Genomic DNA, 72,089 nt, shown 5'->3' with positions numbered 1-72,089 from the left:
TTATTTGATCAGACCTTTTACATTTGAGGAAAAGTTTTCCTAATCATCATTCTGTTACACCATTTGTCCTAAAAAGAGTCGTTATTACCATTTGTGGAGTATTTTTGGAAATATTTAAAGCAACTTTTATCATAAAGTATTGTTATTATAATTATTTATATGTAGTTTTAAAATACATACTCCCTCCGTTCAGTTTTACTTGTCCAGTATTCTAAAAATAGATTTTTCACTTTTACTTGTCACTGACAATTTCTTTTATCTTGTAATACCCACATTATTAATTACTCATTTCAAATTATTCTCTCAAATTCATTAAAAATATGCATTAATTAATATGAATATTATGGTAAATTATGCGCTTCATTTATTATTTTTTAAAGGGTCTGCAAATTCCATAATTGACAAATAAAAGTGAACGGATGGAGTATTATCTTTAAAAAACTTACGAAATTGATATTCACGTTGAAAATTAGTTGAATTAGTCCAGTGCTCCAAATCTCACCATGTTCCTGGGGCTTGGGGTGGTTGCTAATAATATTCCATAATTAATTTTTGTATGTATTGTCAGCTGCTTCACTCTTTGGCGACAAATTAAAATTAATTATAATTTACTAACAACAAGGACAGTTTGGCCGAGTGGTCTAAGGCGCCAGATTTAGGCTCTGGTCCGAAAGGGCGTGGGTTCAAATCCCACAGCTGTCACAACCCATCATTTAGTAGTTTTTATTTTTCTTTATTTACCCAACTGGATTTCCATTTCATTTTTTTTGAAGTGACAAAGTACTATAGATTTGGAACTTTCACGAAAAAATTTCCTCTAATATAATTACAATTTAGGATAAGCTTTAATAGCATGGTGGATGTGGGCCGGGTGAGCTGTCCAAATGTGCAATTTGGATGGACATTTGAGGAGTGGGGCCTTCTGCAGTTAAGAATGTGTTGGATCATTGCTACAAAAGTGGGCTAAAATGGTAAAGGATACTGGTTGGAGAAGTCGGGCTACATTGAAAAGGAAGTGACACTACTATAATAATTAAGCCTTAGTCCCAAACAAGTGACATACAATATAGGAAATTTACGTAAAAATAGTACGGTATAGCCAGTTTTCGAACTGGTCATTCAAAAATAGCCAGTGTTTATCAAGTCAATGAAAAATAGCTACTATTTTGTGCAACAGAGACCAGTCCAACATAATATACTGGAGTTCGGTGCACCTGTGTATGAACTCCAACATATTATGCTGGACCGATATACTTGCTGGAACTCCATCATATTATGCTGGAGTTCCAGCATACTTATCCTGGAACTCCAGTATAATATGCTGGAGTTCAAGTATACTTATGCTGGAACTCCAGCATAATATACTGGCGTATTTTTCGGGTTTTGAACAGTGTTTTTGCTCAAATTTATCTTTACATGAAAAGTGACTAAATTTCGATTACTTTTGAAACTGGGCTATTTTTGAACGACCGTTGTAAATCTGACTATTTTTTAATTTCTCCCAAATTTTACCTCATATAGCAAAGGTATACACTCTATTTATTATAAATTAAAATTATTTTAAAATATTATTTTCTATAGCTACCTTTTATATTTTATAGCAAAATAAGTATTTATGGTATATACTACCATTGAGGCATGAAATACGTTATTTATTTTTTTCCTCTCTCTTAGACAGCTAGACATACATATTTTTAAGGTGATTGCCATTATTGTATTCATGAATACATGGCGCGAATACATGTGAATACATGAGCGTACAGCTGGACTGCCTGATTTTAGGCGCTTTTTACTGTTGTATTCATGAATACAACATCACGAATACATGTGAATACATGCGAGTACAACTGGACTACCCTAATTTTAGGTGCTTTTTACTGTTGTATTCATGAATATATGGCGCAAATACACGCACGTACAACTGGACTGCCTTGATTTTAGGCAATTTCACTGCTGTCTTCATGAATACAACAGCGCGAATACATGTGAATACATGCGCGTACAGCTGGACTGCCTTGATTTTAGGCACTTTTTGCTACTGTATTCATGAATACATGGCGCGAATACATGCACGTACAACTGGACTACCCTGATTTTTAGGCATATTTTGCTGCTGTATTTATAAATACAGCAGCATGAATACAACGTATACACTACCGTAACAACTGAATAGTAATTATAGGAAGTAATTATGTATATGGTGGCTATAGAAAGTTAATAGTCACTAAACAATAGTGGTTTCTAAAAATTCTTCTAAAATGTGTGATGAAATTTTGTAGTAAGTGGTTGGAAACTGATGTAAGCTAACATTACAATGCAATAATGGCAATGTATCTCTGACTGGAAATAAAGAACATCGTACCAAAAAATGTGGAATATATAAAAGTTGTTGAAGAAGTTCTTTTGATAGAAGAACAATTAGACCATAATTTATACTTGAACTGTATGAGTTTGAAAATTTTGACGTATACATTTTACATTAAAGTGCCTCAAACATTTTAAATATTTCAAAATGAAAACCAGATCGGATGAATAAAGAAGGAAGTGCTTAGCAATTAGAATAATTGGAAAAAAGTTGGGAGTGTTACACAGATAGCCAGCCAAATTTACTGTTTACCTTTTCTAGCCGGTACGCATAGATGCTATATATATATATGTGTGTGTGTATGTATGTTCACCGATTATATTTAGTTTAAGAAATTAGGTGGACGACTATTTAAGTAATTCTTTAGAAAAGTTTGACTTTATATTGTTCCTTTTCCTCAATAAGGAAAAGAAAACTGTATTAGCAAAAAATAAAATAAAATGTAACAGCTATACAATTGATCAACTTTTGAGCATTGGAATATAGCAAAACAAAGTAAGCCTTTTCAGCTACAGTAATTCAGCCTTGGTTTTTACAATCATAGATATCTCATCATTATTAATTTATTCCCACTTAAGAGGGGAATTACCCTTTTGATTGTATAAAATAATGTTAGTAGTTATAGATTAAACAAAATATCATCGGATGCCTATCAATCCAGCCACGTGCACAGCTAAACTCGCTAATCACATATCAATTATCATCATGATGTTTTATATTAACTCGGTTTTAGCAATTATTATTCCAGCGAAGCTTAACTTTAATAATTTGAATTACAGAAATTATGCCTCACTTTTTGGTTTTGAATATAATTATTGGTGCCCGTGGGGTGTTTAACAGGACGCTAATTTATTGTGATTAAAGATAGTGGTGACGTCTAAATTTCACCAACTCCCATTTACGAAGGGTTAATTATAAATAATATGGCAATATGCTTTGTTTAATATTTTCACGGGACATGATTTTGTACGGCACATGCAATGTTAGATGTTGGCTTTCATGTGAGAGATTGTGTTCCAATAAATGCAGGGGTGCTTTGCCCTTGCTAGCGACACAAAGTCACAAGTCGCAAGTGAAAAAATGAGTCGTACCCTGTCCACATTTTTCATATATATATATATATATATATATATATATATATATATATATATATATATATATATATATATTATTTGAATGTTGTATGAAAGTGCTGCTTTGGCACAAAAATTTGAATATTTTCATATTACAAGTATGACTACGGTTTACAAGAAAGCAACACAATAAAAAAAATTGTTGTAAAGTTTGTAATGATCAGTACTCTTAGAGAATGTTATTCTTTTCTTTTTTCTTTGCTTACTTATGTAATAGTAACAGATACAATATGTATTGATAAAAAATAAAGTCACCGCGCGAACCAAAAATATGTTGACAGGTGGTATAAGAATCGAAGCAATAAAGAAGAATGAAGAACAGAGAAGGCATGAGTAGCACTCTCGGGATCGTCTATGAGGATATAGTACGTTAATACCTATTAGCTGGAAAAGAGGAAACATGTACGAAGTAGATGATTAAGGATACTAAAATCCACGAAGATGGAAAAATCATTAATAGCCACTGTCACACCTCCTTTTTGCGCGCCCGGCCCGAAGGGTGAGATGCGCGAGGGGAGTTTTTCCAATTTAAGTGACAATATTCGAAATGGGATTATTTATTTTAATTCAGAGTCGTCACTTGGGAAAGGTTTGGCTTTTGGTGTCCCAAGTCACCGGTTTATCTTGAATCCCAAATCGAGAAAATTTTCGACTTTTCCAAATGAAGTCTATGAACCAGAAATTCTAAGTAAGGAATTCTGTTGACCCGAGGGAAGGTGTTAGGCACCCTCGAATCCCGTGGTTCTAGCACGGTCGCTTGAATTGTTATAATGGCTAAATATCTGATTTAAATACATGTGTGACTTACGTGCTTTTATTAAGTTTAAACCGCTTTTATTATTATCATTTATTTTTATGGAATTGCAACGTCGTGAAAATGCATCTCGAACCACGTCACAATCAATGCACCCGTAGTTGTTAACACATTTCGACTTCGTTGAGATTTGGATTTGGGTCACATCAATGTGCATCCGAATATAAGAATATGATTTAATTAAGCCGCGCCTAAAGAGCCTAACGCGTTATTATTTTTGAGAAAAGCCATGAGATTCACTAAATGGCCTAGCCTGAATTCTAAATATTATGATTAGTTGTTGAGGGCCCCGCAATTTGCATTTTTATTTAGCGAGGCTCGTCTCATTATTTTAGAAGAGGATATCCTAAAGTGACTACATTTCTATTATTTTTGTTTCCAGAAATAGAAGAAAGAAAGATGTATGCCAATCGAAGTATATGCTTTGGCCTAAACCGGACTCCTATCAATTTCTGATTAGTTACTTATAAAGTGAAAAGACATCATACCTTACGAAAATGCTTTAGTTGAACAAAGAAATTACATATGAGATTGATGAAATGCAACACTTAATCCAACAACATCCTTAAGTTGAATCTAAATCAAATTGCTTAAACAGGATTAATCGAGTTCCTTATTAAAAGGTGTTACTGATGATGTTCAAAACTAGTCCTATAAACTGCCTAAAGAAATCGAAACTGGATGATTCAAAACTGTATTATATTTGGGCTAGATTTAGTAGCCATTTGCCCCTACCCATTCAAACAAGCTGAAAGAATGAGTTTAAGTTTAACGATTGTATAAATAGTGTCACATTCCATGGATCGTATTTACATCCTTGTATGCTAACTAGACAAATCAAATTACCGCAGTTTCAGGTTAACATAAACTTTACACAACTTACCAATGTATCTTCTATTAGCTGTAAACAAAATTTACACAACTTAACAACATTTATGAAGAGGCAGTCAGTAAATAACAAGTAATTGTAACTCCTTCAAATCTTTCTATTCATGCTTTTCAATGTTACAATCAGCTACACCAAGGTGAGACTCGAGATGTGTACCTGGAAATGCTGAAAATGCAAAGAGGAAGAAGAGAATAACAGGGAAGATCAGCAGCAGCAGGAATCAGAGTAACAGCAGCAATCAGAACAGCACAGCAGAACAGATTCTATTGCAAGAGGTGGAACTATAGTTGAAGAGGAAGCAACCAAATGAAACAGCAAACAGTGTGGTGGAAACAAAACTCCAGACAATCCAATTCCGAGATATACCAAATGCAACAAAACACTAACAGTAATTTCGATTGAAACTTAGAAGAAGCAACACTGCCTAACACATTGACAACAGATGAACTTCAGACAAACAAACCAAGTTTCTGATTTCCTAATCTGTTTTATCTCTTTCTTGCTCTCTTTCTATTTTTGTATCTATGTGTATCTATGTATGTCTCAAAACCTCTCCTCTCGGATCTCTCTTGATCTCTTCTATCTTTCCTTAACAATTTCCTTCTGTCTCTCTCTATTATCAGATGTGTATCTTCCTCTCTATCTCCAAAGATCTATCTGTGTGTGTGTCTATTAATACCTATGTATTTCAGCTCTCTCCTTCTGTGTTCACTCATATATCTTTTATCCTTTCCTTAACAATTCTCTCTGTCCCTATCTATGCCTTCTCTGATCTCTATTATCAGATGGTATTCTTTTCCTTCGACTAACAGGGAACGACGTCGTTTCAAGGGTAAAGGGTTGGGGTCGGTCCGGGTGAGACGGGTCGGGTCTGTTAGTGGGTTTGGGGTGAGAGATCTTGGCCGTTGATCAATCTGAGATCAACGGCCCAGATCAGACTGGATTAAACGGTGTCGTTTGGATGGCTAGGGGTAGGCAGGTCACGGACCGGGCAAGCCTGGTTTTTGGGCTGAGTTTGTTTGGGCCAATTTGTTTAAAATTGGCCCAAGTCCGAAAAAGATTTTTTTTTATTATTATTTTATTTTCTTCTTTATTTTAAAAACAAAACCTAAGTAAATCAAATTAAAATTAAATAAACACTTAATACAATTATTTGCACACACATTAAAATATTTTAAAACAGGTAAAAATCAAACAAAACAAAATCACGGACAAAGATGCCTATTTATGATTTTCTGTTTAATAACCGGATTACGGTTCAAATTATGCATGACACATACATTTTTTGTATCTTGTTTTAATAAAAATAAAATGGGCAAAAAAATCATAAACAATTAACAAAGTGCCATGTAAAAATCCAAAAATTGTACAACAGGATCAATTGTTATTATTTTTTATTTCTTTTGGAGCGATTGTCGCGTGAAGCAAAAATCACGTGCTCACAGCTGCCCCTCTTTGTTCGGAAACACGAAGAGTTTTCGTGCAAAGATAAAGTGAGCGTGTATGAGCGATTTTTGCCTATGGACTACTCCGTGTGAAGCATGTTTTTGAAAGATCTGACCGAATCTTGCTTCAAAGATTTCCTACATATCCTGGGCTAAACAGGAATCAGGTCAATGTAGTTCGGGAAGCTTTGGTAGCTGGGACTACCATGGGATTGCAATGCTTGCTGTTACTGCTATTGCTGTTGTTACTGCTGCGTCACTGACCGCCTTATTACAACCAAAGGAAAATTGAAACTGAACTAAACACTTATATGCATGTCAACTGCTAGTTACAAAATTCCTATCTATGATTCTTTTGCGACCTGATCTTGGGTCTTAGCTGATTCTGCTTGTAGAACCCGATCTGAATCTTGATGCTTGCAAGTTGGGAGGCGCCTATTTATTTCTGCGATACTGAATATGACGGGGTTGGTTGAACTCGGGACCTTGATCAAATCTTGGAGCGATCCGCCTTCCATTTTCTCCGGTGTCTCGGGACATCTTTTTTTTTTCTTCTTAGATTCTGAGTTGAGACTCATCTCGTGGGTCGTTTCGATCCGTGTGGCTCGAGGTTAGACCTGCGGGAAAAAACAAACAAACGAACGAAATTTTCTTCCCCAGTTTCACTAGGAAAATTTCGTGAATTATTCGCCAGGAAGTTCATAAAATTGGTGAAGGAAGATAAAAATGCTCAGTTCAGGGTTGGAGCCCTAATACCGACTAGCTGGGGAGAAGTTCAGTTTTAGAGTTGAAACCCTAATACTGACCAACTGGGGAAAAGTTCAACTTAGGGTTTAAAACCCTAATGCTGACTGAAGGAAAAATTCAGTTTAGGGTTTAAAACCCTAATGCTGACTGAAGGAAAAATTCAGTTTAGGGTTTAAAACCCTAATGCTGACTAAAGGAAAAAACTCAGTTTAGGGTTTAAAACCCTAATGCTGACATGCATGGAAAAAGCTCAGTTTAGGGTTTAAAACCCTAATGCTGACTAAAGAAAAAAGCTCAGTTTAGGGTTTAAAACCCTAATGCTGACTAAAGGAAAAATTCAGTTCAGGGTTTAAAACCCTAATGCTGATTGCATGGAAAAGCTCAGTTTAGGGTTTAAAACCCTAATGCTGGCTGAATGGAAAAAAGTTCAGTTTAGGGTTTAAAACCCTAATGCTGACTAAAGAAAAAATTCAGTTTAGGGTTTAAAACCCTAATGCTGATTGCATGGAAAAGCTCAGTTTAGGGTTTAAAACCCTAATGCTGGCTGAATGGAAAAAAGTTCAGTTTAGGGTTTAAAACCCTAATGCTGACTAAAGGAAAAATTCAGTTCAGGGTTTAAAACCCTAATGCTGATTGCATGGAAAAGCTCAGTTTAGGGTTTAAAACCCTAATGCTGGCTGAATGGAAAATGTTCAGTTTAGGGTTTAAAACCCTAATGCTGACTAAAAGGAAAATTCAGTTTAGGGTTTAAAACCCTAATGCTGATTGCATGGAAAAGCTCAGTTTAGGGTTTAAAACCCTAATGCTGGCTGAATAGAAAAATTCAGTTTAGGGTTTAAAACCCTAATGCTGATTGCATGGAAAAGCTCAGTTTAGGGTTTAAAACCCTAATGCCGGCTGAATGGAAAAAAGTTCAGTTTAGGGTTTAAAACCCTAATGCTGACTAAAGGAAAAATTCAGTTTAGGGTTTAAAACCCTAATGCTGATTGCATGGAAAAGCTCAGTTTAGGGTTTAAAACCCTAATGCTGGCTGAATGGAAAAAAGTTCAGTTTAGGGTTTAAAACCCTAATGCTGACTAAAGGAAAAATTCAGTTTAGGGTTTAAAACCCTAATGCTGATTGCATGGAAAAGCTCAGTTTAGGGTTTAAAACCCTAATGCTGGCTGAATGGAAAAAAGTTAAGTTTAGGGTTTAAAACCCTAATGTCGACTAAAGGAAAAATTCAGTTTAGGGTTTAAAACCCTAATGCTGATTGCATGGAAAAGCTCAGTTTAGGGTATAAAACCCTAATGCTGGCTGAATGGAAAAAAGTTCTCGGGTTACGCCGAAAAGATTCATCGAGTTATGCCGGGAGGATTCATCGGGTTATACCGGGAAGGTTTATCGGGTTATACCGAAAAATTCATCGGGTTATGCCGAGAAGATTCATCGAGTTATGCCGGGAAGATTTATCGGAAAAGATTCGTCGGGTTATGCCGAGGGGATTCATCGGGTTATGCCGGGAAGATTCATCGGAAAAGATTCGTCGGGTTATGCCGAGGGGATTCATCGGGTTATGCCGGGAAGATTCATCGGGTTATGCCGAGGGGATTCATCGGGTTATGCCGGGAAGATTCATCGGGTTATGCCGGGAGGCTTCATCGGGTTAACGGGAAGGTTTATCGGGTTATACCGAAAAATTCATCGGGTTATGCCGAAAAGATTCATCGGGTTATGCCGGGAAGATTTATCGGATTATGCCGAAAAGATTCATCGGGTTATGCCGGGAAGATTCATCGGATTATGCCGAAAAGATTCATCGGGTTATGCCGAGGGGATTCATCGGGTTATGCCGGGAAGATTCATCGGGTTATACCGGGAAGATTCATCGGGTTATACCGGGAGGGTTTATCGGATTATGCCGAAAAGATTCATCGGGTTATGCCGAGGGGATTCATCGGGTTATGCCGGGAAGATTCATCGGATTATGCCGAAAAGATTCATCGGGTTATGCCGAGGGGATTCATCGGGTTATGCCGGGAAGATTCATCGGGTTATACCGGGAAGATTCATCGGGTTATACCGGGAGGGTTTATCGGGTTATGCCGAAAACTTTATCGGGTTATGCCGAAAAAGATTCATCGGGTTATGCCGGGAAGATTTATCGGATTATGCCGAAAAGATTCATCAGGTTATGCTGAGGGGATTCATCGGGTTATGCCGGGAAGATTCATCGGGTTATGCCGAGGGGATTCATCGGGTTATGCCGGGAAGATTCATCGGGTTATACCGGGAAGATTCATCGGGTTATACCGGGAGGGTTTATCGGGTTATGCCGAAAACTTTATCGGGTTATGCCGAAAAAGATTCATCGGGTTATGCCGGGAAGATTTATCGGATTATGCCGAAAAGATTCATCGGGTTATGCCGAGGGGATTCATCGGGTTATGCCGGGAGGGTTTATCGGGTTGTGCCGAAAAGTTTATCGGGTTATGCCGAAAAGATTCATCGGGTTATGCCGGGAATTTGGATAAAAAAAGCTCCTTGGGTTATGCCAGGGAGATCCGGGGTTTATACCGGGATAGTTGAGGAACGATGTCTTATGCTATCATGATTTGTTTTTCTTTTGAGATGTTCATTTTTTATTCTTTGTCTTCTTTCCTTCCTTTAGTTCTCCCCTTTCTCTTTTTTTATTTATCAGAAATGCACGAAAGAATTATGGGGAAACTTACCATTGGTCGTTTTCCCGCTGCAAGGCTGTTTCAATGCTTGTGTGCTCCATTTCTTTTGGGCTACATCAGCTTCATGCATGGCTGCTTTGGGTCGCACCTGTCTCAATTTCCTGGACAAAGAAAACATTGTCAGTTTGAAAATGGCGGTTGGTTTTGGGGGCCTTGACCGTTCCAATTGCTTTGTCTTAGCCTAATTCTTGTTGAAAAACTCTGCCATTGATTAGATTTACATGTGAAACCCTTTGGACTACTCAGACTTGCGTTTCCAGATTTTGTGATGATTTGCCTTATAAGGCTTTGGTTTTTCCGTCCCGTTCTGCTTGGTGATTTTGGTGGGGATTTTATCAGGGAGACTCGGTGGGGATTTGTACAAGAGAAACTCCGTGTGGATTTGTCCAATGCGAACTCTGTGAGGATTTTTTTTTTTTTATGTATACACTTGCTGGGGATGTGCTGGGGTGGACTTCTTTGGGGAACTGTACAAGGGGAGACTCCATGGGGGATTTGTAACAAGGGATACCCTATGGGGATTTGTCGGTTTTGGAAGCAAATCAACTACCATGGCCAGTCGGGATGGGACTGACGCGCCACTGAGGTCGTACATTTTATTTGACTCTTGCCAAACGGAGCCCTGTAAAACCGGTCCTGCCACCTTTCTTTGCGATTATTACGGAATTAAGAGTTAGACCAAAAAGAACTCAAAGAAAACTATGTAAAGGAGAACATATGAGTTTAAAGAGAAACGCCCCTTTCGGGGAGAAAATAAGGACTTATCTGGAGTGTATGCCAGTTTCAAACTGACATGACATGCCTTTTGGACTGGATGCCTGACCTCCGAGAACTTGCATTTCCTCATGAATCAAAACAGATCTATATATATTTTTTTTCAAAACCCGGGAACCTTGCCAGGACTTTCTGAGGTGGAATCATCTTTTTGGCCGACAACGCCCTTTGCGGGTTTTCGCTAGTCGACCTCTCTCATTTCTCTTCTTACTGTCGCCTGCTAGTAATCTTTGCGAGTTTTTACTAAACAAGCTCTCTCATTTTCAATTTCTCTTCTCGCATCGCCTCACGGAGCCCAAAGGTTTTCACCGACAAGACTCTCTTATCTTTATTCTCCTCATTTGTTGTATCGGACCCAAATAATTCCATCTTCCTATTTTGGAATGCTTCGTTGATTGATCAGAAGGACTTGAAAAAGGTTTGGGGTGAAAAGAATTTGGATTGAACTACAACTTTGGAACCTTTTGGGTGGGATTATTGCTGAATCGTTATAACTTCTGCCCCAGTTTTACTTTCGGGGGGAATTCCTGGATTTTATTTTGATGTGACTGAACCCCAAGGAGAGGTTGCCTACGTATCCTTTCGGAATCAAGTCAGACGTAGTTCATAATGTTCTTTTTTTTGTTGTTTTTTTTTCTTTTATATATATATATATATATATATATATTTCCTCATTCTTCCAATTCTTTCTTCTTCTTTTTTTTTCATTCATTTTTTTTCAATAATATTTTCAGGTTCCAAAGAGGGTAATCAAAGAAGAGTAACCAGCTCAAATGGGTTTGCAAAGGGTTGATAGTGTTTGGGTAGCGAGAATGAAAGCCTTCGTCATCTCAAACTGTGCAAAGATATCGCCAGAGTGATTTAGACATATCACTGCACCTGCTTTCCAAGCAAGGCTGACGTCGTTTCTTCCGACGTCGCCCAGATACAAATGCTCCATTTGGTAACGTTTTTCGATGACGTATGGACCCTTCTTTTTTTGGTACAATTGCTCGTGACAAACCGCAGTTATTAAGGTTATCATTCTGTACGGGTCTAAACCCATTTACTGCTCTCAAACTCTGTTTTAGTGACGGACATTTTCCAAACCATGAACCAATTTTCTTTAGTTGTTCCTATTTTTCAAATTCTTTATATCTCAAATTTTTGACTCATTATTTGAAATCTGATCGGAGTTCTCGTGATCCGGGCATGAAGTCCGCAAACATGTCATGTTATTTAAAGCTGCATTTATCAGAATTGAAGAGAACACAAAAGAAAACATAGAAGAAGAAAGTGAGTAATCAAGCATGATTTCATTTCTTGGCATTTTGGGGAAGATAAGGAAAAAGGTTGACATTCAGGAAATTAAAAACATGAAACTGAAGAAAAACATCCGAGTCACCCTCTGGGGTTACTCGTGATGCAGAGAAAGTGGCAAGACAGGTTCATTAGGACTTCCGTTTGATCAAGAATGGCGTAGCCTTCTAGTTTTGAAGCTTGGTGCTTGATCCCATGTACGATACTTCAACGGTGCTAGTGCCCTCTCCTGGCTGTACCATGTGTATTTCGCATAGCTTTTCCCTTGTCGCCTCACATATTTCCTCACTCTCGTCGAGCAGGGACACCTTATCATCTCCCTCTTTGTTGTATTTTGGCTCCTGTGGTATGCGTCCGACAAACACTGGCTCGTTCGGCCAAGGTGGTTTGATCGTCCCCCATACCATGGGGGCCTGCTTGAATACATCGCTTATTCCTTTTTCTTGCTCCGGAGTTACCCTGGGTCCTTTTTCTGTATCAGCAATAGCAATTATGGCTTTAAGTGCTGGATCAACTTCCTCGTCTTCACAAATCATCCCAACTATCGGCTCGTTGTTGTGGGCGGGCAACGGATTATTGGTCACATTTGGGATATCCTCGTCTCTCAACACAATCTTCCCTTGGTCTAACAGATTCTCCACAGCTTGTTTCAATGTCCAACAGTCGTTGGTGTCGTGCCCTTCTACCCCTGAATGGTATGCACATCTGACACCCCGCTGATATGATGGTGATCCCGGGTTCTGCCCGTTCGGTGGTATGGGCTGCAACAAATTCATTTGGACAAGCTTAGGGAATATGGTGGAATAGGGTTCACCGATTGGTGTGTAGTTGGGTCTCCTGGGTGGTTCCCGAGGACGGAAATTATTTTGAGGAGGTCGAGGATTGTAGTGGTTTCGGTGAGGAGGCTGATTCCTAGGATGTGGGGCCTGCCCCCGATTGACTGGTTGTGTCCGCTGGATATAAGGCTGGGTGCTCATGACCATGTAGGGCTGAGGAGCGTAGGTCGCATTTTGGTGGGGGAAATAATGTTGCGAGGTTCTTTCCGAAGAACAAAGCCCGGGATTATGATATTCTCCCACCTCTGACACTGCCATGGATGTTTCCTCTTTTTTCTTCCCTCTTGCCATTCCTCCAGACCCGCTTTGGACGGCTTGGGAGGTTGCCCTTATGGCTGCCTGACTCAAAATTCTTCCCGTTTTCAAACCGTTCTCCACCATCTCTCCAATCTTAATCGCTTCTGCGAAAGGCTTTACCATGGCCGACATCATGTTTTGGAAATAGTCGGACTCTTGAGCCTGGAGAAAAGTAGTGACCATCTCTATCTCGTCCATGGAAGGTTTTACCCTTGACGCTTGCTCACGCCATTTGATGGCGTATTCTCTGAAACTTTCCGAGGGTTTCTTCTTTAAGTTTGACAAGGCATTTTTGTCTGGTGCGATGTCAATATTATATTGAAACTGCCCTACGAAGTCTCTGGCAAGATCATCCCATATATGCCAGCGAGATATGTCCTGGTCCATATACCATTCCGAAGCGACTCCCACCAAACTTTCTCCAAAATATGCCATTAGCAGTTCTTCTTTTCCGCCGGCTCCCCGCAATTGATTGCAGTATTTTTTAAGATGTGCAATGGGGTCACCGTGCCCATCGTTTTTCTCAAACTTTGGGGTCTTGAAACCCGCTGGCAGGTGCACGTGAGGGAACATGCATAGGTCGGCGTAAGAGACGCTCTTTTGTCCGCTCAATCCTTGCATATTTTTCAAACTTTGTTCAAGGCTTCTCATTCTCTTGGCAATCTCATTTTGTTCTGCAATTCTGGGGTTCTGATCCTGCCCGGGTGCAAGCTCGCACTGAGGCGGTAGAGGATTAGTGCTGGTAGCGAACCTAGTTGGTTCCATTGAGAACGATGGTGCTTGGAATGTAAAAGAGGATGAGTCAAAGCTTGGCTTGTACGTGGCAGGCTGTGCCGTAATCGGGCAAGGCGATGCAGTAAAGATGTTCATGCTTGCATCGGTGGCTGACATTCGGGGATGAGGGTCAGAAGGCGATCCAGCAGAGAAGGCTGAGGTGGCTGGGTACCCGAATGGGGTAGCAGGATAATTTATGGGGACATTAGAAGTCCCACTTGACCTGGAGAATAATTCAGGGAATCCGGGGACGACACTTGGCGGCTCTTTCCCATTATTCCAGTCGTCCAGCATTTCCAACATGCGGAGCCGTAGGATTCTATTTTCCTCCGCAGTTGCGGATTCAGGTGTGAGGACGGCTGAGATCGAGCTTTCCTCGGAAACAGGGATTGTTTGCAATGGAATTTCTGAAGACATTTCCACACTTCCTTTTGACCTAGTGAAGTAAGTGTGAGTACTGCTTTTGGTCCTAACGAGAGGTAGTTGAACACTTCTCCTTGACCTCGTGAAGTATGAGTGCGAGGCCAGACTTTCACCAAACCAACCGTCTTTCCAAAAAACCCTGGAATACTCATCGACAAACGTACGGTTAATTTGCAGCAAATAACAAATAGTTAATCTCACGTTGGGCATGATGCACCTATACAGTTAAGTGGATTACTATATATTTGCTACGAGAGCATGCGTCATTCCGGCATTTTTCCTTTTATTAGTTTTTCAGTAAAAGAAATGCGACCGGATCCGATGAGGATTGCCTACGTATCACGATGCCTACGTGAATTAGATCATTACGTAGTTCGAAACTAACAAGTATAAAAATAAAGAAGCAGGTGCTCATTTAGCATAGGGCTCAAAAGATTTGACTATTCTTTGTTTATTTTTTTTTATTTTTTTTTTGGAATTTTTGAAAGAAATACTTTAAAAGAAGAAAGAAAATTTTGTTTATTTTGATTTTTGTTTTATTTTTAAAGAAAGACTTCTAAAATTTATTTGCTTTTGACTTGAATTCTGGAAATTTATTAAGAAAAGAAAATATGTTTGGTTGATTTTTTTTTCGTTTGTTTTACCTTTCCTACGGAAGAAAGAATATATATGATGTTGCCCCTTAAATTTTGAAAGAGGGACTTTTAAGAAAATGATGTAAGATTCTGAGTTTTATTTATTTACAAAATCCACTTCTAAAGAAAAATCCTAATATTTTGAAATTCAATTTTTCAAATATATATATTTTTTATTAAAAAAAAATATTTTACAAAAGAGAGACTAAAAGCAAAGAGTATTTTTTTTCTTGGATTTTTATTGCTGGTTTTTAATTCTTATTACATTATTTCACATGAAAGACTTCAGAAAGAAAGAGACTATTTTTATTTGAGTTTAAGAAAACTTCTATATTATTTTTTGTTTCTTTTTTTTATATATTTTCTAAGGAAAAATTTATAAAGAAAGAACTAAAGGGAAATATATATTTTTTGGATTTTGAAAATTGGGGCCGGAACCGATGAGGTTTGCCTACGTATCTCACATCCGGTGAGAATCAGACCCGCGTAGTTCGGTCAAATTAACCGAATTATTTTAGAACAAAATTCTTTCCTTTTCAACAAACAACTTTCCAAAAATAAAAGACTATTTTTCTATCTTTTTGTTTTTTTTTCTCTTTTTCTTAGTAAAGCAAATTATTGAAGAAAAAACATTTTCCCTTTTTATTATCGCAAAATTTCGGCAGAGTTTTGACAGTAATTGGGCATTGCTATTTTCAAAGTAGAAAATTAGTCCTATACACTTTTTTTTTTTTTGTTTATATTTTTCAAATACTCCAAAGTCAGGCAGCATGCATGTCCGAGACAAATAAATGCGCGGAAACAAATAGGATGCAACAGGATGGTCTTTTCATTTCAGGTTGCTAGTCCTAGACGGACCCAACCCCTGTGTTGAGTCCCCTAAGTCAAATGCAACATGATGCAAATAAGCGTTCCTACTAGGGATCCGGCATGAAGTCAAGTTATTCTAGGTTCGTAACCTGGGTATTTGTTCTAGACTATGTACCCGAGCGGACAACTCGAGTCGAGGAGGGGGCTACGTACCGGGGACCCGCGAGATCGTCCGGCTTTGTAACTTGTCCGACCTCTTTCTTATTTCAGGTATTGACACTAACAGAATAGGGAGTCTCGACCAGCGAGCTTCTCCCCGGAGGTAAGAAGAGAAGGGTTTCGGCACAGTTTATATACAGTTCAGATAATATCAAAGCGGTAAAAGACAACATTTAGCACGTTATGCAAAAACATGTAATAAAGATCAGATAATAAATCCAAATATAACAATTATTCTAAGCTCGAATTCTTGAACCCTGAACCAGTGGTTCTGGGTTCAAATCCCCAGCAGAGTCGCCAGAGCTGTCACACCTCCTTTTTGCGCGCCCGGCCCGAAGGGTGAGATGCGCGAGGGGAGTTTTTCCAATTTAAGTGACAATATTCGAAATGGGATTATTTATTTTAATTCAGAGTCGTCACTTGGGAAAGGTTTGGCTTTTGGTGTCCCAAGTCACCGGTTTATCTTGAATCCCAAATCGAGGAAATTTTCGACTTTTCCAAATGAAGTCTATGAACCAGAAATTCTAAGTAAGGAATTCTGTTGATCCGAGGGAAGGTGTTAGGCACCCTCGAATCCCGTGGTTCTAGCACGGTCGCTTGAATTGTTATAATGACTAAATATCTGATTTAAATACATGTGTGACTTACGTGCTTTTATTAAGTTTAAACCGCTTTTATTATTATCATTTATTTTTATGGAATTGCAACGTCGTGAAAATGCATCTCGAACCACGTCACAATCAATGCACCCGTAGTTGTTAACACATTTCGACTTCGTTGAGATTTGGATTTGGGTCACATCAATGTGCACCCGAATTTAAGAATATGATTTAATTAAGTCGCGCCTAAAGAGCCTAACGCGTTATTATTTTTGAGAAAAGCCATGAGATTCACTAAATGGCCTAGCCTGAATTCTAAATATTATGATTAGTTGTTGAGGGCCCCGCAATTTGCATTTTTATTTAGAGAGGCTCGTCTCATTATTTTAGAAGAGGATATCCTAAAGTGACTACATTTCTATTATTTTTGTTTCCAGAAATAGAAGAAAGAAAGATGTATGCCAATCGAAGTATATGCTTTGGCCTAAACCGGACTCCTATCAATTTCTGATTAGTTACTTATAAAGTGAAAAGACATCATACCTTACGAAAATGCTTTAGTTGAACAAAGAAATTACATATGAGATTGATGAAATGCAACACTTAATCCAACAACATCCTTAAGTTGAATCTAAATCAAATTGCTTAAACAGGATTAATCGAGTTCCTTATTAAAAGGTGTTACTGATGATGTTCAAAACTAGTCCTATAAACTGCCTAAAGAAATCGAAACTGGATGATTCAAAACTGTATTATATTTGGGCTAGATTTAGTAGCCATTTGCCCCTACCCATTCAAACAAGCTGAAAGAATGAGTTTAAGTTTAACGATTGTATAAATAGTGTCACATTCCATGGATCGTATTTACATCCTTGTATGCTAACTAGACAAATCAAATTACCGCAGTTTCAGGTTAACATAAACTTTACACAACTTACCAATGTATCTTCTATTAGCTGTAAACAAAATTTACACAACTTAACAACATTTATGAAGAGGCAGTCAGTAAATAACAAGTAATTGTAACTCCTTCAAATCTTTCTATTCATGCTTTTCAATGTTACAATCAGCTACACCAAGGTGAGACTCGAGATGTGTACCTGGAAATGCTGAAAATGCAAAGAGGAAGAAGAGAATAACAGGGAAGATCAGCAGCAGCAGGAATCAGAGTAACAGCAGCAATCAGAACAGCACAGCAGAACAGATTCTATTGCAAGAGGTGGAACTATAGTTGAAGAGGAAGCAACCAAATGAAACAGCAAACAGTGTGGTGGAAACAAAACTCCAGACAATCCAATTCCGAGATATACCAAATGCAACAAAACACTAACAGTAATTTCGATTGAAACTTAGAAGAAGCAACACTGCCTAACACATTGACAACAGATGAACTTCAGACAAACAAACCAAGTTTCTGATTTACTAATCTGTTTTATCTCTTTCTTGCTCTCTTTCTATTTTTGTATCTATGTGTATCTATGTATGTCTCAAAACCTCTCCTCTCGGATCTCTCTTGATCTCTTCTATCTTTCCTTAACAATTTCCTTCTGTCTCTCTCTATTATCAGATGTGTATCTTCCTCTCTATCTCCAAAGATCTATCTGTGTGTGTGTCTATTAATACCTATGTATTTCAGCTCTCTCCTTCTGTGTTCACTCATATATCTTTTATCCTTTCCTTAACAATTCTCTCTGTCCCTATCTATGCCTTCTCTGATCTCTATTATCAGATGGTATTCTTTTCCTCTCCTTTTCCTCTCCTCTTATATTGTCTGTCTGTGTCTATTCCCCCCCTTTTCAGCTCTCTATGTGCCTCCCTCTTATAAGCCTTCACATCACCCCTTTTACAGCCTGTTAGATTAATCAGATACCCCTCCCATGTGCTATCCTCTTTTTAGTTCCACTTAGCTATTTAAATATCAACCCCCATCAACATTCCCTGGCAGAGTTATTCTTTAAAAAAGGTTTAATACTTCTTTAAACTAAAGCAAAGTATGGGCAGCAGAATATATCTGACAGCATATGCTGCCAAACCATTTTTAAATCAAAAGCCCTTTATGCAGGAAACAGGCTGTGCACAAGTGCACCTGTGGTGCATAAATGCACATGCTGTGCCAAGTGCATATGCCCTCCAATTCAGAACTTTAAACAAAACATTCCTTTTACATTACTGATTCAAATTAACAACTATAAGTAAACAAACTCAGTTCTTAATTGATTCAAACAAATGCTTAGCAGAAGTAAGTCGATTTGTTATTGCTCGGATAACTGAAACTAATTGACGACATATGTCGACTCGACTATACTAGTTATAACACATACAATCGTAACCAAAAATCAGACATTTAAAAGCATCAAGCACATGATTTGAATTATACTGACTAAGCAAAATTGCACTCGAGGAATCAGTTAATCAGTTCAAATTTGAAGCTCAATTATTCGCACAGCACATACACATATACACATTATCAGTAACAAGTAGAAGAAAGAAACAATCAAACACAAAGGCTCGGGCAAGGTGGACAGGATACAGTTGATAAAACTCAAAACAAAAGATTTCACCAAACATGAACAGCCTTTAGAACAATCACACGGATTAAAACAAATAAAGAAAAGAAAACAAACTCACCTTAAAACGCGAAAAATCAAAAAATCTGAACTTGGGTTCAAACAGACCTTATTAAAGCTGAACGGACTTTAATCGAAGTGTTTCTCAGATGAGAAACACTTCGATTAAGGTCCATTAGACCTTAATCTTTTGGTTTGAACAAGACACGGACCATCGACGAAGACCTTTAAAGTTCAAAAACTAGATCCGGGATTCATGCTTCCCTGGTCAGATTCGGACCAAACCAAGTATGGTTTGGTCACGAGGGGGGTCTGGGGAGTGTCTGGTGTGAAGCTGGGGTTAAACGGTGTAGATCGAGTTTTGACTCGAATCTTCAAATGAAGATTCGAGAAGGTGGGATGGTATTCGAACTACGTGGTTAACAGATCCGTGTTCCGGATGGCAAGGGGGTTCTATGGTGTTAAGGGCGAGGTCACCGGCGTCCGTGCCGCCGGTTTTCATGGTGAAGGGTACAGAGGCGGCTCTAGGGTTTGGGGGTTCTGGTGAAGACGACGAAGGCTGGGGTTTGGATAGGGGGGCAGGGTAGTGTTATGAGTTTATATAGTTAGTGGGTAGGTGGATCCTGGCCGTTGGATGAGATGTGATGAAGGGCCAGGATCCTTCGACTAACAGGGAACGACGTCGTTTCAAGGGTAAAGAGTTGGGGTCGGTCCGGGTGAGACGGGTCGGGTCTGTTAGTGGGTTTGGGGTGAGAGATCTTGGCCGTTGATCAATCTGAGATCAACGGCCCAGATCAGACTGGATTAAACGGTGTCGTTTGGATGGCTAGGGGTAGGCAGGTCACGGACCGGGCAAGCCTGGTTTTTGGGCTGAGTTTGTTTGGGCCAATTTGTTTAAAATTGGCCCAAGTCCGAAAAAGATTTTTTTTTATTATTTTATTTTCTTCTTTATTTTAAAAACAAAACCTAAGTAAATCAAATTAAAATTAAATAAACACTTAATACAATTATTTGCACACACATTAAAATATTTTAAAACAGGTAAAAATCAAACAAAACAAAATCACGGACAAAGATGCCTATTTATGATTTTCTGTTTAACAACCGGATTACGGTTCAAATTATGCATGACACATACATTTTTTGTATCTTGTTTTAATAAAAATAAAATGGGCAAAAAAATCATAAACAATTAACAAAGTGCCATGTAAAAATCCAAAAATTGTACAACAGGATCAATTGTTATTATTTTTTATTTCTTTTGGAGCGATTGTCGCGTGAAGCAAAAATCACGTGCTCACAGCCACGAATATGAAAAAAAATCAACATTATCCCTGATTATGGGTGATTGATCATTATTACCTTAACAGTTACAAATCACTCGTGTAACCGGTAATCAATGTAATAAATGTTAGTAACGGGCAGAAATTAAATAGGGCGAAGAAGTTACAAATTATACTCTTATATTAACATATATTGTATTCCCATCAAGAAAATCATAGAGTAATACTATCAATTATCAATACTTTTATTATTCTCAGCCATTGGAAGATCATATTCTTTCCTATTAGAAGAGAGCTGCGATTATGAATAAGATTTCTTTTCCCTTAGTCTCTCAGTTTTGCTTTCTATTATTATTTTTACTCTTTTATATTAGGAAAAGTGAAGTAAAATAAAAACCCAATTTATTCTTTATTTGCTTTGACCATAAAAACTATTTTTTTTTTTGTTAAACACTACATCCGGTCCAGGTTGGAGTATCAATTTTAAAAGTTTGCACACACCCTTTAAGAAAGATTTAATAGCATTAATCATTTTTTTTTAATCTAAACTCATTTACCTATTCTAAGCTTTTTACCTAATTAGTCTCTATGAACGTACATTACATGCTAATAACTGCACGTATATATTAGTCTGTTTAATAACTGCATGTGGATATTCAGTCAATAATCAACTTTTTGCATTGAAAAATTATTATTATTATTATTATTATTATTATTATTATAATAAAAATAATACGATTGCATGTATATATGCGTCAAATAGTACGAAGTGCATATCGAACGTAATAAATCTTCAATTGCATAGATATCCAAAAAATTTACTCAAATGTATATGAGATTCAATAACCACTTTCGTAACATAAAAGAAAAAATATATTATATAAACCAAACCACTTCGTTAATAAAATTTTGACACAATCAAAGTTATATGATTAAAATTGTAAAGACACTTACAATATGTAACAGTATTAATATCTTTGTGATAGTCATGGTATACTTTAGTTCAGGTATTTGGAAGTCATATCAAATGTTACGTAAACAATATCTATTTGAGTTGAACAGGTATCCATATCTGAAATATCAAGAAGGCAACCAAAGTCTTCAACTATTTGGCTCTTTATTTTTCATCCCTTCTTAGTATAATTTTTATTTTTAGCGTATAAATTGATACTTTGAAAGTGAATCAAAATTGGGTTTATATGTAGACTATAGTATTACTCTTTCGATCTAAAATATGAAACAGAACTTTGAAAGTGGGTCAAAAGCACATACCAAAACTTAGAAGTTTCATAGAACATTATTATATAAAGTATAAATAAAATATCGTGATTAAAATAATAACATGACAAAATTGAAAGAAAAACTTGTAGAAAAAGTTTTTTGTGTATATTGAATGAATGTAATATGTACCGTGCACCTATATAAATAAGAAAGAATGGAATCTATGTATAACTAACCTATCCACCTGTCCCTATATATTCTATTTGCTCTCTTATAACAAACTGACAAATATGGAATCAATATTTACATCTAATAAAAAAAAAACCCTACTCAATACAATTCTTCTAAACAGGCCCAAAACGTGCAGAGTCCAACTAGTATACCTGAAGCTTTGAGCCCAAGTAGCCAGCTGAAGTGTTAGCCCAATATTTATCCTTGATATATGTCTGATAAACACATCCGATAATGAGACCAAACAACCACATCTAATAAACATAAGACAACTAGCCACCTTGAACCACAGTAGAACTTTCGAGAGAAACACCATTAGAACCACCATCTCCAACACACCTCCTCAAGTTGGAGGGGGATGAAAGAACACCCAACTTGCCTAACAAATGGTGGTGAGAAGGTCCAGCTAAGGGTTTAGTGAACAAATCTGCCAGATGAGAAGAAGATCGAACAAATGAAAGAGAAATCAAGCCAGCAATAAATTGTTGTCTCACGAAATGACGATCAATTTCGACGTGTTTAGTTCGTTCACGAAAGATGGGATTTTTAGCAATATGAATCGTTGCTTGACTGTCGGAATGGAGTGGTACTGGAAAAGAAATGGGGATAGACAGATCTTCAAAGAGGCGTACTAACCAAGTTAATTCTGCTACTACATGCCGCATAGAACGGAATTCCGCTTCTACTGAGCTGAGAGAAATGGAAGTCTGCTTCTTCGATTTCCATGAAATTGGAGATCCTCCAAGTGAAATGAATAAACCACTCACTAATTTCCTTATTTCTGGACAAGTTCCCCAATCTGAGTCGCAAAAAGCGATGAGGTGAAATGATAGGGAAGTTGTCATGAAAAGCCCCAAACCAGCTACGTCTTTCAACAGATATCGGAGGACACGAAGTGCGGCATGCAAATGGGGCTTTCTTGGATCCTGCATATACTGACTCAAATGATGTACTGCAAAGCAAAGATCTGGTCGAGTATGAGTTAACTAGTTCAATTTACCCAAAAGATGTCTGTACAAAGTTGGAGAAGGAAGAGCTTTCCCTGTTTTGGCGAGCAATTTGACAGTGGGATCAAGAGGAGAGGAAACAGGGGAGCAATGCAGAGAACCAAATTCTTCTAGAAAATCCAGAGTAAATTTCCTCTGACAAAGAATCAATCTGGATGCCTCACGAAGAACTTCCATACCAAGGAAGAAATGTAAGTCCCCGAAATCTTTTATTTTGAACTCTTGATATAGAAACATCTTTAACGTATGTAATTCATCCATGTCATTCCCTGTCAATAGAATGTCGTCTACATACACAACTACAATAGATATAGAGGATTCTGACCTTTTAAAAAATAAAGAATAATCATTCAACGAATGAGAAAATCCCTTAAAATTCAGGGTTGCTATAAGTCGTGCGTACCATTGTCTGGATGCTTGACGAAGCCCATAAATAGATTTTCTTAATATACACACATGTGTAGGTGAAGGGGCTTCAACCCTTGCTAGGAACTTCATATAAACTTCCTCATTCAATTCACCATGTAAGAAAGCGTTATTTACATCCAATTGATAGAGCCACTAACCTTTCTTAATTGCTATAGAAAGAATACACGTGATAGTTGTCATTTTGACGACATGAGAAAATATTTCTGTAAAGTCTATCCCTTCTTGTTGTATATCACCCCTAATTACCAATATTGAATTCAACCTTTCTATACTCCCATCAGAATATTGTTTCACCTTGTAGACCCATTTACAAGGCAAAGCCTTTCTTCCAGGAGGCAATTCCAGAATTTCCCATGTTTTATTGAACTCTAGTGCTGCAATTTCTTTTGTCATAGCCTCCTGCCAACCAGGATGAAGTGTTGCCTGTGTATAGCTACTAGGTTCTTGGATATTGGATAAAGCATTAAGTAGATGTTGGTTAGTGGTGGAAAGACCATGAAAAGGGAATGAAGATGGTGATACCGGTAAGAGGAAACAAGGAGTGCTAACATTAGTAAGTTGAATAGCATTGCAGATGTAGTCCTTTAGATAAGAGGGTGCAATTGTCACGACCCCAGTTCTCCCTCCGTGAACTGTCATGACGGCACCTAGTCTCTATGACTAGGTAAGCCTAACAAATGATGAACATAAACGAAACTTATGGAAGAAATAATCAAAAACCAAAATAACTGAATGGGAGCAATAGTTATAATGCCGCTCGGCATATACAACACAACATTCTCAAAACCAAGTACACTATCCCAAAACCCGGAAACTCACGAAAATACAAGCCTTTGGAATATCTAACAGTCTAACTCCAGAATATCTAACAAGAAAGAAAATACAGAAGGGCAATGCTTAACAGCTAGAATAAAAAGGGACTCCTCGATCTACGGACGCGGTAGATGTACCTCGAAGTCTCTAAAGCACTCGCCTCCCTCAAGGATGATAGGACTGAGCAGTGGTACCTGGATTTATACATGAAAAACATGCGCAGAAAGGGGCATGAGTACACCACAGCGGTACTCAGTAAGTGACAAGCCCAACCTCGGTTGGGTAGTGACGAGGAAGGTCAGGGCCCTACTGAGATAAAATAAAGAATATAAGACATGACAATATAAGATAAGCAGTACAGTTGAAAGCTAACAATACGAATTTAATACAGGAAAACAAGGAATTAAATGACTAAAACAGAGGCAAAACAATCACAAGGAAATAACCGGGGATCTCTCAATATCCCGAGGATCTCTTAGTACTCTCAATATATGACAGGGATCTCTTGGTATCCCGAAGATCTCTCGATATCCTCAATATATGCTAGGGATCTCTTGATATCTCTCGGTATCCTCAATATGCACTAGGGATCTCTTGGTATCCCAAAGATCACTTGGTATCCTCAATATACGTGTCAGGGATCTCTCGGTATCCCGAGGATCTCTTGGTATCCTCAATATACGTGCCAAGGATCTCTCGGTATCCCGCACCTCAGTTCAAATCATAAATACGTACAGGGGATCTCCCGGGATGTCGTCCCGTAGTCCCAAAGTAAAACACACAGCAGCAACACAAGAATACCCAATTAAGTTCAGTTTCGTATCAAATAAACAGGTAATTCTAATCTAACATGCTTCACATAATTCAATTAAGGTAGTTTAAGCAAATAAACAGTTAAGTCAATTAGACATGCTCTTTCTAAGCTAACAGTTGGATTAAATTGCAAGTAAAATGAAACAGGAAAAGGAACACAATTGAAATTACTTAAAGAAAACCGGATTTTCAATAATTAGCTCAAGTACGCACTCGTCACCTCACGTACAAGGCATTTCAAATATCAAATATATTGAATCCTAAGGGGAAGATCCCCCACACAAGGTTAGACAAGTCATTTACCTCGAACCGGCTCAATAATCAATATGAAACCACGCTCTTGCCACGAGTACTCGACTCCAAATGGCCCAAATCTATTCAATTCAATTTCATAATGTGAATAACACTTCAAATAACCGATTCTACAACTAAATCCTAAGCTAATACGTGAAATTAGGTAAAATGACCAAAACGCCCCTCGGGCCCACATCTCGGAATCGGGTAAAATTTATATTTCCAGAAATCTCGCACTCTCACGAGTTTAGTCATATCAAAGTACCAAAATCGGACCTCAATTCGTCCCTCAAATCATTACTCATAGGTTTCCAATTAGACAAGCCCTAACCCCCCAATTACCACTGATTTTCCTTGATTTTTCATGCTTAAATTGATAAAGATCATTCCAATAACGTGTTTAGGGACCAAAAAACTCCTCTGAAAATCTCTCTTGAAAAGTGCTTCCCAAGCTTCTTTTCGTTTTGAAAAAGATGAAAAATGGCTAAATTTTGCGAATGCAAGAATTTATATGTTTTGTCCAGCGATTTCCGCAGATACGGTCTGCGGCCCTTCCGCTTCTGCGGAGCCAATGTCGCATCTGCGACTTTTCATTAAAGGGCCAGCTTTCGCATCTGCGACTCCCAATCTACAGATGCGATACCGCTTCTGCTGTATTACCACCGCTTCTGCAATTCCTGAAGAAATGACCAAATTCCGCTACTGCGGCCACTAAGCAACTTCTGCAGCGCTGCACCTGCGGAATCCAAACCGCAGGTGCGGTTATGACAGAACCAGCAACTGAAGCTGCAACTCTAACTCTAAAATCATTCTGTCAACCATCTGAATTCATCCCGAGGCCTCCGAGACCTCAACCAAAGGCACCAACAAGTCACAAACCACTATCCAAACTTGTACCAATCCTTAAAACACCTAAAACAACATCAAAACCTCGAATTAACCATAGATTTAAGCCTAAGAACTCCAAATTTCTCAAAATACGCTTTTGATCAAAAAGTCTATCAAACCTCGTCCGAATGACCTAAAATTTTGCACACACGTCACATTTAACACTATGGAGCTACTCCAACTTTCGGAATTCCATTCTGACCCTCGTATCAAAATCTCACTATCGGACCGGAAACTTCAAAAATTCAACTTTCGGCATTTCAAGCCTTAATTAGCTGCGGACCTTCATAACACAATCCGAACACGCCCATAAGCCCGAAATCACCTAACGGAGCTAACGGAACCATCAGATTTCCATTCTGAGGCCATCTTCACACTGCTCTGACTACGGCCAATCCAACACTTAAGCTCTCATTTAGGGACTAAGTGTCCCAAAACTCCCCGAAACTCAAAACTGAACGTCCTGGCAAATCAAAATAGCAGAAATGAACTCGGGGAAAGCAGTTAATAGAGGATCAGTGCGTTAATTGTTATGACGACCGGCCAGGTCGTCACATCCTTCTACACTTAAACATTTGTTCGTCCTCGAATGATCATAAAGACATACCTGAAGTAGTGAAAAGATGAGGGTAACGGCTGCGCATATCTTGCTCGGTCTCCTAGGATACCTTCTTAACCGGCTGACCCCGCCACTGAACCTTTACCGATGCAATGTTCTTTGACCTCAGCTTCCTAACATGCCTGTCCAATATGGCCACTGGCTCCTCAACATAAGATAGATCCTTGTCCAACTAGACTGAATTGAAATCCAACATGTGCGACGGATCACCGTGATACCTCCGGAGCATCGAAACATGAAATACCGGATGAACTCCTGCCAAACTGGGAGGTAAGGCAAGCTCATAAGCAACCTCCCCAGCACGCCTCAATATCTCAAAAGGGCCAATAAACCTCGGACTCAACTTCCCTTTCTTCCTAAATCTCATAACGCCCTTCATAGGCGAAACCCGAAGCAGAACCCGCTCTCCAACCATATAGGAAACATTACAAACCTTTCGGTCAGCGTAACTCTTCTATCCGGACTGGGCTGTACGGAGTCTATCCTGAATCACCTTAACCTTCTCCAAAGCATACTGAACTAAGTCTGTGCCCAATAATCTGGCCTCACCCGGCTCAAACCAACCCACTAGGGATCTACATCGTCTCCCATATAAAGCCTTATACGGTGCCATCTGAATGTTGGACTGATAGCTGTTATTGTAAACAAACTCCGCCAATGGCAAGAACTGATCCCAAGACCCTCCAAACTCAATCACACATACATAAAGCATATCCTCAAGAATCTGAATAGTGCGCTCGGACTGTCCGTCCGTCTGAGGGTGAAATATTATACTCAACTCCACTCGAGTACCCAACTCATGCTGAACGGCCCTCCAGAACCGTGATATAAACTGAGTACCTCTATCTGAAATGATGGACACTGGAATACCATGCAGACGAACAATATCCCGGATATAAATCTCCGCCAACCGCTCCAAGGAATAAGTAGTACACATAGGAATGAAATGAGCGGACTTGGTCAGCCAATCCATAATCACCCAAATAGCATCAAACTTCCTCAAAGTCCGTGGGAGCCCAACTACAAAGTCCATGGTGATCCGCTCCCATTTCCATTCCGGAATCTCTATCTGCTGAAGCAACCTACTCGGTCTCTGGTGCTCATACTTCACCTGCTGACAGTTGAGGCACCGAGCTACGAATCCAACTATATCTTTCTTCATCCGCCTCCACCAATAGCGCTGCCTCAAATCCTAATACATCTTCGCAGCACCCGGATGGATGAAATACCGCGAACTATGGGCCTCCTCTAGAATCAACTCTCGAAGCCCATCAACATTGGGTACACAAATCTGACCCTACATCCTCAATACCCCCTCATAACCAATAGTCACATCTCTGGTATCACCGTGCTGAACCTTGTCCTTGAGGACAAGCAAATGAGGGTCATCATACTGCCGCTCCCTTATAGGATCAAATAAGGAAGACCGAGAAATCACGCTAGCTAGAACCCGACTGGGCTCTGAAAGATCCAATCTCACAAACTAGCTGGCTAAGGCCTGAACATCCATCGCCATAAGCCTCTCCAATGCGGGTAAATAAGCCAAACTCCCCAAACTCTCTGCCTGACGACTCAAAGCATCGGCCACCACATTGGCCTTGACCGGGTGATACAAAATAGTGATATCATAGTCCTTTAGCAACTCTAACCACCTCCTCTAGCACAAATTTAGATCCTTTTGCTTGAACAGGTGCTGCAAGCTCTGATGGTCAGTATAAATCTCACAAGGAACACCGTATAAATAATGGCACCAAATCTTCAGGGCGTGAACAATGGAAGCTAACTCAAGGTCATGAACAGGGTAGTTCTTCTCATGTATCTTCAATTGTCTGGACGCGTAGGCAATCACCCTACCGTCCTGCATCAACACCGCTCCAAGGCCAACCCTCAAGGCATCACAATAGACCGTATAAGACCCCGAACCTGTAGGCAGTATCAAAATTGGGGTTGTGGTCAAAGCTATCTTGAGCTTCTGAAAGCTCGCCTCACACTCATCCGTCTACTAGAACAGAGCATCCGTCTGGGTCAACCTGGTCATAGGGGCCGCAATAAATGAATACCCCTCCACAAATCGACGGTAGTAGCCCGCCAAACCAAGGAAATTGCGGATCTTGGTAGCTGAGGATGGTCTGGGCCAACTCTGCACGGCCTCTATCTTCTTCGGATCCACCTGGATGCCCTCACTCGATACCACGTGGCCTAAGAATGCTACTGAATCCAACCAAAACTCACATTTAGAGAACTTAGCATATAACTTCTTCTCTCTCAGAGTCTGAAGCACAGTCCTCAGGTGTTGCTCATGATCTTCTCGACTCCAAGAATACACCAGAATGTCATCAATAAAGACAATGACGAACGAGTCAAGATACGGCCGGAGCACACTATGCATCAAATGCATAAAGGCTGCTGGGGCATTGGTCAACCCAAAGACATAACAAGGAACTCGTAATGACCATACCGGGTCTTGAAAGCAGTCTTCGGGATATCTAGCTCCCGAATCTTCAATTGATGGTAACCTGAGCGCAAATCAATCTTAGAAAACACACGTGCACCCTGAAGTTGGTCAAACAGATCTTCAATACGAGGCAAAGGATAACGGTTCTTCATTGTAACCTTGTTCAATTAGCGATAATCAATACACATACGCATAGACCCTTCCTTTTTCTTTACAAACAAGACAGGAGCACCCCAAGGTGATACACTGGGCCGAATAAAACCCTTATCAAATAATTCCTATAACTGATCCTTCAACTCAGGAGGAGCCATACGATACGGAGAAACAGAAATGGGCTGAGTGCCCGGCAATAGATCAATGCCAAAATCAATATCTCTATTAGGCGGCATGCCTGGAAGATCAGCTGGAAACACATCGAGAAAATCTCGTACTACTAGGACTGAATAAACTGAAGGGGTATCAATATTGACGTCTCTCACATAAACTAAATACGCGTCACACCCTTTCTCAACCATTTGCTGAGCTTTAAGAAAAGAAATAACCCTACTGGGGGTGTGATCTAAAGTACCCCTCCACTCAATATGCGGTACACCTGGCATAGCCAACATCACAGTTTTGGCGTGACAATCAAGAATAGCATAATGGGGCGACAACCAGTCCATGCCCAAGATAATATCGAATTCAACCATACTGAGTCACAATAAATTGGCTCTGGTCTCAAAACCACTAAGAGCAACCAAACACGATCGATAAATGCGGTCCACAACAAGAGAATCTCCCATAGGAGTAGAAACATAAATAGAGGAACTTAAAGAATCCCGAGATACACCCAAATGCAGAGCAAAATAAGAAGACATATAAGAATAAGTAGAGTCTGGATCGAATAGAACCGATGTATCTCTGTGACAAACCAATATAATACCTGTGATGACAGAATCGGAGGCAAGAACCTCAGTGTGGGCAGGAAGGGCATAGTATCGGGCTTGGCCTCTCCCTCTAGGGCGACCTCTACCTCTCCGACCTCCGCCTCTGGCTGGCTGAGCAGGTGGGGTAGCAACCGGAGTTGTAACCATAGCCTGAGAACTCTGTGAGGCACGTTGTAGCTGAGAAGTTTGTGGAGGTGCACTCCTCCCAAGTCTAGGGCAATCCCTCACCATATGGCGTGTGTCACCACACTCAAAACAAGCTCTGGGAGGACGTGGTGGCTGTGACTGGCTCGATCCAGGTCTACTGGACTGACCTCTGAAAGAACCCCGCACAGGAGGCGCGCTAGATACCGGAGGTGCATAATAAGGCTCTTGAGATCTAGGAGGTGCTAGAATACCACTAGCTATTGGAAGAGTTGAATGAACAGGGCAACTCATATAACCCCTACCATGACGACCTGCCGCTAGGGCACGGGCACCAGAGAAATGGCTTGACTCTCGAGACCTCTTGGCCTCTCTCTTCACTCTCTCCCTAGCATGCATACCCTCAATCCTCCTAGCAATGCTCACCACCCACTGATAAGATATATCCATCTCCAACTCTCGAGCAATGCTAGACCTGGTGCTCAGAATAAGGCCCTCAATAAACCGATGAACCCTCTTGCGAACAGTAGAAACCAAGGCTGGTGCATGCCTAGCCAAACTAGTGTAACGGACAGCATACTCTGAGACAGTCATAGCACCCTGGCGCAATTGCTCAAACTCGGAGCACCATGCATCCTTGAGGATCTGAGGAACATACTCTCTCAAGAACAGATTTGAAAACTAAGTCCAAGTCATTGAAGCAGCCTCATCCGGACTGTCTAACTCATATGTGCGCCATCACTCATAGGCGGCTCCTCGAAGCTGGAAAGTAGTGAAGGAAACCCTGCTCAATCCTGATATACCCATGGTATGGAGATGCGGTAACTCTCATCTAGAAATCTCATAGCATCCTCCAATTCTAGACCGCTGAATATAGGAGGCTTGTACTTCTTGAACCTCTCAAGCCTCAGCTGCTCCTCCTCGGAAGTCGCTGCCCTGACCTCGAGATGAATTGACACTGCATGCGATTACAGGAATAATCTCAGGGACCTGCTCAACATGCACTCGCTGCTCAGGAGTGCGGGCAGCGGGAGTTTGTGCTCCTCCCCCGGCCTAAGACAGAGCTACAGCAAGGGGAAGCAATCATGCCTGAGCCAAAGTGGTGTACATGCTCATGAACTGTGCCAGAGTCTCCTGAAGAGCTGGAATAGTAGTAACAGTAGGTGTGTCAGGTGTCTGTACTCCAGCTGGAACTGTTGGTGGTACCTCGGCGGCAGCTCGCGCAGGTGCTCTAGTTGCACTACATGCGTGTCCTTGGCCTCTACCCTGGCCCCAGCCTCTGACAACTGTAGTTGGGGGCGCGGGTGCCTAATCACCTCGGGTAGCGCATGTCCTCACCATCTGTGAGAGAAAAGAAGATAGATGTTTAGAATTGTGATGTCAAAATATCGCACGGCAAGGAAATCAAATGAAGTGAGATTTTCCTAACAGTCACATAGCCTCTCTTATATAAGTACAGACGTCTCCGTACCGATCAGCGAGACTCTAATAAACCTGCTTGTGATCCATAACTCCTATGAACCTAGAGCTCTGATACCAACTTGTCACGATCCTAGTTCGCCCGCCGTAAACTGTCGTGACGGCACCTAGTCTCTACAACTAGGTAAGCCTAACAAATGCGGAACATAAACGAAACTTGCGAAAGAAATAATCAAAAACCAAAATAACTGAATGGGAACAATAGTTATAATGCAGCTCGGCATATACAACACAACATTCTCAAAACCAAGTACACTATCCCAAAACCCGGAAACTCACGAAAATACAAGCCTTTGGAATATCTAACAGTCTAACTCCAGAATATCTAACAAGAAAGAAAATACAGAAGGGCAATGCTTAACAGCTAGAATAAAAAGGGACTCCTCGGTCTACGGACGCGGTAGATGTACCTCGAAGTCTCTAGAGTACTCGCCTCCCTCAAGGATGGTAGGACTGAGCAGTGGTACCTAGATTTATACATGAAAAACATGCGCAGAAAGGGGCATGAGTACACCACAGCGGTACTCAGTAAGTGCCAAGCCCAACCTCGGTTGGGTAGTGACGAGGAAGGTCAGGGCCCTACTGAGATAAAATAAAGAATATAAGACATGACAATATAAGATAAGCAGTACAGTTGAAAGCTAACAATACGAATTTAATACAGGAAAACAAGGAATTCAATGACTAAAACAGAGGCAAAACAATCACAAGGAAATAACCGGGGATCTCTCAATATCTCGAGAATCTCTTAGTACCCTCAATATATGCCAGGGATCTCTTGGTATCCCGAAGATCTCTCGGTATCCTCAATGTATGCTAGGGATCTCTTGGTATCCCGAGGATCTCTCGGTATCCTCAATATGCACTAGGGATCTCTTGGTATCACGAGGATCACTTGGTATCCTCAATATACGTGCCAGGGATCTCTCGGTATCCCGAGGATCTCTTGGTATCCTCAATATACGTGTCAGGGATCTCTCGGTATCCCGCACCTCATTTCAAATCATAAATACGCACAGGGGATCTCCCGGGATACCGTCCCGTAGTCCCAAAGTAAAACATACAACATCAGCACAAGAATACACAATTAAGTTCAGTTTCGTATCAAGTAAACAGGTAATTCTAATCTAACATGCTTCACATAATTCAATTAAGGTAGTTTAAGCAAATAAACAGTTAAGTCAATTAGACATGCTCTTTCTAAGCTAACAGCAGGATTAAATTGCAAGTAAAATGAAATAGGAAAAGGAACACAATTGAAATTACTTAAAGAAAATGGAATTTCAATAATTCTCTCAAGTACGCACTCGTCACCTCACGTACAAGGCATTTCAAATATCAAATATACTGAATCCTAAGGGAAAGGTCCCCCACACAAGGTTAGACAAGCCACTTACCTCAAACCGGCTCAATAATCAATTTGAAACCACGCTCTTGCCACGAGTACTCGACTCCAAATGGCCCAAATCTATTCAATTCAATTTCATAATATGAATAACACTTCAAGTAACTGATTCTACAATTAAATCCTAAGCTAATACGTGAAATTAGGTAAAATAACTAAAACGCCCATCGGGCCCACATCTCGGAATCGGGTAAAATTTATATTTTCAGAAATCTCGCACTCTCACGAGTTTAGTCATATCAAAAGTACTAAAATCGGACCTCAATTCGTCCCTCAAATCATTACTCATAGGTTTCCAATTAGACTAGCCCTAACCCCCTAATTACCACTGATTTTCCTTGATTTTTCATGCTTAAATTGATAAAAATCATTCCAATAACGAGTTTAGGGACCAAAAAACTCCTCTGAAAATCTCTCTTGAAAAGTGCTTCCCAAGCTTCTTCCCGTTTTGAAAAAGATGAAAAATGGCTAAATTTCGCGAAGGCCAAAATTTATATGTTCTGTCCAGCGATTTCCGCAGATGCGGTCTGCGGCCCTTCCGCTTCTGCGGAGCCAAAGTCGCATATGCGACTTTTCATTAAAAGGCCAGCTTCCGCATCTGCGACTCCCAATCTGCAGATGCGGTACCGCTTCTGCGGTTCCTGAAGAAATGACCAAATTCCGCATCTGCGGCCACTAAGCCGCTTCTGCGGCACTGCACCTGCGGAACCCAAACCGCAGGTGTGGTTATGACAGAACCAGCAGCTGAAGCTGTAACTCTAACTCCAAAATCTTTCGGTCAACCATCCGAATTCATCCCGAGGCCTCCAGGACCTCAACCAAAGGCACCAACAAGTCACAAACCACTATCTAAACTTGTACCAATCCTTAAAACACCTAAAACAACATCAAAACCTCGAATTAATCATGGATTTAAGCCTAAGAACTCCAAATTTCTCAAAATACGCTTTCGATCAAAAAGTCTATCAAACCTCGTCCGAATAACCTGAAATTTTGCACACACGTCACATTCAACACTACGGAGCTACTCCAACTTCCATAATTCCATTCCTAATCTCGGATCAAAATCTCACTATCGGACCGGAAACTTCAAAAATTCAAATTTCGGCATTTCAAGCCTAAATTAGCTACAGACCTCCAAAACACAATTCGAACACGCCCCTAAGCCCGAAATCACCTAACAGAGCTAACGAAACCATCGGATTTCCATTCTAAGGTTGTCTTTATACTGTTCCGACTACGGTCAACTTTCCAACACTTAAGCTCTCATTTAGGGACTAAGTGTCCCAAAAATCTCCGAAACTCAAAACCGAACGTCCCGAAAAATCAAAATAGCAGAAATAAACTTGGAAAAAGCATTTAACAAAGGATCATGACGTTAATTCTTAAGATGACCGGCCGGGTCATCACATCAATATGTGGTCTAGAAGACCTTCTAATTAAAATATCCATCATAGGTTTAGGACTAGTTGGGGAACAACTAGGAATGTGGACTGTTGATTCAGTAAGAGTACATTTGTGAGGACTAGATGCAGAAATGGTGGGTGAAAATTAAGAATGTGGACAGTAGAATTGACAGGAGTAGCTGAAAGATGTGAAGGTGAAGAGTGTTTTGAACTTATAGGTGAATTTGAGGAGATAGGCTCAGGAGTAGGTTCCCCATTTATAGGTAAATGAGTGTGTATTGGATCATCATCTGTTGAGTTGAAAGACTTATAAAGATGCTCAGAAGTAAAAGGGAAGTAAGAATTTCCTGCATCCGTTGATTTTAGAGAAGCAAAAGAGAAAACGTTTTCATGAAAAACATCCTTTGAAACAAAAGCTTTCATAGTTTTCAGATTTAACATTTTGTATCCCTTCTTTCCATGTGGATAACCTAGGAACACACATAAAACTACCCTTGGTTCAAACTTTATTCTATGACTTGATAAAGTGGAAGCAAAACATAGGCAACCCAAACACTTCGGGTTATGATAATTTGGCTTAGAATGAAAGAGCAGTTCATAGGGAGTTTTGTATTGAATAACTTTGGAGGGATATCTGTTGATCAAATAGGTTGCTGTCAATAAGCAATCTCCCTAGAAAGTAATTGGTAAATGTGACTGAAAAAACAATGCCCTAGATGTCTCTAATAAATGCTTATGTTTCCTCTCCACAACTCCATTCTATTGTGGAGTGGCTACACAAGTTGTTTGATGAATGATTCATTGTGAGAGAAGAAATTCTGAATATGTTTTGCCACTTCCTAACTCAAACGCATTATTTGATCTTATAATTTGAACCTTTGTTTGAAATTGTCTTTCTACCATTGCTAGAAAAGACTTCAAAATAGGAAAGGCATTTGACTTCGTGCTAAGTAAATAGGTCTAAGTACCCCTACTAAAATCATCCACAATAGTAAGAAAGTATCTAAAACCATCAGAAGTAGGACTCTTATATGGTCCCCAAGTATCCACATGAATTAATTCACTGATTTTGTTAAAATAGGACAAATGATTTTGTTGAAATAGAACTTGAGGGAAAAAGGAGCTTTCATTGTCTTGCCATAGGACAAATGATACAAGGATCAGTAAAATTTGAACAAGAAGAAACATGAATGCTTGATATATTTCTCATACTGCTTAATGGCATATGACCTAGCCTATAGTGCCATAATTTGCCTTTTACATTGGAGTTAGAAAAACTGAAACAGGAATTAAACTTAGGAACAGATACTGGCCTATTTTTGGAAACTAAATTACTATTAGACTTGAGAAAACTCTTAGAAATAGATGTTGAAACTCTTGGCTTGATGATGTAAAGGCCTCATTTCTCCTTACCAATCTCTAGAGGGCTCTTCAGTGAAGGGCCCTGCAGTAAAAAAATAAGAAGTAGGAGTGAAAAGCACAAATTGCTTGAGATATTTGCACAACTTATGTACAAACATCAAATTTAATTAAACTAAAGAATATAGAGCACATTCTTTAATACCTATGTCAGGTAGAATAGAAATAGAACCAAAATGTGTAACTTTGACACTATGAGAATTAGGCAGAGTGACCATTACAGGTTTAGGCAAAGGTTTGAAATTAGAAAGAAACCCTTTTGTTGAAAGTCATGTGTTCAGATACACCACTATCCATTATCCATGACTTTTCATCTATTTGAACAAAACAAGCAAATGGGTTAAAGAATTTAGCTATACCAGCACAATTGACATTTGCATATGCATCAGGAGTAGCAACATTTTGTTGTCCCATGTTGACTTGTTAGAGCAGCTGCAACAGTTGAGTCACATTCTCCTTTGTTTGTCTGCACATCTGTAGCATTGATAGCTCCTTGCTCACTGCTTTCCCCTGAATTGAAAGCATTGTTTGCTTGTGCTGATCCCTGAAATTTCTTTTATTTTGTGAACTTAAAATCTGCAGGAAAATCATGAATCCTATAATATTTCTCAATGTTATGTCCTGGCTTTTTGTAGTAAGCATAGATAATGAAAACTTTCTTTCCTTCAAAACCTCCTTTATTTCCTTTGTATTCACTGTATTTCTGACCCCTCTGACTGATTTGCTGCAATGAAAGATGCAGCATCTCCTGGATAAACGGGTGTAGCATGAATTTCCCTCTGTTTTTCATCTTGGATAACTAAGGAATATGCTTGTCCAATTGAAGACAGGGGAGAAGACAAAAGGATATTGGTCATGAATCCTATGAAAGTGTCATTTAGACCCATTAAGAAATGAAGCAGTCTCTCATCTTGGTGAACCTTGAAATTCTTTGCTTTAGCACCATACTCACATTCGCAAACACAAGCAGAAAAGGTTTTTAGTGCATCTAGTTCATCCCATAAGCTCTTCATTTTTGTGAAATATCCTGATACACTAGAATTACCTTACACAACAACACTTAATTCCTTTTGTAGTTGGAACAACTTTGCACTGTTTGTCTGACCAAACCTATCTTCCAGGTCACTCCAAAGATCCTTTGTACTTTGTGAGTACAAGACACTCTCTGCTATCTCCTTGGAGAGTGAGTTGAGTAGCCATGAGAGTACTATGTCATTGCAACGAGCCCAGACCCTTTGAAGACCAGATTCAACACCAAGAACAACTAAGGATCCCTCAATTAATCCTAGTTTGTTCTTGGCTGAAAGAGCTATGACAACAACTCTCCTCCAACCTCCATATCCTCTTCCATTGAAGACTGAAGAAACAAGATTTATCCCTGGATAATCTAAGGGATGAAGATAATATAGATGACCAGAATCAACCATCCCAGTTGTAGTGGAACCAACTGCAATAGATGTAGCTGCAGTCGGAGTAACTGGGTTTACTACATCAGTGGTCTGAGCTTCAGTAGACATTGTTGTAGTAAATAGCTATATTTTGAAAATTTGACCTGTAAAAAAAATGAGCTAGGAGAAGAAGAATATTAGAGCAGATCAGACCTGCTCTGATACCATGACAGAATTGAAAGAAAAACTTGTAGAAAAAGTTTTCTGTGTATATTGAATGAATGTTATTTGTACAGTGCACCTATATAAATAAGAAAGAATGGAATCTATGTATAACTAACCTATCCACCTGTCCCTATTTTATTTGCTCTCTTATAACAAACTGATAAATATGGAATCAATATTTACAGCTAACAAAAAAAAACTTACTCAATACAATTCTTCTAAACAGACCCAAAACGTGTAGAGCCCAACTAGTATATTTGAAGCTTTGAGCCCAAGTAGCCAGCTGAAGTTTTAGCTCAATATTTATCTTTGATATATGTCTGATAAACACATCTGGTAATGAGACCAAACAACCACATCTGATAAACATAAGACAACTAACCACCTTGAACCACAGTAGAACTTTTGAGAGAAACGCCATTAGAACCACCATCTCCAACATAACATAATTAAGTTTTCTTCTGCTGTACAAATCTACGTGAGTTTTAGCGCAAAATGATTAAGGAGATTAGATTATTTGACCATAATCACTTGTATAAAATAAAGAAGAAAAGTATAGATAAAGTTTATGGATAATTCAAATAAAATAAAACAGAGAAAGAAAAAAATTACTTAATGACCTCCCTTTCTACAATTTCTTAATCAGCAGAGAGACAATATCTTCTTCTTTGTTTTAGTTTTAACAAATAAATAAAGAGAAAAAATAAAAAAATAAAACCATACAAAAGAATATCATATTATATATTTTGAAATTTAAAAAGATAGTATTGAAAAAATCAAGAAAAGTTCACACGGACAAATTTTCACGAAAGCTTTGATCATTCTCTCCCGACAAAAATTCAATTGAGAGAATATCGTCACCTTTTTCTTAAACAAACCCAAAAAGGAAATAGAAACGTATTATCCTTTTCTTCAAAAATTTACCACCTTGCTTTTGGGAAGACTCAAACTCACAATCTTTTGGTTGAAAGTGAAGGTTGCTTACCATCAGAACAACCCCTCTTGTCTTTTATACTGCAAAAATAATATGTAAATGGGTATCACATTATATTAATTTATTACTATTTTTTTTGCAAGAAATTGATTAGAAAAATAATAATGGTTAGACAACATGGATAAAATTATGTAGACTACCTGTATTTGTGATGAAAAGAGTTTAGCAACATAAAAATCTAATTGGAAGTTTAAATCTTTTATGTTGTTTCGTGTAAAGCATTATGTGACTTGTGTAATATATGTTTCCTACTCAAATTCGTACTTTGTCTAACTCTAAAGTAAGTCAACTACTAAGGATATGAATTCTTTTAGAAATTAACTTGAGTTTATATTTCTAACCAAAAAAAAGTTGACTTTATATTACGAATCCTTGTTCTTTTAGAAAGTAACTATGATATTTCTTAAATTACAAAAAAAAAACAATAAAGATATGGTAAAATAAGACTAAAAGGGTATAAAAGTCGATCGATATTTTAGGAATATTTTAGTCGTTCAATATTTAACATAAAACATTCGTGTTTTTATAATAATTATAGATATACATAGATAGATAGATATAGATAGATAGATTAATATTACGCCAATTAGAACGTTAAGGACTTAGGAAAAGAAAAGAACATTAAGCGCAAATCTAAAACATAACTTGCTATTTTTAAAAAGGTTTAATATTTTAAAAACAAATTCAGTATATCAAATGATTAACATTTGGAATTGGAGAGAATATTAACAAAACGACAATATATCCACACACACACAAAAAAAAAAAAAATCAAAGGAGAAAAAGCTGAATTGTAACCACCGAAGGTTAACAGGTTTGGAAGACAAGACGATGGGCATGCAAATGTAAGACAAACTTAGAAGGTACTTCAAACCCTAGTCTTATTTTATCATGACATGAAACATTTGAACTCACCAACGGAGGGGTTGCACTGATGGTAAGTAACCTCCACTTCCAACCGAGAGGTTGTGAGTTCGAGTCTCTTGCAAGGTGGGATGTTCTTGGAGGGAAGGATGTCCGGTTTCTATTTGGAAACAGTCTCTCTACCCTAGGGTAGGGGTAAGGTCTGCGTACACACTACCCTCCCATTTGAACTCAAAAAAATGCAAAAATAAAATAAAAAGAAAAGAAAAGGCAAATTGATCTTCAGCTGATAAAATTACTTGTTTACCCCTCCCACAGCCCCTTTAAAGTGTCATATAACAGGCGTATCATACATTAATTATTTTTGGACACTAGTTTCTATATTTGACTAATTCCAACGCAAATCACAATGCATTAACTATCTATAAATCATTATTAAACTCTTGTCGGTCTAGGCAAGTTGATAATTCTTTATCAATTTTCAAAAGTTTTGATGCAATACTACCACCCGTTTATGTTATCAGTTTCTTTTTTTTTTGGGTGCAAATTCTATTTAATAATCATAGTCATATTTGTCTAAATTATTTTGTAGCTCTCTTGAACTTATCATTTAAATAACAAGAGCACTGGAGAAACAATTAAATTATTTTTGTGTGATCTATAAGTCATCATTTCGAGCCGTGGAATCAGTCACTAATACTTGCATCATGGTAGACGGTTTATATCACATTCTTGGAATGCGGCCCTTAAATACAGGATTCTTTGCGCATCGGAATACCCTTTATACTGATTGAAGCAATAGCAGTAAATTTAAATTTTTGATAACTTATTTTTTAAACTATTACGTACTATATATCATCAACTAAATTAATTTGTCAAAACTCAAAACGGTGATTCTGTATTTGTTATAGTTCCTGAAAAAATAAGGGGGTAAATCGGCCAATTTACTCATCGCCACGTGGCAAAGACCCAGATAGAGGTAGCCCAGTTGGAAACAGAGCGGCAGTAGCAGACCAAAGTTTGGGGAGAAGTCGCCTTCTCCTTTTCTCTGACATTCCACCTCTGCAACTTTAACCTTAAATAATTATTCACCTCCCTTCTTCCTTTTTTTTCTACTTATATTAATATTAATTCCCTTTTTTTTCCAACTATGTCCTCACTCTTTTCTTAAATCTCCACATTCCATCTTTTTCTATCCTCTTCATCAAACACTGTGATTCCAGCCCCACCAATAGGATAGTAGAATTTTTTTTTCCTTCACACTTTGTATTTTTTTGCCTATATAACTTTCTGAGCAGCACTTCCTCTTTACTGCCCCCCTCTTATGGGTTCTTTCTAATAAGGTATGACTCTTTCTCTTATTCTCTCTGTTTTTTTTTCTGTTGGCTGTTAGTAGTCAACCTGTGTTCAATTCACTTTCTGTTCCATTTATATGTGATTACTGCCTTTGCTTTGAATTGGGTCCTTGCTTTTAGATGGATTGTTTTATTTCATGCTTCTTTTGTCTTGATTCTTGCTGTAGCTGGCGTTTGTTAATATGGTAAGATCTGTTAAAAAGATTAAGTTTTTATCCATGTTGTCTTGTGTGTGGACAAGGTTGTAAGGTCAACTTATTGTGGCATATCATAGAACATGATGCATATGCTGGATCTGCTCAGGAATTAACCGAAAAAGAGTTTGCATTTGCAGGTAATTTATTTAATTTGTAGGAGGTGCTGTGCTTGTTTATTTTGTGGTCTTGAAGATGCCCGGGGTTGTTATGGATGAAATTCATGAAGAAGTTGAGGTTAAAGAATTGAAGGAAAATGGAAATTCAACACCTTGGAAAGAGAAGGCAGTTGTGAATGAGTCCCCTGAGGGTGCTTTGACTCCTCAAAATCCTCCGAATGGGGGCGCGGAGTATGCAGCCGATGGGGTGGTTGAGCCCTCCATTGAGGAGCTCTATGAGAATGTGTGTGAGATGCAAAGCTCTGATCAATCTCCATCTAGACCTAGTTATGGATCAGATGGTGATGAATCCAGAATTGACTCAGAGCTTCGCCATCTTGTGGGCGGAGAAATGAGGGAAGTGGAGATAATTGAGGAGGATGAGGAAGTGCAAAAGCCAGAGAGTGATGAATCTCTCTGCAATTCTGGCTCTAAGAAGGAAACCTCTTCTGACGTGAAGTTGGATAATTCCCTATCATCGAGTGCAAAGACCCCTTCTTCAGGGCAACCCAAGACACCCTCCCAGTTGGAGTTGGAATCAGAAACTTCAGCAAAATCGAATCCAAAGGGGAGGAAACCTTCCATTGAAAAGAAAAATGAAAATAATTCTAGGAAGGCTGTTGTGGGAGGTATATCAAGGAGTAAGAAGAGTTCACCTGCTTCGGGGTCAAAATTGAAGAATGGAACTGAGGATTCATCTGATTCCGGTTTAGACAATCCTGACCTTGGCCCTTTCCTTCTTAAGCAAGCAAGAGATTTGATTTCTGGTGGGGATAATCCCCATAAGGCTCTTGACTTGGCTCATCGAGCGGCAAAGTCATTTGAGAAATGTGCCAATGGAAAGCCTAGTTTGGATGTGGTCATGTGTTTGCATGTGACTGCAGCAATATACTGCAATTTGGGCCAGTACAGTGATGCCATTCCACTGCTAGAGCACTCGTTGGAAATTCCGGTGGTTGAAGAAGGTCAAGAACATGCCCTTGCCAAATTTGCTGGTTACATGCAATTGGGTGATACTTATGCAATGTTGGGCCAACTTGAGAACTCAATTATTTCTTACACCACCGGTCTGGAAATACAAAGGCAAGTGTTGGGAGATAGTGACCCCAGAGTCGGTGAGACCTGTCGATATCTAGCTGAAGCTCATGTTCAGGCTTTGGAGTTTGATCAAGCTGAGAAGCTTTGTCAGTTGGCTCTTGACATACATAAAGAGAATGGTTCACCACCTTCCTTAGAGGAGGCAGCAGACAGGAGGCTGATGGGACTAATTTGTGAGTCAAAAGGAGACCATGAGGCTGCTCTCGAGCATCTTGTTTTGGCCAGTATGGCGATGGTGGCCAATGGGCAAGAAGCGGAAGTGGCATCTGTTGATTGTAGCATTGGAGACACATATTTGTCTCTGAACAGGTATGATGAAGCCATTTTTGCTTACCAAAAGGCACTCACAGCTCTCAAGTCTAGCAAAGGAGAAAACCATCCTGCTGTTGCTTCCGTTTTTGTCCGTTTGGCCGACTTGTACAACAGGACGGGAAAGCTAAGGGACTCAAAGTCATACTGTGAGAATGCCCTCAGGATATATGGGAAGCCCATACCTGGGATTGCTCCAGAGGAGATTGCTTGTGGTCTTACAGATGTTTCTGCCATTTATGAGTCGATGAATGAGCTTGATCAGGCGCTCAAGTTGCTACAGAGAGCACTAAAGATTTATAACAATGCCCCTGGGCAGCAGAATACCATAGCGGGAATTGAAGCCCAAATGGGGGTAATCTATTATATGTTAGGAAAATATTCTGAATCTTATAACTCCTTTAAAAATGCAATTTCAAAGCTCAGAGCAAGTGGAGAGAAGAAATCAGCCTTCTTCGGAATTGCCCTTAACCAAATGGGGCTTGCTTGTGTACAGCGTTATGCGATAAATGAGGCAGTCGAGTTGTTTGAAGAAGCAAGGGGCATTTTGGAGCAAGAATATGGGCCCTATCACCCCGAAACATTGGGAGTGTATAGCAACCTTGCTGGCACTTATGATGCTGTTGGCAGGTATGCTGCATCTTCAAACTTTGCAATTCCTTTGTAGTAGCACCATATTATTTTGTTAGTTACTTGTTGTTATACTTGTTATGCTTTTGAGAACTTAAACAGCTGACTTGTTTTGTATTACCTGAAATATGTTTGAACTTTTTCTGCCGCTTTACGATCTTGCATGCTAGACTAGGTGGGCTAAAATTTAACGAAATTTTTACTAATCAACACCAGTGCTTATTTTCTGTAGCTAGGAGAAAGCATCTGTGTAGAAGTATTTATTGACAACACAAAGATTTTCTTATTTGTTATGAATCACGATGCTGTAATATATGTCTCTTGATTTACTGGTCAGATCATGTCTTCAGCGGTTTTCCAGCTGCATTGATGATGTTGATGCTCTTTGCAGGTTGGATGAAGCTATCGAAATACTGGAATACATTGTTGGGGTGAGAGAGGAAAAGCTAGGGACGGCAAATCCAGACGTCGATGATGAAAAGAAGAGGTTAGCTGAGCTACTGAAGGAGGCTGGCAGGTCTCGAAATAGAAAAGCCAGATCACTGGAGAATCTACTCGATGCTAATCACCGCCCTAATACTATAAATAATGATGGCATTAAAGTATGATTATGAAACAATGTACATGAAATTATATATTTTGAGAATATTTATTCAAGAGTCAAGAAAAAGAAAGAAAAAGGTGTAGGTGAAGGTTTTGGTAATCGGATTCTTGTTCTGGCGTTGATTGGCATAATGCTGAATGGGCTGTCAAAACTGGTCTTGTTTTGTTTTTATTTTCATTGATAAATTTAGTGTGCGCAGTTGTAACTCTGTAATCATTTGTATATCATTATAGAAGGAATGAATAATACTCTTTACAGCATCGCTGTTTTTTGAGCATTCTAAAGAGCTGTCCCTGAGAAAAATAGTCTAAAGAGCTGTCCATGTAACTAAAGTTCTGACTCTGGTTCTCCCCACCCACCCCCTGAAAAAAAATATGCATACAGTTACAACTAATGAACTAGCAGAGGAGTATATTTGTACTATTCAGATAAAAGCTGATAAAACCGACAACACTACGCCTCAATCTCAAGCAAGTTAAGAATCGAATACATAAATAATCACTGTCGATGTCGCTCCATGTAAGTCCATCTCAGTCCAATAATAATAACAGATAAACGCCAAATACATGAATACTATCTGGTTGGCACTCAACCAACCCCCATGATTCAGTAATCATGAGAGATTGGTTGGTGGATTTGGAATGTATCCAGTTGTCAATACTCACTTTCCATTTCTAAAGATCTAACAAATACCTGAACTGTCTGGGAAAAAAGTTCTTGATTTTCTCTTGCATCAGTTTTTTTTTACCGAAGTAGAAATGCCAACTTAGACTTCCTTAACTTAAAGTGAATTCTTTAATGCAGGTAATAACACACCACAAGATAGAGCTTTTTCAAAAATAGCATAAAACATAGTACTCTTTAAGTCTGTGTATGTAATATTTCTGTCAGCTTAGCTTAGTATTATCTAATGTTAATAAAAACATGGTTCCCTAGCTGGAAAAACAGGAAAAATCATAAATATAAGAGGATTGATGTTAGGTGAAGAGAAAGAAGAAAAGAATAGAACGGCGGAGGAGGCGACAAAGATAATAAAGAGCTAAAGTGTCCACATCTATTCCAGCTGCAAATGGTGGGGTGGCTCCATGTTCTTTTAGATCTTATGTTCATGTTACATGAATTGGTCCCCCATAACTTTGCTTTTACTACAGAGCAAATACATATTTAGGTGGGTCATTTATTTAGGTCTTCTGTCTCTACACTACGTTTAGATTTGTAGGGACATTATTTTCAATGGTAAATTTCTCTCTGAATGCTTAGAGAAAACTTATCTTCTTTAGCCAAGCTTTCAATCGTTGAGGGATAGATATTTCAGATTTATTGTTGTGGTGAACTCATCTTTTATCTACTTTGTATGAAATACGCTAATATCCTTTTCTTCTAGTGGTTCCTTCGTCAAGATCAACAATAAATAACAAAACTTTTGCTGTCACAAGTGAAAGGGAGCATTGTGACTTATAGGTGAAAGCAGTCACTAGTGCTTGAATTAGTATAGATTATCTACATCACACCCTTTGGGGTGCGGCCTTTCCTTGGACCTTGTGTGAATACAAGATGCCTTGTGCACCAGGTTGCCCTGCCTTTACTGTTATAAGTAATCACATTAGAAAGATGTTTCAGATAAAGGTTTTCCTTCTTGTATATCCAAAAATAATTGGAAGAGAATTAGATCTAATCTCGTCAAGTGGATACTTTTACACACTAATGATAAAACAAGTCATTTTGGTTAGACAGCGCGGTGCTTGTCCCTCAATATGTAATAGACTACAATGACTTAGTTCTAGATAAAAACAACTGTCCAAACTAACAACTCTTTGGCGATAGAATTTGGTTTTAATTTAGTCCTTCCAAGATTAGGATAAATGCGCTTTTGGATTAGGTAATTTATATTTTTTAATTTAGCCATGTCCCATATCTGTTTCTCTAGACTTTGATAGATCAATCTCTTCTAAGTTGAGTTGAATTTTCTACTTCTAGGGAGGTACTTATAGCAGATCAACAATACTATGTAGCATGCTAGTTGTTGCTTGAACCATTTTGATCAAAGTTGGAGGGGGGAACTGATTTTCACCCTAAATATTTACATTGAAGTTCAGTATTTACAAAAACTGAAATTGTATTTGCCCCCATATAAACAAATACTAGGTTTGCTTCATTGAAGCTACTATCCTTTCGTTATCTACCTGGAGATGACGAATATCATCATAAATGACACCCCTTTCAGATCTCAATACCATGATATCGCGATCCTTTGTCTCTTTCACGTTCTTGGCTAAAATGTATTCGTCCTTGGTTGACATAAGTTCTTTCTCTAAATCTTTTATCTTCATACCAATCTTGTCAATCTCATTTTCAGTTTTCGCTTTCTTAAGATTGTGATTTCTGATTCTGACCTCTACTTCTTCCAACTTGCCTCGAAGCTGAGCTTTCTTCTCGTTCTCCAGCAGCAAATCATTCAGATGCCGTTTAATAGGCATTACATCAAATCCATACTCCTCCAAGTCCTTGAAAGATGCAAGCATGTCATTAATGAGAGTTGAATGACTAAGTTCAGCAATTGTTAACTCTGGAATCTTCTCAACGATAAGAACATACTTTATCATCTGCTGTAAAGCTGCTTCTTCTCGTTTCTCCTCCTCATACTGTGCAAAGGGCGAAAAGTGTGGACTTTGTGGAAGTTTGGCGAATTCATTCATAGATTCAAATACTTTCCAAAGATTGGAGTTCTTAAATCGCAGTGCAAGACTCCGCTCAGGCTTAGTGATCGAATTAAGTTCACCATGTGGCATTCTATTAGGTTGTTGAGTATTGGTCCCAACAAACGGTTGGACTGCCACAGCAGAGGCTCCTGCAAATGATGACAAGATCAACCATGCTACTAACAGGGCTAAAGGAAACTGCAGGATACAAGAAATAGCGTTGCAAGTTAACCTAGCTCCACAAAACAGTTCAGGTCTCAAAATATTTATAAAAAAAGAAGAAAGAAAGCTCGATTTATTACCGCATTTGAATAGGAACATGGGAGTTGTCAACTCGACAGCTCGGGAAGCTGGAACAAACTACTACTTTGATTGGTCGTATTTATCTTCCATCTAATATTTTCTTTTTATTTTTGATCTTCCATCAAATATTAAATATCAGGAACCCGAATTTATGTTTTAAGGAAAACACTAAATTAAAAGTAGAAGATGTGGCTAACTAATCTGGAGAAAAAAGAAAATTTTCAATTTCTTTTTCCTTCTTGAATTCATAAAATTCATCAAGGTTGAGCTTGTATCAAATTATATGTTGCGGAATATCGTGAGTTAACTAGCACACAATCACACACAAAGCAAATAGAGAAGAAAAATCAACACAAGGATTTAACGAGGTTCGGCTAAGCCTAATCCTCGGGGCAAAAGCAGAGAGAGTTTTCCACTATGAATGAGAAGAAAAGCACAATACAATTTATAGAATCCCCAACTACAACCCCTATATATAGATCTCAAAAGGTCTCAAACATATATGAGAAAGGTTTCCCAATTTAACAAGGACTATAGGTTTTCCTTTCCTAAATCTATTAGGTCAATGGGTTTTCCTAAACCTATAGGGACTATGGGTTTCCTAAAAATACAAGGAAATAATTCAAGCCACAAATAACAAACTTGAATTCTCTTCATCAACAGGAACGTCTCTCTACCTTGCCCTCAGCCCTCGCAAGGGCTCTATTGATTTCCGCACGCATCAACGAAGGCTAGGCAACGCCTAAACTTGTTAAGAGACTTAATCTCTTCAGCCATAGCACTAATCCGTCGATTTGGTTCTGTATCCGAAATAGCTTTTGGATAGCTATAACGCTCAAACGCATCAGCGGTCTCTGCAACTACTAAAGCAAATCCCACAGGATTCGTATATCCAAGAAGATTCCCATCAACTACGTTTGCAAACCTTTGCGGTCGATTGATCACTCTCTTCTCTCTGCATGTTGCAATGTTATATGGTTGTTGTTGCGCAGGTGCATCAACATTATCGTCTTGATCAATATTTTGCACCTTCTACACTTCCTCTACTTTAGAACTATTGGGCTGAGCTAGTGGAGATTCAATTTCTAGCTCTATGCGGTCACTGACACCACAATCTGTTTATGCTATTGTCTTCTCCCTCTGACTGTCCAGTAAGGCATATTCATTGAATGTTACATCCCTACTGATACTTAGCCCTGGAGTCTTTTGATCTGTGCACCACAACGTATAACCTTTCACTCCGGTTGCATACCCTAGAAATATGCACTTCTTTGCCCGCGGCTCAAGTTTTCCATCCCTCACATGAGCATAAGCAGGACAACCAAATATCCTTAAATTTGAATAATCAACAGGTGAACCGGACCATACCTCAAAAGGAGTTTTGAACTCAATAGTTGTGGATGGAGATCTATTGACCAAATAACAAGTTGTATTGATTGCTTCAGCCCAAAAATCTTTGCTAACACATGAGTGTGAAAGCATGCTTCGTGCCCTATCACAAAGTGTTCTATTCATACGTTCTGCAATACCATTTTGTTGTGGTGTTACGACACAAGTGCGATGTCTCACCATGCCCTCTCTGCTGCAGAAATTATCGAACTCAGAATTGCAAAATTCCAACCCATTGTCAGTTCGAAGACGCTTAACTTTTCTTTCCATTTGCCTCTCAATCATCGTCTTCCATTTAACAAATGTCAAAAATGCCTCATCTTTTGTTTTCAAAAAATACACTCACACCATCCTTGAGTAATCATCAATCAAAGTCATAAAATACCTGGCACCACTCTTGGAGGGAACTCTATTTGGACCCCACAAGTCAGAGTGTATATAATCTAATTTGTCTCTAGTCTTGTGCTCGGCCCTTCTTGATGAACTTTACCCTTGTCTGTTTACCAAATACACAATCTTCACAAAAATTCAAAACTTGATTTTTGTACCCATTCAGCAAATTCTGCTTACTCAACAAAGACAATCTATTATCACTCATATGGCCAAGTCGCAAGTGCCACAACTGAGACTGATTCAGATCACTTTTCCCAGAAGCTACAGCAGCTTCACCTTCAACTACACTGGCCTGAAGATGATACAATTTAGAATGTAGTTTACCCTTCATGAGTACCATGAAGCCTTTACACACTTTAACATTCTCGGAGTGAAATTTATACCCTTGATCATCCAAAGTCAAAAGAGAAATCAAATTTCTTTTTATCCAATGAACATGCCAACACTCAATGTTTCTGATAATTCCATCGAACATTCTCAATTTGATGTTACCAACCCCCTATACTGGTAATGGATTATCATCTCCCATATAGACAGTCCCACTCATTTGTTTGTAAGTTGCAAACTAATTCTTGTGTGGACACATGTGGAAAGTAGCACCAGAATCAAGAACCCAAGAATTTTGCCCATGACTAGAACTCCCAGCACAAACTTCCCCTACATAGTCACTATCATCAGAATTATTGACAGAATTATTGACAGTGTCAACAATATTTGCCGAATTATCTATTTTCAGCTTCCCTCTTTTCTCCTTCAGCTTAGGACAATCTCTCTTGTAGTGACCTTGCTCCCCACACTCATAACAGTGTTGCTTCCTTACTCTAGACTTTGATCTTACGGTTGACTTTTTCCTGTTGAAGTCCTTTTGTTGCGTTCTTCCTCTAATCACAAGACCCTCGCCCTCAATTCTGCTGTCTGAAAAGCTCTTTTTCAACTCTTTAGATTTTTAGTGCATTACTAACATCTTCTAGTGAAATGTTGTCTTTCCCATATAGCAGTGTATCGGCAAAAGTATCATAAGACTATGGTAAAGAATATAACACAAACAAGGCCTGATCCTCACTCTCAATTTTGATATCCACATTCTTCAGGTCCATTATAATTGAATTAAACTCATCAAGGTGAGTTCTAACAGGTGTACCTTCATTCATACGGAGATTGCATAACCTCTTTTTAAGGTAGAGGAGGTTTGTCAGCAATTTCTTAGAATATAGATCTTCCAGCTTCTTCCATGCCGTTGCTGCAGAAGTTTCTTCAGCAATTTCCCGAAGAACGCTATCTGTAACGCTCATGAAGATCGCACTCAAAGCCCTCTCCTTCAAGTCTTCCTTCTTTGTCTCTTTCATATTTTCAGGAAAATCCTCATCAACTGCTTTCCATAATCCTTGTAACACCAGGGACGATTTCATCCTAATCTTCCATAGACTGAAACTAGAACCTCCGTCAAATTTCTCTACTTCGAACTTTGTTGAAGATGATGAAGACATCTTAACCCTAGATTATATGTAGAAACCTGAACCTTGCTCTGATACCAATTATTGCGGAATATCGTGAGTTAACTAGCACACAATCACACACAAAGTAAATAGAGAAGAAAAATCAACACAAGGATTTAACGAGGTTCGGCTAAGCCTAATCCTCGGGGCAAAAGCAGAGAGAGTTTTCCACTATGAATGAGAAGAAAAGCACAATACAATCTATAGAATCCCCAACTACAACCCCTATATATAGATCCCAAAAGGTCCCAAACATATATGAAAAAAGTTTCCCAATTTGACAAGGACTATAGGTTTTCCTTTCTCAAATCTATTAGGACAATGGGTTTTCCTAAACCTATAGGGACTATGGGTTTCCTAAAAATACAAGGAAATAATTCAAGCCTCAAATAATATTATAAGGTCCAATTAAGCTCAAACTAATAAAAGAAAAAGAGTAATATGAGATTATTGCCTTAGCAGATAGATACATACCTCTATCTGCGGTAACTGCTGGAGTAGAAACTTTTCCAAATGCACCTGATGCTGATCCTGATCCTAATATTGGAATAGTTACAGTTGGAATATTTGAAGTATTATTTTTGGACTCACGGACTTCAAGGATGGAGCTGCGACCATTCATATTATTTTCTTCATCGACAATAATTGGTATATTTGTAGCTGCAGAATCATGACCTAATAAATGAAAGAAAAAGTCACTTTAATGATTGTAGATTTTTAAAAGTCACTTTAATGATTGTAGATTTTTATGCACCAAAGAATACCTATATATACACATACGACATTATGTGTGTATATAAGTATTTTTCATATAAAGATGTCACTGAGAAGTAAGACAACAGCACACTTTTCTAACCTTCTTCAGAAGCTAATGAAGGATCAACAATTGGAAGAGCACTTTGTTTGTGAGGTTGAATATCAATTTCCATCAAAAATGGTGAATTACTTGAAAGATGAGAAAGTCGCCGCCTTTTTGATTCAGCTCTTTTAGCTTGCAGTTGCAACAAAAATGATTGCTTTCTCTCAGCTGACATTTGTGCATATCTAGTGCGACGTCGTGAATTTCTAGCAGCGAGTCGCTGTTCCTTAGTCTTTTGTAGTCTACGCAACACAATATCTTCGTTTGTGAGCATTTCTGTTCCAAATAGTTTATTACTTCGTTAGAGTAATATTTATAATTCTGTTTGATTCTGAAAAAACTATACACTATATTTATTATTTTCGTGTTAACACAAAGTTACACTAATATTAGCAAACAACAAATGGAACATATGCAATCAAATAACGCACGCATAGTGTTCACCAATGTAGTCCAGTAAATGATATACCTTTAGGATTCAACACAGAGAGTTTGTCATACGTAGTCTGTAAAGCAATTTGATACGGGTCATGCACATTCTAATATACCACATACCAATCTTTTGCAGTAGAATTGAGTCTGAAAGTAGATAAACACTATCAAATAAGTTAGCATCTTTTCACATCCCATACCTATGCTATGATCAAACTTGTATACATCAAAAAACTAAACAAATTTCAATTAAGATAAACATTTTTCTCTCCTCCAAGAAGAGTTTTTTAAATTTAAAATATATATATTATAATTTATTTTTTATTTTTTTTGTTGAATAGACCCATATCAACCAATCAATTTCTTGAATTTCACACTATTACCCTCTATCTGTTCTACCTAAAATATATCATCTAAATGTTCAATAATCCCATCAAGCAAAAAACCATTTTCCCCCTTTGCATTAAAAAAAGAAAATCTTTCTTACAAATTTGAAAACAAAAACACAAACAAAAAGAAAATATTTGCTTATTAGAGGTGAAACACATGTGGTAGTATTTTTAAAATTTTAAATAGCCATGTGTCTTTTTAATTTTACAAGTGTTCTATCTATTTCCAAGTGGCTTCTTGCATGAAGACTTGTAGCCAAATACTCTTAGATAATTGGTACATGGCAAGAGCTTTTGCATGTGGTAATATTTCAAAGTAACTATGAATAAATGGCTTATTTTGTCTAAGTATCCTTCCAAGAGAAAAAGTGACATCTTGCATGTTTGTTCATGGACAAGTGTTAAACCACTTGTCTAAGATTACCATCATCATTCTTGCTTATATAAAGCCACAATCTGCCCCATCCGAAACATCAACAAAAGAAAGGAAATCTATCTTCACCTTTGTGGTTCAATCATTACCTAACTATGTAGCCATTATCATAGCAATTATTAAGCTTTCTTCTGTAGTACCATTTCGTCCAAATTGTCATTCACAAGTTATTTCTTTTACAGTTTTTCAACTTGCCGGATTTATTATTAATATTTTGCTGATTTCTATATCCTCTAAATAAATAGAGATGGGCTTGTTTAATCATGTGAAAAAAATTCACATTGCTGAAATAGTTTCTTAGGACAGTGTTGAGTTTCTTTTTAATATAGAAAGGTATTAAAAAGAGGGTGAATGGGAAATGGAAGGAAATGAAAATTTTGAGTAAAATTTTAAGTTTCCCTCTCCTTTTAATGAGACATTGTCCCTCATTGGTAGAGGAAAAGGAGTTTGATGGGTTTATATACAAATGCACTTCATGTAGCTCTTAAAGAGTTAGGAAGAAGGCAAGCCTCGCGCCGTCGTCGTCGCTCGCTCGGCTCGGCTTCGGCTTCGGCTTCGGATTTGGTCAAATGATTGATTGATTAATTTTTTGCACCAAATTTATTTGTTAATAGTAAATATTAACGTAATAATATCCGTATTTTTAACGGATGTATTCCAAATCCGTGGATCTGTTCCAGCAACAAGTGCTCATTCCACCATACATAATGCCACCATACATAATGCTCCATTATAACAGATTGGTGCTACATCCACCATGAAAAAAGTGCTCCACTAAATGAGTGGAACTGCACTATAAATAGATGGTGAACAAATTGTTGAAACACACAGAAAAAAAAATGGACAGAAAACAGAAAGCAACGAGCAATCTGATTTCCTCTTCTGTTATCGCTCAACATTGGCTATAAATTGCATTTCCTTCCTCTCAGAATTTCCATTCGACTTCTGAGTTCTCCTCCTTTCTTGTGCATTACTTTAAACTACAAACAAAGCAACCGTAAGTGTGATTTGTTGCCGAACTTTGTATTCGCTGAAACACTGGGGTTTGAAGTACCGCTACACCAGTGTGTAATTCGTTCTATCCTGGGAGGAAATAATCCATAACCTTGGGTACTAGGAGGAGATTAAATTCCTTAAGGAAACACTGTGAATTCAGTGGGCTCGAATTAATTTCTGTTTTATTTATATTTACGTTTATAAGCTAACATTATAATTTCCAGAATCATTATTTACAAATACAGGATTAATAACAAACTTAAGGAATTTAATAATTTTAATTTCTGTATTTGTGTTACTTTTATTATTCTGGAAACTAAAACCTTTGTGGTTTTTGTGTACTCCCGTTTGGAGAGTAAAACCTTCGTGGCGGTTTGTTGGAGATTAAAATCTACGTGATTTTTACTCCAGTTTTAAAGCCTTCGTGGCGTTTTGTTGGAGATTAAAATCTACGTGATTTTTTACTCCAGTTTTAAACGTTTGTTTGTGTCATTTTTGTCCAGAAAAAATGGCGAATGACAACGGAAATCAAGCTGTTCCGATGGTGACTGCCAACGCATCGACAAGCCGAACACCGACTTTAGCACCGGCAGAAAAACCCGGAAAATTTTTCGGGATTGATTTCAAGCGATGGCAGCAGAAGATGTTCTTCTACCTGACTACGTTATGTCTACAGAAGTTCATCAAGGAAGATGTTCTTGATCTGCCAGATGAAACTCCAGAGAATGAAAGCTTTCTCGTGATTGAGGCGTGGAAGCATTCTGATTTTTTGTGCAAGAATTATATTCTTAGCGGACTGGATGATAATCTGTATAATGTATACAGTGGCGTGGAGACATCAAAAGAATTGTGGAATGCGCTTGAAAAGAAATACAAAACTGAAGATGCCGGGATGAAGAAATTCGTCGCTACAAAATTTTTGGACTACAAAATGGTAGATGGCAAGTCTGTTATTACCCAAATCCAGGAATTGCAAGTAATTATTCATGATCTACTTGCTGAAGGTATATTTCAAAAGAATACTGATGTTGAAAGTAAAATTTTTAGTAATTTTACTAACGGAATTTTCATTGAAGGTCTTGTCATCAATGAAGCATTCCAAGTAGCAACAATAATTGAGAAGTTGCCTCCATTGTGGAAGGACTTCAAAAATTATTTGAAACACAAACGAAAGGAGATGTCCCTTGAAGATCTCATTGTTCGATTGAGAATCGAAGAGGACAATAAAGCTGCTGAAAAGAGAGGCCATGGAAATTCAACAATAATGGGAGCAAATATTGTTGAAGATAACAAAAAGAGAAAGAAGGCTTCTGGTCCGAAATACAACCCAAGCAAGAAGCGGTTCAGTGGAAACTGCTACAACTGTGGGAAAACCGAACACAAATCTACAGAGTGTCGTGCTCGGAAGAAAGACAAGAAAAGGGGTCAAGCAAACATGGTAGAAAAGCATGATGATGTTGATGACTTGTGTGTCATGCTTTCTGAATGCAACCTGTTAGGAAATCCTAAGGAGCGGTAGATTGATTCTGGAGCCACTCGCCATGTTTGTGCTGTGAGGGAAGCATTTTCCACCTATGCTTCTGCTGGACCCGAAGAGACGCTTTCTATGGGAAATGCTGCTACAGCAAAAATTGAAGGATATGGGAAGATATTTATCAAGATGACTTCTGGCAAGGTCATGACTTTGAACAACGTCCTTCATGTTCCCGAAATTAGGAAGAATTTAGTCTCTACTGGACTTCTTGTAAAGCACGGTTTCAAGTGCATTTTTGTATCCGACAAGGTTGTAATAAGTAAGAATGAAATATTTGTAGGAAAAGGTTACCTCACCGAGGACCTTTTCAAGCTCAATGTAATAGTTGTTGACAATAATAACAAGACTTCAGCTTCTTCTTACTTACTTGAGTCAAATGATTTATGGCATGTACGTTTGGGTCATGTCAATTATAAAACCTTGCGGAAAATGATTAACTTGAAAGTATTGCCTAAGTTTGAATGCGAAAAATCAAAATGTCAAATATGTGTGGAATCTAAGTATGTTAAACATCCTTATAAGTCGGTAGAAAGGAATTCAAATCTTTTAGACTTAATTCACACAGATATTTGTGATATGAAGTCAATACCATCTCGCGGTGGAAAGAAGTATTCCATAACTTTTATTGACGACAGTACTCGATATTGCTATGTTTACTTACTTAATAGTAAAGATGAAGCAATAGACGCGTTCAAGCAATACAAAAATGAAGTTGAAACGCAACTTAACAAGAAAATCAAAATGATAAGAAGTGATAGGGGTGGTGAATATGAATCTCCTTTTGAACAAATATGTTTAGAATATGGAATTATTCATCAAACAACAGCCCCTTACATGCCCCAATCCAATGGGATTGCGGAAAGAAAGAATCGTTCATTAAAGGAGATGATGAACGCATTGTTGATAAGTTCTGGATTGCCACAGAACTTGTGGGGGGAAGCCGTTCTTACGGCTAGCCGAATACTAAATCGAGTACCCCATAGCAAAACACAATCCGTTCCACATGAAAAATGGAAAGGAAGAAAGCTCAACTTGAATTATTTAAAGTGTGGGGGTGTTTGGCAAAAGTGCAAGTTCCTAAACCCAAAAGAGTAAAAATAGGACCGAAAACAGTTGATTGTGTTTTCATAAGATATGCGACCAATAGTAAAGCATATCGATTTCTGGTTCATAAATCAGAAAATCCTGACATTCATAATAATACGGTTATAGAATCAGATAATGCTGAGTTCTTTGAAAATATATATCCGTATAAAAAGGAATGTGAGTTGTTTGGTGAAGGATCTAAACGACCTCGGGAAGAAACAAAAGAAAGTACATTTTATCAAGAGAATCCAAGACGTAGTAAACGTCAAAGAACGTCTACTTCGTTTGGACCAGATTTTGTGACTTTCTAATTGGAAAATGAGCCTCGAACATTTAAAGAAGCTATGTCTTCTTCGGAATCATTGTTCTGGAAAGAGGCAGTCAACAGTGAAATAGAATCCATATTGAACAACGATACATGGAAATTGGTTGATCTTCCTCCTGGAAATAAACCTTTGGGGTGTAAATGGATTTTTAAAAGAAAAATGAAAGATGATGGCATTATTGATAAATTTAAAGCAAGACTCGTTGTCAAAGGGTACAGACAACGAGAAGGTCTTGACTACTTTGATACATATTCTCCAGTGACGAGAATTACGTCCATACGAATGTTAGCAGCTTTAGCTGCAGTTTATGGTCTTGAAATTCATCAAATGGACGTAAAGACAGTCTTCTTAAATGGAGATTTGGAGGAAGAAATTTACATGGAACAACCTGAAGGGTTTGTAGTTCCAAGTAAAGAAAAGAAGGTATGTAGACTTGTTAAGTCCCTCTACGGACTAAAACAAGCACCCAAACAATGGCATGCGAAATTTGACCAAACAATGTTGTCAAATGGTTTTAAGATAAATGAATGTGATAAATGTGTGTACATTAAAAATGTTCCAAATCACATAGTCATTGTTTGCCTATATGTGGATGATATGCTGATAATGAGTAATGGCATTGCCAACATAAATGCGACTAAGCGTATGCTAACTAGCAAATTTGATATGAAGGACTTGGAGTTGCGGATTTAATTCTGGGGATTAAGATCCAAAAGACTCCTCAAGGTCTGGCATTGTCACAATCTCATTATATTAAGACAGTACTTGAAAAATTCAAGCACTTAGGCTTTAAAGTTGCAAAGACTTCAATTGACCTGAATCTTGCATTAGCAAAGAACAAAGGCCAAAGCATATCACAATTGGATTATGCTCGTGTGTTGGGATGCTTAATGTACATCATGAATTGTACACGACCAGATATAGCTTGTGCTATAAGTAAACTGAGTCGATACACGAGCAATCCAGGTCAATCTCACTGGATGGCAATGAAACGAGTTTTGGGATATTTAGAACATACCCAAAACTTTGATTTGCACTACAGTAAATATCCTGCGGTGATTGAAGGATATTGTGATGCAAATTGGATCACCGGTTCAACTGATTCGAAATCCACAAGTGGATATGTATTCACTATTGGTGGAGGAGCGGTATCTTGGAAGTCGTCCAAACAAACATGTATTGCCCGCTCTACAATGGAGGTTGAGTTCATAGCCTTAGATAAAGCCGGTGAAGAAGCTGAATGGCTCCGGAATTTCTCGGAAGACATTCCATTTTGGCCCAAACCGTTGGCACCAATATGCATACATTGTGATAGCCAAACAGCAATTGGAAGGGCTGGGAGCGTTATGTATAACGGTAAATCTCGTCATATATAACGAAGACATAAAACCGTTAGGCAACTACTCTCTAGAGGAATTACCACGATTGACTATGTAAGGTCAAGTGATAATGTGTCGGATCCACTTACAAAAGGCCTAACTAGAGAGGTAGTTGAGAAATCATCGAAGGGAATGGGACTATGGCCGAGAACAAGTCATTGTGGCGGTAACTCTACCTAGAAGACTGGAGATCCCAAGATCTAGGTTCAAGGAGATCAAACAAAGTCATTAATGACGGTTCAACATTGTCAACAAAAATTTTGGTCCATTCTCGTGATGAGACAATGTTCAGTACCAAGGATAAAGCATTAAAGCTTTTTAATGATTTCTAAATTTGATACAGGGTATATCAAATAGTGTATCTACGGGATGACACGTTTAGGAATCACCTATGTAAGTGTGAAGTGTTAGCTGCTTCAAGGAGAATTTCGCAAGGCCAATTCTCTACGCACTTATGAAACCAGGCAGTGTTCATGGCTGAAACGAACACAACAATGAGAACCAAAGACGGTTAAGGGATTGATTGTGTGACTTATGGTTGTCTAGGTATACACTAAAGTTCGACGGTTCAAAGATATCAAATCTACCGATTGACCGAGTATATCCGACATAAGTTCACTACGGAAAGTTCAAAGGGAAACCTACTTATCCAGATGCAATTAATCCTTGCTTGCAAATCACACAAGTTTTTCATGCATACTTCCGTGATATAGTCATTCCCCATTCATGTGGGGGATTGTTGAGTTTCTTTTTAATATAGAAAGGTATTAAAAAAAGGGTGAATGGGAAAATGGAGGAAAATGAAAATTTTGAGTAAAATTTTAAGTTTTCCTCTCCTTTTAATGAGACATTGTCCCTCATTGGTAGAGGAAAAGGAGTTTGGTGGGTTTATATACAAATGCACTTCATGTAGCTCTTAAAGAGTTAGGAAGAAGGCAAGCCTCGCGCCGTCGTCGTCGCTCGCTCGGCTCGGCTTCGGATTCGGATTTAAATTCGGATTTGGTCAAATGATCGATTTTGATTAATTTTTTGCACCAAATTTATATGTTAATAGTAAATATTAACGTAATAATATCCATGTTTTTAACGGATGTATTCCAAATCCGTGGATCTGTTCCAGCAACAAGTGCTCATTCCACCATACATAATGCTCAATTATAACAGATTGGTGCCACGTCCACCATGAAAAAAGTGCTCCACTAAATGAGTGGAATTGCACTATAAATAGATGGTGAGCAAATTGTTGAAACACACAGGAAAAAAAAACGGACAGAAAATAGAAAGCAACGAGCAATCTGATTTCCTCTTCTTTTATCGCTCAACATTGGCTATAAATTGCATTTCCTTCCTCTCAGAATATCCATTCGACTTCTGAGTTCTCCTCCCTTGTTCTGCATTGTTTTAAACTACAAACAAAGCATCCGTAAGTGTGATTTGCTGCCGAACTTTGTGTTCGCTGAAACACTGGGGTTTGAAGTACCGCTACACCAGTGTGTAATTCGTTCTATCCTGGGAGGAAATAATCCATAACTTTGGGTACTAGGAGGGGATTAAATTCTTTAAGGAAACACTGTGAATTCAGTAGGCTCGAATTAATTTCTGTTTTATTTATATTTACGTTTATAAGCTAACGTTATAATTTCCAGAATCATTATTTACAAATACAGGATTAATAACAGACAGTGCCCAACATGATTCAAGTCAATTCGTGTATCTGCTTACAAATAATATTATTGCAGTATTATTATCGTTATTTTCCGGTGTCATTTCCCTAGAACACATAGTACAAACACTACAGATACATCGACTTGTCCATGGCAAATAATCTTGGGTCAATTCGGACAGAATAATTCAGAACTTCAACCAAATGCATTACTGAAATAAATTTTTAAATATGTATTTCCAAACATGCAGGAGTAAATCTGACCAAATTACTGACCTGCATGTAGAAAATTCAATAAGAAACCCAAAAATCATTAAAAAAAACTAACAGATCCCACCAAATGAAGAGGAAACAAACACCAAACAAAGAGCAAAACTCAAATTTTAACCCAGAAAAAGAAAGAAAAAAAGTAGCTTAAATTAACGACAATGTGAACTAAGAAAAAAAATCTGAACAAAATAAAAAGAGATATTGTCAAGAGAAGAAGGATGTACCGTTAGGATGAGCAAGTATGCAAACCCAGATTTATCGATTGAGCGACGGCTTCTGAAAATAGAAAGTTTGAGAGTACACGGAGAGAAAAGTTTGTCTTTAGAAATGGATGAAGTAATACCAATTTATCCCTAAAGAAATTTACAATTCCAAGTGTACCCCTGTTCGTACACTTTGGCCATTTAATATATTAGAATTTTTTTCTGAAAATATGTACTTTATTTCAATTACTGTTATGAATAGTTTCTACATTGGATGTCCATGCTGTGAACAACTTAAAGATTAAATCTCCTACTTTATGCCTATCATTTTTACTCCCTTCTTTCTATCTCTTCTTATTTACATTTTAATGCATTGTTTTTGTTTTATAACACGTTATCAGCACGAAGCTCTAATTTTATTCTTAACTCCTGCTAAGTTGAGCCATATTTTATTAAGGTATGTATCATTATAATCATTTTATTTATTGCAGTACATATCATATGTTCACTGTTTGCAGATTACTTGTGCGCTTGAGCATCTTAAATAGTTTAAGTACATTGCAGGGATAAAATAACTATTTACTTCCGTGCTCAACTCTTAGAGGACCTCAAAGTCATCAAACTAGCTATGCACTAATGTCGTACTTGTAATATTCATGGACTCTCTGGATCAAAACATATCTTTAAGGCATTTTGAAGAACTGTGAGGAATGAATTGACAAGCAATAATTTTATAGTTTAATTACTTTATATTTATTGGAACATATAAATAATATTAGTCATGTTTGATTCTATTAACACATATATATCAATAATATAAAGTGAAATGAAACAGGTATGTAATTTCTACTTTATGGCAAGAATAAAATGAAATAGTAGATTGTTAACATGATATAGCTCTATTTTCATTTCTTTTACCTTAATCGTTTTGTTTTCATTAATTGTTTATTATTATAATTATTTCTCTAACTTATTCATCTTTTATGATAATTTTCACTATGTCAAATTTATCAAAACTTTGAATTTGTGGCACTTGACATCACCGGGAGGAACTATTTATCATGAGTTCTTGATGCTGAAATTCATCTTGACGCTAAAGGTCTTGAAATACTATTATACAAGGAAATGAAGCATCAAATCAGGATAAAGTGAAGGCCATGATTTTCCTTCGTCATCATCTACATGAAGGGTTAAAAACTGAATATTTAACCGTAAAAGATCCAATTGAATTATGGATTAATTTGAAGGATAAACCACCTAAAACTTACAGTATTACCGAAAGCTCGGTATGAGTGGATACATTTAAGGTTGCAAGATTAAAACCGTAAGTGAGTATAATTCTGCTATCTTTAAAGTAAGTTTTGTATTAAAATTATGTGGAGACACTATCACAGATGAGGACTTGTTGGAAAAAATATTTTCTACTTTTCACTCTTCAAATGTGGTGCTACAACAACAATACCGTGAAAAAGGTTTTAAGAAATATTCTGAGTTAATCACATGCCTACTTGTGGCAGAGCAGAACAATACTCTATTAATGAAAAATCATGAAGCCCGTCCCGCTGGGTTAGCTCCATTTCCGGAAGTGAATGTTGTAGCAGCATATGATAAGTTTGAAAGAAAACAAAATAATTATCGTGGTCGTGGACATGGTCGTAAACGTGGACGTGGCAGGGGGCGAAACAATTATCGTCATTATGGTGGAAATAAATTGGAGAACAATAAGGGTTCTCAAATTAATCATTCAAAAGGTAAAGCTAGTATGTGTCACCGATGTGGTATGAGAGGTCATTGGGCACGCATTTGTCGTACGCCAGAACATTTTGTCAAACTTTATCAAGCCTCCCTCAAGAAAAAAGAAAATAATGTGGAGGCACACTTGACCTTTCAAAATAATGATGATGAAGCAGGTCCCTCAAATAGATATGATTCTAAGGCACATCTTGCATATAAAGATGATGATTTTGAAGGCCTAACAAATATTACTCATTTAGAAGCTGGAGACTTTTTTGAGGATATTAACTGAAGAACTAATCATCTTGTTGGAGAATGAAGCTATAAAAGTTGTTATTTTTATGTTTACAACTAGTTTATTTTTCTTGAGTGTATTTTCCTAATGCATCACATGTTGCTAGTTTCTACATTCCTAATGTATTTCCTAATATTTTTTTTCTGTTTGTCCTTCATATTTCTTATGATGTATTATTTGTCTTTTTTTTATGAAGAATATGAAAATTCCCCAGTCTTCAATTGGACTCAAGATTAATAAAGATGATATATGTCTTCTGGATAGTGCTACAATACGCATTATTTTAAAAGATAAGGGATATTTCTCTTATTTGGTAATGAAAGAAGCGAATGTTAATACAATATCCGATAGTACAAGATTAATTGAAGGTTCTTGAAGAGCCAATTTATTACTAACAGGAGGAACAAATTTGGCTATTGATGAAGCACTATATTGTAGTAAATCTCAAAGAAATTTATTAAGTTTCAAATATATTCGCCAAAATGGCTATCATATTGAGACTACAAATGATGAAAAGATTGAATATCTTTATATTACTACAATAATGTCCGGTAAGAAATATGTGCTTGAAATGTTACCTGCTCTTTCCTCCGGCTTATACTACACAAGTATTAGCATGATTGAAACACATGCCGTAGTAAACGAGAAGTTTACTAATCAAGATAATTTTATTATTTGGCATGACCGATTGGGTCATCCTGGTTCTAATATGATGCGTAAAATAATTGAGAATTCACATGGACATGCAATGAAGAGTCAGAAGATTCTTCAATTTAAGGAATTCTCTTGTGCTGCATGTTCTCAAGGAAAATTAATTATTAGACCATCAACTATTAAAGTTAGGATGGAATCCCCTACATTTCTGGAACGTATACAGGGTGATATATGTGAGCCCATTCACCCTCCATATGGACCATTCAAATATTATATGGTTTTGGTAGATGCATCTACAAGATGGTCACACGTGTGCTTACTATCAACTCCCAATATGGCATTTGCGAGATTGTTGGCTCAAATAATAAAGCTAAGAGCACAATTTCCAGATTATGCAATTAAGACAATTCGTCTTGATAATGCTGGTGAGTTTACATCCCAAGCCTTTAATAATTATTGTATTTCAACTGAGATAACAATTAAGCATCCGATTGCTCATGTTCATACACAAAATGGTCTAGCAAAATCATTGATCAAACGTCTCCAATTAATTGCTAGACCAATGCTTATGAGAACAAAACTTCCTATTTCAGTATGGGGTCGTGCTATTTTGCACGCAGCAGCACTTGTGCGGATAAGGCCCACAAGTTATCATAAAGTCTCTCCATTGAAATTGGCTTTTGGTCAGGAGCCAAATATTTCCTATCTTAGGATTTTTGGTTGTGCGATATATGTTCCAATTGCTTCACCACAACGCACATAGATGGGTTCTCAAAGAAGGTTGAGGATATATGTTGGATATAAATCTTCTTTTATTATAAAATATCTAGAGCCGATGACTGGAGATTTATTTACGGCAAGATTTTCTGATTGCCATTTTGATGAATTAGTATATCCAACATTAGGGGGAGAAAATAAGCAGCTGAAACAGAAGATAGATTGGAATGCATTATCACTGTCTCATTTAGATCCTCGAACAAATCAATGTAAATAAGAGGTTCAAAAGATTATTCATTTACAAAATATTGTAAATCAATTGCCAGATGCATTCACTGACCTACCAAGGGTGACTAAGTCACATATTCCAGCTGTTAATGCTCCAATTCGAGTTGATATCCCGGCAGGACAATTAATTAAAGCAAATGAGTCTAAGCCATGCTCGAAACGTGGTAGACCAATCGGTTCTAAAGATAAAAATCCTCGAAGAAGAAAATGAGCAAGTGATCAAAGTGAACATAACATAGAGGTAGTGTGTCACGACCCAAACTGGAGGGCCATGACTAGCACCCGACCACACTTGCCGAGCACCAACGTACATTTCATCTAACCTTCATTATTATCTTTTAAGGCTAAAGAGATCAATATAAATGGTAGACCTAGATCATGGACAACCAGCAATAAAATATGATGGCATGAACATACATAGCAGGGGATGACCAGACAATCAAGAAACTACATATAAGGTATGAGCTACCACGCTACTATGAAAGACTATACAACAAAAACTAGCCGACAAGGCATACCAAACTATACATGAGCCGACACTTGTCTATGAGCCTCTAAAAGAACATAAGTGTTGCAACATAGCCGGAACAGGGCCCCGACATACCCATAATGTCTATAACAAAAATTGCATACCAAGACCAAGGCAAGTCCGGAGAAGGGATCTCGCCAATCACCGCTGAACTGGACAGTCTACTGTGGTGGGGGAGCTGCACCTGTCTGTCTATCAGGACCTGCAGCACGACATGCAGCGTCCACAAATAAAAGGACGTCAGTACGAATAAAGTACTGAGTATGTAAGGCAAGGAACCATAAATACGATCAGTAATGTAAGCAAGGATAGAGAATATACAACCTGTAACATCTTAGTACCTCTGAGGGCTACTTACATGAAATGCATGATACATATGTATAAATACATAAACCTTTAAAGCATTCGCCTCTGTGAGCATCATTATCATCATATCGTACCCGACCATAATAGGCTCGGTAGAATCGTACCCGGCCACGTGGAGCTCGGTAAAACCCAACTAATCAGTGGTTGCACAATAGGTGTCGTACCCGGCCAACTATAGCGTGGCTCGGTAGAGTAAAATAGATACATATATATAATGCATGCTCGACTCATGGAATCACATTCTAAACCTTTCGGAGTGACGTAAGGTCGGTATCCTCTGTACACATTATTAGGACTAACTCTTCACTATGAACCTTATAAGAATCAGGAAGTACCAATAACATTGATAACATAAGAATAAGAGAAGCAACATTAACATCAATCGTTCTATAAGAGGGAAAATAATGTAAGTACTGCTAGCTTCTAAGAGTAGAGTATCTTTGGAAGCTCGTTCATTACATTATGTACAATCGGAGTCGTGCAAAAGAAGGAAAGGGATAGCCTCACATACCTTGTATATACTTCCCCAATCTCAAGCTATGCAATTGTCAAAACTCCTTAGTCTACAATAAGAGAAACGATACTATCGTTATCATTTAAGCGTCATAACTATTATGTATCGACCACAACCTATTTTACGATGAAACGGGCAGCACCTCCCCTATATATATGACCTCACACCATTCAAAATAGTCACCAAACAGCCCAAACAACATCAATAATAAACATATTGAGCCTCCCAATATAGTCCACACACAGCCTAATCACTTCATACATACGACGACCACCGTAGTCGTGTCAAACAATCTGGAAATGTTATGAATAACTATCAGCCCATAACCCTACATATATATGGTGTTTCCCCACACCCTTACTCCTCCAAAACTCCACAAGATAGTAGTAAAATACGCAGCCCAACAACAACGCAAAACAGTCCACAAAACAATAACATTACTACCAAACCTTTCGATATATATCTCACAAATTCTAGCTTCAATGGCTTAGCCGCAACTTGGATAATCTTAAATACATATAGAGTAAGAGGTTCCTTACCTTTATACAGAAAGAACAACTCCAATTTGACCTTAAATTTCCATGAAATATCCCTCCAATGCTGCCACACAACAAAAAAACGAAACTAGCGATCAATTAGTGTTTTTCGGCACTAGAATCACTTTAGAAGGCTTGAAATCACCTAGGATTGATATTAAGAACATGAGGGAGTATTTACAGAACATAAACCCTTTAAAACAACCTCCCACACGGGCTGGAACGACACAAAAATGAGCAACAACAAGAAGAACAAGAGACTTACTAGCGCCACGGAATTCCCGACACTTGATTTGTGTTGTTTGCCCTTTTTGGGTCTTGAATCTTGAGAGAACCTTGAGAGGATGTTCCTAGGGTTCTAAGGTCTGAAAATAGTGAAAAGAAATGACTTAAAACGGGTTGTAGTCATCCTATATAGGTCCAAATATCTTAAACCGACTTAGTGGGCCCCATAGAGAGGTGCTTGGCGCAGTCTCGCAAAAACGCGAATATCTCTCTACTCCGAGATCGTATCGATGAACGGTTTAATGCGTTGGAAACTAGACTCATAGATCTTTAATTTGGTGGGTAGATCACCCCGTAATTCCTTGTAAATGTTGAGAAAATATTAGAAACATTTGACCTAATGTTTAAGTAAAATTATGAACCTAAGTTGCGACAACTTTTGTCGACTTTTGTTTCATAACTCGTTTGACTTCAAGACTTATGATACAGATATTATATGATTAAAATACCTTGATAAATGACCTCTTGAGTGTATTAAGCACCGCTAGTTTACCTGAAAATACGAGTTACAACATCCTTGATTCGTTTAACATCTAATACTGGTTAATCACCCTTATACACTCTTGTATCACTTAAGACCAATAGGATTGACTTCTTATCATCTAAAAGATAATTCCTTCTTGGATTTATGTTAACTAATATATGGCATGAACTAACACATGTGGATATGGGTTGTAACACCCTCCCCCCCTTAGGAACATTCGTCCTCGAATGTAAGGGTTTATGGGGAGTTTAAATCATCGTGGATTCCAATGGAAATTTCCGATCAATTTTCCCCTATAAAATGGTCACTAGCAAAACTTGCAAGTAATTAAGCCCAACATATGGTTTCACAAGTCTACACAAAGCATTATGCGTATCTACATTATCTACATATCATCATTTTGTATTAAGGAGGAGTATTCTCAAATTATTGCTTACCTCATAGAGTCGTTTCTTCTTCCAATGTATCCTGTCTTCCACCAGCATCCTTGTTATCTTCATTCTGGAATAAGTAAGGGTATTTTGACTTCATCTCCTTTTCTGCTTCCCATGTCATTTCTTCCATATTTTTGTTCCTCCACAATACTTTGACGGAAGCTACATCTTTTGTTCTCAGCTTGCGGACTTGCCAATCTAATATCGCCACTGGCACTTCTTCATATGATAGGTCCTCTGTAACTTGTACATCTTTGATAGGGACGACTCGAGAAGGGTCTCCAATATATTTTCTCAACATAGATACATGGAATACCGGGTGGACAAATTCCAATTCGGATGGCAATTCTAACTCATAAGCAACCTGTCCAATCCGTCGAAGAATTTTATACGGCCCGATATACCTTGGACTCAGCTTACCTTTCTTCCCAAAACGCATAATACCCTTCATTGGTGAGATCCTCAGAAAAACCCAATCACCAACCTCAAACTCTAGATCACGACGTCGGACATCAGAATAAGATTTTTGCCTGCTTTGTGCCGTCCTCAATCGCTCCTGTATCACTTTCACCTTCTCAATAGCTTGGTGTATCAAATCTGGCCCATATAATTCTGTTTCACCGACTTCGAACCATCCAACTGGTGATCTACATCTCCTCCCGTATAGTGCCTCGTATGGGGCCATTTTAATACTGGAATGGTAGCTATTGTTATAGGCGAATTCTATGAGTGGAAGATGATCATCCCAATTCCTCTTAAAATCTAGAACACATGCTCGTAGCATATCTTCCAGTGTCTGAATGGTACGTTCAGCCTGTCCGTCAGTCTGCGGATGAAATGCAGTGCTGAGATTTACTTGTGTGCCTAAACCCTTCTGGAAAGACCTCCAAAAGTTAGCCGTAAATTGAGCTCCTCGGTCTGATATAATAGATATGGGCACACCATGAAGCCTAACAATCTCCTTGATATACAACTTTGCATAATCTTCAGCCGCGTAAGTTGTCTTCACTGGCAGAAAATGGGCACATTTTGTAAGTCGATCAATTATCACCCAGATGGAGTCAAACTTATGATAAGAGCGAGGTAATCCAATAATGAAGTCCATATTAATCACCTCCCACTTCCAGGTCGGAATCTCTATATTTTGAAGCAATCCACCGGGTTTCTGATGTTTTATCTTTACTTGTTGACAATTGGGACACTGGGCTACAAATTCAGCAATAGACTTCTTCATATTATCCCACCAATACTGCTCCTTGACATCATGATACATCTTTGTCGAGCCGGGATGGATGGAATATCGGGATTGATGAATCTCATTCATAATCTTCTCTCGCAACCCTGCCACATTAGGCACACACAATCGGCTCTGGTATCTCAGTGCCCCATCTTTTCCGATCCCAAAAGCCATACTTTTACACTGTTGAATGCTTTCTCTTAATCGTACTAAGATAGGATCTTCATATTGTCGTGCTTTTACCTCGGCTACCAAAGATGATTCTGATGTATTCTGTACAGTAACACCTCCGTCATCAGAGTCTAACAATCTGATTCTCATATTGGCTAGCTGATGAAGCTCTTTAATCAACCCACATCTACCTGCCTCAATATGTACTAAGCTTCCCATTGATTTACGGCTGAGAGCGTCTGCCACAACATTGGCTTTACCGGGATGATACAATATCTCGACGTCGTAATCTTTCAATAATTCAAGCCACCTACGCTGCCTCAAATTCAACTTTTTCTGCTTGAAGATGTATTGTAAACTCTTGTGATCTGTGTAGATGTCAACATGGACGCCGTATAAGTAGTGCCGCCATATCTTCAAAACATATATTACTGCAGCCAATTCCAAATCATGGGTTGGATAATTCTTTTCATGCTTCTTCAATTGTCTTGATGCATAAGCAATCACATTCCCATGCTGCATCAATACGCACCCCAAACCTATACCTGAGGCATCACAATATACCACATAACCTTCTGTTCCTTCAGGAAGAGTGAGCACTGGTGCAGATGTCAATCGATTCTTCAGCTCCTGAAAACTACGTTCACAAGTGTCAGACCACTGGAATTTGGTAGCTTTTTGTGTTAACTTAGTCAATGGTGATGATATAGAGGAAAATCCTTCTACAAACCGCCTATAATATCCTGCTAGCCCTAGGAAGTTGCGGACTTCTGATGGTGTTGTAGGTCTCGGCCAATTCTTTACTGCATCGATCTTCTGAGTGTCGACACTAATACCCTCATCAGATATCACATGGCCAAGGAATGCTACTGAGTTCAGCCAGAATTCACATTTGGAGAGCTTAGCATATAACTTACGATCCTGAAGCGTCTGTAATACTATCCGCAAGTGGCCCGCATGTTCCACCTCCGAACGAGAATACACTAGAATGTCATCAATGAATACAATCACGAACACATTAAGATAGGGCCTGAATATAGTATTCATGAGATCCATAAAAGCTGCTGGGGCATTTGTTAGCCCGAACGACATCACCAAGAACTCAAAGTGACCATATCTTGTCCGGAAGGCCGTCTTTGGAATATCTTTCTCCCTAACCCTCACCTGATGATACCCTGAACGTAAATCAATCTTAGAGAAATACTTGGCACCCTGGAGTTGGTCAAACAGGTCATCAATTCTTGGAAGTGGATACTTGTTCTTTATAGTAGACTTATTCAACTGTCGATAGTCGATACACATCCGTAACGACCCATCTTTCTTCCGCACGAATAGGACTGGTGCACCCCAAGGTGAAGTGCTAGGCCTAATAAAGCCCTTATCCAGCAAGTCCTTCAACTGCACCTTCAACTCTCGCAACTCTGCTGGGGCCATTCTGTATGGAGGAATAGAGATCGGTTGAGTGTCAGGCAACACATCAATGCTAAACTCAATCTCCCTTTCAGGAGGAAGGCCCGGGAGTTCATCTGGGAAAACATGTGGGAATTCGTTAACCACAGGGATTGATTGTAAAGTAGGCGGTTTCGCCTCCACATCCCTAACGCGAACGAGATGATAAATGTAACCTTTTGAGATCATTTTCCTTGCCTTAAGATAGGAAATAAACCTACCTTTCGGTGTAGCAATGTTCCCTTTCCATTCAATGACGGGTTCACCCGGAAATTGGAACCTAACCATCTTCGTACGACAGTCAACATTTGCATAGCATGAGGCCAACCAGTCCATTCCCATTATCACATCAAAATCAACCATTTCTAACTCAAATAAATTTGCCGAGGTTTGACGACTACAAATCATCACAGTGCAACCTCTATATACCCTTCTAGCAATCATAGAATCTCCTATCGGAGTAGATACCGCGAGGGGTTTACTTATCAATTCAGGTTCAATGCCAAACTTATTAGCCACAAAGGGTGTAACATATGATAATGTAGATCCCGGATCAATCAGCGCATATACATCATAAGAAAATACAGATATAATACCTGTAACAACATCTGGAGACGACTCGAGATCCTGTCGACCTACTAGAGCATATGTTCGATTTTGAGCACCACTCGAACTCGGCACTGCACCTCTACCCCTACCACGACCTGTCGACTGCTGAAAACCCCGTGCTGGAGGTCGAACTAATGAGGAAGAACCAGACACAGATCCAGTCGGCTGAGCCATACCATCACCTCCTCTATTAGGACAATCCCGCATCATATGGCCAGGCTGCCCGCACGAATAGCATGCATCAGAACCTCGACGACACAGTCCAAAATGGGCCTTGCCGCACTGATCACAATGTGGTGTTGGGGGTCTCATCTGACTAGTATCCCTGGGATGTTGCGAGCCAGATGCCCGCGAACTCTGACCTGGACCAGAATAGGATCGATCATATCGAGGCCTCTGAAACTGTGGAGGAGCACTAGCTACAGGTGGCGCCGAACTCCTCGAAAACTGTGGCCTGATGCGGCCTCTGAAGTCATCAGAATACCCTGCAAATCTCGCCCTCTTATGCTGGCCTCTATCCTGCTCCCTAACTGCCCTCTGCTGGCGCTTACGATCCTCTAGGGTCTGGGCATAAGCTTGAATACGGGAAATATCCATGCCCTCCACCAAGGAGGCTGTCGTACACTCATTTATCAGATGTGGTCTCAACCCATTCACGAACATATGCACCCTATCACTCATCTCGACCACCATATGGGGAGCATACCTTGCCAAAGAATCAAACTGCATACTGTACTCTCGTACACTCATATTACCTTGTCTAAGGTTCAAGAACTTATCAGCTCTAGCTCGTCGTATCTCAACTGGCAAGTAGTGACGAAGAAAGGCCTCAGAAAATTCCTTCCACACAGTTGGAGGAGGGTTCGGACCCCTGGATCTCTCCCAACTATCATACCAGAGAACTGCTAAATCCCGTAGCCAATAAGAAGCCAACTCTACTGCCTCTGTATCACTAACATGCATAACCCGAAGTGTACGATGAACCTGGTCAATAAAAGTCTGTGGGTCCTCCTTGGGGTTTGATCCGGTAAACACTGGAGGGTCTAAATTAATAAAATCACGAACTCTTGTACTAACTGGTTTCTCAGCAGCACCTGTATTCTGCCTCTGAGCCTGAGCAGCTACCAAGCTAGTCAATAACTGCAAAGCACTCTGCATATCCTGGTCTGGAGTGCCAGACGGAGGAACTGGAGGCGCTGGGTGCCTTCTAATATCCTCTGGAGGAGATGGAGTAGATGAGGTATGAGAGGGCATCTCACTTTGAGCCTCACTTTGTCCTGCTCTGACTTGGGGCACCTGACTGGTACCCTCTCCCGCTGTTGTATCAAGCTGTCTACTAATCGTTTGCTTCCTAGTCGAAGGCATCACTGAAAAAAAATAAGGTGAATATTAGAGACAAACACTTACGACTCAACTCTACGCACGATCTAGATTCAGGAAGAAGGTAACAACCCTAGATGTCATGTAGCCTCCTGATTATAAATGTGGCGCGCTACACATCCATAATCAAGACTCTACGAGACACGGCTCATAGACAACCCCTAGGACAGACTTGCTCTGATACCAAGTTTGTCACGACCCAAACTGGAGGGCCATGACTAGCACCCGACCATACTTGCCGAGCACCAACGTACATTTCATCTAACCTTCATTATTATCTTTTAAGGCTAAAGAGATAAATATAAATGGTAGACCTAGATCATGGACAACCAGCAATAAAATATGACGGCATGAACCTACATAGCAGGGGATGACCAGACAATCAAGAAACTACATATAAGGTATGAGCTACCATGCTACTATGAAAGACTATACAACAAAAACTAGCCGACAAGGCATACCAAACTATACATGAGCCGACACTTGTCTATGAGCCTCTAAAAGAACATAAGTGTTGCAACATAGCCGGAACAGGGCCCCGACATACCCATAATGTCTAT

General features: G+C 38.6%; 3 protein-coding genes and 1 non-coding gene across 7 annotated transcripts; 2 read left to right on the top strand and 2 right to left on the bottom strand.

Moving 5' to 3' along the window:
* The first annotated feature begins 622 nt into the window (after positions 1-622).
* TRNAL-UAG (transfer RNA leucine (anticodon UAG)) lies at positions 623-702 on the top strand. The gene has a single exon. It is a non-coding gene; the product is annotated as a tRNA-Leu (tRNA).
* A 36,522-nt stretch (positions 703-37,224) lies between these two features.
* On the bottom strand, positions 37,225-37,695 carry LOC142182341 (uncharacterized). Its single transcript, XM_075256610.1, has one exon. It carries the CDS (start codon positions 37,693-37,695, stop codon positions 37,225-37,227), a length of 471 nt encoding a protein of 156 aa, XP_075112711.1.
* A 2,957-nt stretch (positions 37,696-40,652) lies between these two features.
* On the top strand, positions 40,653-44,281 carry LOC107818875 (protein KINESIN LIGHT CHAIN-RELATED 3). The gene is made up of 3 exons (XM_016644939.2): positions 40,653-40,992; positions 41,339-43,393; positions 43,785-44,281. The coding sequence occupies exons 2-3, from the start codon at positions 41,394-41,396 to the stop codon at positions 43,999-44,001; spliced, it is 2,217 nt and encodes a 738-aa protein (XP_016500425.1). The 5' UTR covers positions 40,653-40,992; positions 41,339-41,393; the 3' UTR covers positions 44,002-44,281.
* A 1,751-nt stretch (positions 44,282-46,032) lies between these two features.
* LOC107818873 (DUF724 domain-containing protein 1-like) lies at positions 46,033-59,971 on the bottom strand. Of its 4 annotated transcripts, none has more exons than XM_016644933.2 (5): positions 59,869-59,971; positions 51,606-51,715; positions 51,134-51,412; positions 50,752-50,952; positions 46,033-46,845 (listed from the first exon to the last, which is right to left on the bottom strand). In XM_016644933.2, the coding sequence occupies exons 3-5, from the start codon at positions 51,408-51,410 to the stop codon at positions 46,139-46,141; spliced, it is 1,185 nt and encodes a 394-aa protein (XP_016500419.1). In that variant the 5' UTR covers positions 51,411-51,412; positions 51,606-51,715; positions 59,869-59,971; the 3' UTR covers positions 46,033-46,138. The 4 variants fall into 4 exon arrangements, with proteins under 4 accessions (XP_016500419.1, XP_016500418.1, XP_016500423.1 ...); XM_016644938.2 differs by lacking the exon at positions 51,606-51,715 and having other exon boundaries at positions 46,325-46,501; positions 46,593-46,845; positions 59,869-59,969; XM_016644932.2 differs by lacking the exon at positions 51,606-51,715 and having other exon boundaries at positions 59,869-59,969.
* Positions 59,972-72,089: the final 12,118 nt, after the last annotated feature.

Source organism: Nicotiana tabacum, chromosome 6 (genome assembly GCF_000715075.1).
Source record: "Nicotiana tabacum cultivar K326 chromosome 6, ASM71507v2, whole genome shotgun sequence".
Classification (NCBI taxonomy): Eukaryota; Viridiplantae; Streptophyta; class Magnoliopsida; order Solanales; family Solanaceae; genus Nicotiana; species Nicotiana tabacum.
Note: the sequence above shows the minus strand (reverse complement) of the source record. Positions and strands in the feature narration are given on the sequence as shown.

What these genes read in the sequence shown, in the direction of transcription:
- LOC142182341 (XM_075256610.1), bottom strand. Translation starts at nt 37,695, where the DNA reads ATGTCTACTGAAGCTCAGACCACTGATGTAGTAAACCCAGTTACTCCG.
- LOC107818873 (XM_016644933.2), bottom strand. Translation starts at nt 51,410, where the DNA reads ATGCTCACAAACGAAGATATTGTGTTGCGTAGACTACAAAAGACTAAG. An exon ending in TTCATTAGCTTCTGAAGAAG is followed by an intron (nt 50,953 to 51,133) that starts GTTAGAAAAGTG and finishes TTCATTTATTAG; the next exon opens with GTCATGATTCTGCAGCTACA. An exon ending in AGCAGTTACCGCAGATAGAG is followed by an intron (nt 46,846 to 50,751) that starts GTATGTATCTAT and finishes CATCATTTGCAG; the next exon opens with GAGCCTCTGCTGTGGCAGTC.
- LOC107818875 (XM_016644939.2), top strand. Translation starts at nt 41,394, where the DNA reads ATGCCCGGGGTTGTTATGGATGAAATTCATGAAGAAGTTGAGGTTAAA. An exon ending in ACTTATGATGCTGTTGGCAG is followed by an intron (nt 43,394 to 43,784) that starts GTATGCTGCATC and finishes TGCTCTTTGCAG; the next exon opens with GTTGGATGAAGCTATCGAAA.